A 72089-nucleotide genomic window follows, 5' to 3' on the forward strand; every position below is an offset into this window, starting at 1 on the left:
ACCATTTGATTATTGCTTCAAATAGAATAAAAATTTAACACTAAAACACTGATACCTAGCTCATCTAAGACATACTAAAAGACAAATGCAATAATACTCTATGAGAACAAGGTGGTTAACACACCCTCCTTTAAAAAAATTCAAGCCTGAATCAAGCCTTACGATACTATAAGGTAAGTCACTAGCCAATAAAATAATCAATTTCTAGATTCTGGTCATTGGTCCCTTTTTATTATAGGTCCCTACCACATACACTTACGAGGTTCCTGTAAAATGTATGCTGGTTAGGAACATTGGGATTTTTTTTTTTTTTTAAATACTTTAAGTTCTAAGGTACATGTGCATAACGTGGTTTGTTACATATGTATACTTGTGCCATGTTGGTGTGCTGCACCCATCAACTCGTCAGCACCCATCAACTCGTCATTTACATCAGGTATAACTCCCAATACAATCACTCCCCCTTCCCCCTTCCCCATGATAGGCCCCAGTGTGTGATGTTCCCCTTCCTGAGTCCAAGTGATCTCATTGTTCAGTTCCCACCTATGAGTGAGAACATGCGGTGTTTGGTTTTCTGTTCTTGTGATAGTTTGCTGAGAATGATGGTTTCCAGCTGCATCCATGTCCCTACAAAGGACACAAACTCATCCTTTTTTATGGCTGCATAGTATTCCATGGTGTAGGAAAATGTGGCACACATACATTGGGATTTTTAACTTACTAACTTATTAGTGGTGATGTCAAGTAAAATAGGCTAAGTATATTTAATGAAATTGAAATTTTACAATAACTACCCTTATTTCTCATGGATGCCTACTTTTAGAAAGTTACATTTTTAAGGATTATTGATATTTTCTGAATACTGTGCATTTAAAAATACCATCATATAAATCCTCTTAATATTTTTATACTCTGTCTATTATATAATAAAAATTATTTAAACCCAAAAATAATATCATGTGACTAGAAACCAACTTGAAAATAGACAATAGAAACACATAACTACAGTGGAGTTTGCTGGCCAAGATTTAATATGTCACAGATATGAAGGAAAAGGCATTGAAAATAAACTAAAAGACAATTGCGCCAAAGAATCCAAATCTATATAATATAATAAAATAAAGACTCTGAAGCTGAAAAATACAATTCATGAGTTAAGAACTTTTTATACAGTTTTCATAGCACGTTAAACACAGCAAAAGAAAGAACAATAAACTGGGAGAAATATAAAATAATTTTTAAATTGAGCAAAACAAGGAATATAAATGGAAAATATATAAAACATCACTAGGAATATATGGGTTAGAGTAAAACAGCCTAATATATGTGTACTTGTTTGAGAAAGAATAGAAGAAAAAGATAGTCATCAATAGTATTTGAAGAACTAATGTTGAAAATTCAATAAATACACCAGCCCACAGATTCAAAAAGTTATAAGAATCCCAACAATAAGCACATAACAATGACTACATATAAGCAAACATAATAAAACTACTAAAAGTAGGACAAAACAAAACGAGACTCCTGAAAAGACACACACTACTCTCTTAATAAAAATGCTGATGCCCAAAATTATGAAAGAGAGAATAAAATGGAATAAGACCACTATAAAAGTAAAAAATAAATTGTCAATTTAGAACTTTATGCTGAGAAACAAATATCCTTATAAAATAAAGAGAAATAAACTATTCATGCTGAAAAACAAAAAGGAGAAAATGAATGTACCATCAATAGATGCATTCACTATTAGATATATAAAAGGAATTACTACAGACAAAAGAAAAAAATCACATAAACACAGGAAAGATATTAGTGAATGTGATCCAGATTGTCTTACCAATCAACAATTACGGTAGCTTACGGATAAAAATGTATAAAATAAAATTGTTAACATAAAATCTGAGAAGTAATTGGAGCAAAATGTTCAAAGCTTTAGTATTTTCATAGTCATTATGAATTAATAAAATTTTACATAATTATAATGTCAAATATGTATTTTTAACCTTTAAAATATTAAAATACTTAATACTGTGAATATTAAATTAATGTAAAACACCTGTGTTTTGAAGGAGCAGAGCAAAATGGTGGAATAGAAGTCTCCACCAATCATCCCCCAACAGGGGTGAGCACTCATAGTAACTGGTTTTAACTCCATAGCACTGAAAGAGGCACTAAAGAGACAGAGAAAATAGTCTTAAATAGCCGACGTACTCCCACCCACGCCCACATTCTCCCTGCACTACTCTCACGGTGCCGAGAGCATTTCTGGGAACTGAAGGAGGAAGAACACAGCAATTGTGAGGCATTAAACTCAGCGTTGTCCTTTTAGAGTAGAAAGGACAACCAGACCAAACTCAGATGATGGCTGGCCATGAAGTGAACATTTAAACCAGCCATAGGCAGAGGGGAATTGCAGATCCCAGTGGTCAGAACTCTTATGCGTGTCCTAGTACTGAACTAGGCCTAGAGACAGTGGACTGAGGAGGCATGTGAAATACTGAGACACCAGCTGGGGCAGCCAAGGGAGTGCTGGCATCACCCTTCCCCTAACACCAGGCTGCACAGTTTAGATCTCCAAGAGAGGCCCCTTCCTTCCATTTGAGGAGTGAAGAGGGAAGAATGGGGAGGACTTTGTCTTATACCTTGGATACCGGCTCAGTCACAGCAGGATAGGACACCAGTCAGAACCACACGGCCCCCATTCCAAACCCTAGTCCCAGGTAATATTTCTAGACAACACTGTGGGCCAGAAGAGAACCCATTGCCTTGAAGGAAAGGATCCAGTCCTAGCAGCGTTCACCATCTTCTAACCGAAGAGCCCTTGGGCCCTGAATAATCAGTAACAATACCCAGGTATTATCTTGGGGGCCTTTGTTGGGCCTCTGAGACTTGCTGGCTTCAGATGAGACTCAGCACATTACCCGTTGTGGCTACAGGAAAAACCATTTCTTCTTGAGAGAAGCAGAGGGAAATGTAATGACGACTTTGCCTTGCACCTTATGTACCACAATAGCCTTAGTGGGATAGAACATCAAGCAGGCTCTTAGGATTCCTGATTCCAGGACTTGACTCTTAGTATTTCTGGACATGTCCTGGGCTAGAGGGCAGCCTACTGCCCAAAGGGCAAGTACCAGGCCAGGCAGCATTCGCTACAAGGTGACTTAAGAGCCTTTGGACCTTAAGGTAATGTCAGCAGTAATCTGGCAGTACCCCTAATGACCTGGGGTGGTGATGCCTATGGGGTCAGGCTCTCTTCTGCTTTTGGAAGTGGGAGGAAAGAGTGGGAAGGAATGTATCTTGTGGTTTGAGTGCCAGCTTAGTCGCAGTACAATAGAACACCAGATAAACTTCTAAGGTTTTTGACTCTGGTCACTGACTCCCAGATGGTACCTCTAGATCGACCTGGGCTCTAGGAGACCTTGCCAACTGAAAGGAAGAACACAAGCCTGGCTGGCTTTGCCAGTGACTGACTGTAGAGCCCCAGGGCCTTCAGCAAACATAGGCAGTATACAGGGAGAAGTTACAGTGGGCCTTGGGTGAGACTCACAGCTCTCCTGGCTTCAGGCCTGACACAGAACAGTTATAGTGGTGGTGGCCACAGGGGTGCTTGTATCACTCCACCCCCAGCCTAAGGTGGCTTGGAACAGAGAAAGAGACTGTTTATTTTAGAGAAAGTAAGGGAAAATAATAAGAATCTCTGCCTGATAATCCAAAGAATTATCCTGGATCTTGTCTAAGACCATCAAGGTAGTACCTCTATGAGTGCAAGAACGAGAGCATTCTGGACCTGGGGTATCCCTTAAAAACAGATACAGCTTAGATTACACCACCAAAATCCTTCTGAATATCCAGAAAGCCTTCCTGAGAAGGATGGGTACAAATAAACCCAGACTGTATAGACTAAAATAAATAAGTAACTCCTCAATACCCAGACACAGAATAACAGCTACTAGGATCAACACAATTCAGGAAAACATGACCTGACCAAATGAACTCAATAAGGCACCAGGGACCAATTCTGGAGAAACAGAGATATGTAACCTTTCAGACAGATAAATGAAAATAGCTGCATTGAGTAAATTAAAAGAATTTCAAGATAACACAGAGAAGGCATTCAGACTCTATCTGTTTTCACAAAGAGACTGAAATAATTTAAATGAGTCACACAAAAATTCTGGAGTTGAAAAATGCAACTGGCTTATGAAGAATGCATGAGAGTCCTCTAATAGCAGAATTAATCAAGCAAAAGGAAGAACTAGTATGTGTGAAAACAGCGTATTTGAAAACATACAGTCTGATAAGACAAAAGAAGAAAGAATAAAAGACAATGAATTCTGTCAACAGGATCTAGAAATTAGCCTCAAAAAGCAAATCAAAGAGTCAATAGCCTTAAAGAGAAGATCAAGAAATAAATAGAAGTAGTAAGTTTATATAACGGGAAAATAACAGAGAACTTCCCAAAACTAGAGAAAGATATCAGTATCCAAGTACAAGAAGGTTATGGAACATCAAGCAGATTTAACTGAAAGAAGACTACCACAATGCATTTAACAATAGAACTCTCAAAGATCAAACATAAAGAAAGGATGCTAAAAGCAGCCAAGAGAAGAGAAACAAATAACATGCAGTGGAGCTCCAATATGTCTGGCACAGACTTTTCAGTGGGAAACTTACAGGCCAGGAGAGAGTAGCAGGATATATCTAAAGTGCTGAAGGAAAAAAAAATTGCCCTAAAATAGTATACCAGGTGAAAATACTCCTTGACCATGAAAGAGAAATAAAGACCTTCCCAGAAAAACAAAAGCTGAGAGGTTTCATCTATGCTAGACCTGTTCTAAGTAAACAATAAAGGGAGTCATTCAATCAGAAAGAAAAGGACATTAATGAGCAATAACCAATCACTTAAAGGTATAAACCTCATTGATAATAGTAAGTACACAGAGAAACACAAAGTATTATAACATTGTAACTGTGGTGTATAAACTACTCTGATCCTAAGTAGAAAGACTAAATGATGAACCCATCAAAAATAACAACTACAACTTTTCAAGACATAATTGGTTAAATTAGGTATATATGACTATAGAAACAACAAGAAGTTAAAAAGTGGGGGGATGGAGGTAAGGTGTAGAATTTTTATTAGTTTTCTTTTGCTTGTCTATGCAAATAGTGTTAAGTTGTTATCAGGTTAAAATAATAGGTAATAAGATAGTATTTGCAAGTCTCATGATAACCTCTAACCAAAAAACATAAAAATGTTACACAAAATATAAAAAGCAAGAAACTAAATCATATAATGACCAGAGAAAATTCCCTTCAATAAAGGAAAACTGGTAACAAAGAAGAAAGGAAGATAAGACAACAAACAGAAAACAAATAACAAAATGACAGCAATTAGTTCTTAACAATAATAACATTAAATGTAAAAGGAGTAAATTCTCCAATCAAAAGCCATACACTGGCTGAATGTATACAAATACAAGACCCACTGATCTGTTGCCTACCAAAAACAAACTTTACCTATAAAGACACATATAGAGTGAAAACAAAGGGATGGAAAAAGAGATTCCATGCCAATTGAAACCAAAAGAGAGGAAGAGTTGTTATATCAGACAAAACGGATTTCAAAACAAAAACTATATGAGGAGACAAAAAAGGTCCCTGTATAATGATAAAAGGGTCAATTCAGCAAGAGGCAATAACAATTTTAAATATATATGCACCCAACACTGGAGCACCCAGATATATAAAGGAATATTCTTAGAACTAAAAAGAGAGATAGGTCCCAATACAATAACACCTATAGACTTTAACACCCCACTTTCAGCATTGGACAGATCTTCAGACAGAAAATCAAAAAAGAAGCATTGCATTTATTCTGCATTGTAGACCAAATGAATCTAATAGATATTTACAAAACATTTCATCCAATGGCTACAGGATACACATTTTCTTCCTCAGCATATGGATCATTCTCAAGGATAGATCATGTGTTAGGTCACAAACCAAGTTTTAAAATATTTGAAAAAATTGAAATAATATCAAACATCTTCTCTGTCCACATGGATAAAACTAGAAATTTATAACAAGAGGAATTTTGGAAACTATACAAATACATGGAAATTACACAATATGCTCATGAATGACCAATGAGTCAATAAAGAAATTAAGAAGAATATTGAAAAATTTTTGAAACAAATGATAATACAACTACAACATACAAAAACCTTTGGGATACAGCAAAAGCAGGACCAAGAGGGAAGTTTATGCTATATCAAAAATGAGAAAAAATTTCAAATAAATCATGTAATAATGCATCTTAAAAAACTAGCGAAGCAAGAGAAAACTAAACCCAAATTAGTAGAAGAAAGAAAATAACAAAAATCAAACAGAAATAAGTGAAATTGAGATGAAAAAAATAAAAATAAAATGAAAAATTTGAGTTTTTGAAAAGATAAACGAAATTGACAAACCTTTAGCCAGACTAAGAAAAAATGACAGAAGATCCAAATACATCAAATCAGAAATGAAAAAGGAGACATTGCAACATTTACCACAGAAATTCAAAGGATTATTAGTGGCCACAATGAGCAACTATATATGCCAATAAATTAGAAAATCTAAAAGAAGTGGACAAATTCCTAGACACATGTAACCTACGACGATTGAAACAGAAAGAAATTCAAAACCTAAACAGACCAATAACAAGTAATGACATTGAGGCCATAATGAAAAATCTCCCAATAAAGAAAAGCAGCTTTGCTGCTGAATTCTACCAAACATTTAAGAAAGAAAGAAATACCATTTCTACTCAAACACTTCTGAAAAACAGAGGTGGGAATACATTGAAACTCATTCTATGAGACCAGTATTACCGTGATACTGTAACCAGATGAAGATACATCAAAAAAAAAAAAAAAAAAAAAAAAAGAAAGAAAAGAAAGAAAAGTATAGGCCAGTATCTCTGATGAATACCGATATAAAAATTCTCAAGAAAATACTGGCAAACCAAATTCAACAATACATTAGAAAGTTCATTCATCATGACCTAGTGGGATTTATCCCTCAGATGAAAGGATGGTTTAACCTATGCAAGTCAATGTTATACATCGTATCAACAGAATGAAGGAAAAAACCACATAATCCTTTAAACTGATGCTGGAAAAGCATTTGATGGAATTCAACATCCCTTCATGATAAAAATCTCCAAAAACTAGTATAGAAAGAACATACCTCAACATAATAAAACCCGTATTTGACAGACCAACAACTAGAATCATACTGAATTGGGAAAAGTGAAAGACTTTCCTCAATATCTGGAACATGACAAGAATGCCCAATGGGACCAGTGTTATTTAACATAGTACTGGAAGTCCTACCTAGAGCAATCAGACAAAAGAGAGGTATAAAAGGCATCCATATTGGAATGAAAGAAGTACAGTTACTCTCATTTGCAGATGATATAATATTGTATTTGGAAAAACCTAAAGACTCCACAAGAAAACTGTGTTAATCTGTTCTCATGCTGCTAATAAAGACATACCCAAGACTGGGTAATTTATAAAGGAAAGAGGTTTAATGGACTCACAGTTTCACATGGCTGGGGAGGCCTCACAATCATGGTGCAAGACAAAGGAAGAGCAAAGGGACTTCTTACATGGTGGTGGGCAAGAGAGAGCATGTACAGGGGAACTACCCTTTATAAAACTATCAGATTTCATGAGGCTTATTCACTATCACAAGAACAATGTGAGATGATTCAATTACCTCTCACCTGGTTCCTCCTACGACATGAGGGAATTATGGGAACCACAATTCAAGATGAGATTTGGAAGGGGACACAGACAAACCATATTATTCTGCCCCGGCCCCTCCTAAATCTCATGTCCTCACATATCAAAACCAATCATGCCTTCCTAACAGTCCCCAAAAGTCTTAACTCATTTCAGCATTAACTTAAAAGTCCACAGTCCAAGTCTCATCTGAGACAAGGCAAGTCCCTTCTGCCTATGAGCCTATAAAATCGAAAGCAAGTTAGTTACTTCCTAGATACAATGAGGGTACAGGTATTAGGTAGATACAGTCATTCCAAATGGGAGAAATTGGTCCAAACAAAAAGGCTACAGGCCCCATGCAAATCCTAAATTTAGCAGACCATTCAAATCTTAAAGCTTCAAAATGATCTCCTTTGACTCTATGTCTCACATTCAGGGTCTGCTGATGCAAGAGGTGGGCTTTCATGGCTTTGGGCAGCTCTACCTCTGTGGGTCTGCAGGGTACAGATCCCCTTCTGGCTGCTTTCATGAGTTGGCATTGAGTGGCTGTGGCTTTTCCAGGCACACAGTGCAACCCATTGGTAGCTCTACCATTCTGGTAGATCTGGAGGACAGTGCCCTCTTTTCACAGCTCCACTAGGCAGTGCCCCAGTGGAGACTCTGTGTGGGGGCTCTACCTCCACATTTCCCTTCTGCACTGGCCTAGTGGAGGTTCTCCATGAGGGATTCACCCCTCCAGCAAACTTTTGCGTGGACATCCAGGCATTTCCATACATCCTCTGATTGGTAGGTGGAGGTTCCCAAACCTCAAATCTTGACTTCTGTGCACCCACAGGCTCAACACTACATGGAAGCTGCCAAGGCTTGAGGCTTGCAGCCTCTGAAGCCATGGCCCAAGCTGTGGATTAGCCCCTTTTAGCCATGGTTGGAGTGACTGGGATGCAGGGCAGCAAGTCCCTAGGCTGCACACAGCAGGGGGGCCCTGGGCCCGCCACACGAAACCTTTTTTTTTCGTAGGCCCCTTGGTCTGTGATGGGAGGGGCTGCTGAAAAGGTCTCTGACATGCTCTGGAGACATTTTCATCATTGTATTAGTGATTTACATTTGGCTCCTTGTTACTTATGCAAATTTCCACAGTAGAAAACCCGATTAAATTTAAATTTATCCCCAGAAAATGGGTTTTTCTTTTCTATCATGTCATCAGGCTGCATATTTTCCAAACATTTATGCTCTGCTTCCTCTTGAACGCTTTGCCACTTGGAAATTTCTTCCACCGGATACCTTAAATCATCTTTATCAAGCTCAAAGTTTCAAAAATCTCTGGGACAGGGGCAAAATTCTACCAGTTTTTTTACATAGGAAAAGTGATCTTTACTTTAGTTCCCAAGAAGTTCCTCATCTCCATCTGGGACCATTTCAACCTGGACTTCATTGTCCATACCGCAGTCAGTATTTTGGTCAAAGCCATTCAACAAGTCTCTAGGAAGTTCCAAACTTTACTACATCTTCATGTCTTTTTCTGAGCCCTCCAAAATGGTTCAATCTGTGCCTGCCACCCAGTTCCAAAGTCATTTCCACATTGTTGGGTATCTTAACAGCAGTGCCCCACTACCTGGTACCAATTTGCTATATTAGTCTATTCTCACACTGCCAATAAAGACATACTCAACACTAGATAATTTATAAAGAAAAGAGGTTTAATGGACTCACAGTTCTACATGGCTGGGGAGGCCTCATGATCATGGTGGAAGACAAAGGAAGAGCAAAGGGATTTCTTACATGGTGTTGGGCAAGAGAGAGCATGTGCAGGGGAACTCCCTTTATAAAACCATCAGATCTCACAAGATTCACTCACTATCATGAGAACAGTATGGGGGAAACTGCCTCCATGATTCAATTACCTCTCACCAGGTCCTTACCATGACATGAGGGAATTATGGGAGCCACAATTCAAGATGAGATTTCAGTGGTAACACAGCCAAACCATATCAAAACCTATTAGAACTGAAAAACAAATTTAGCAAAGTTGCAGGATACAAAATCACATAAAAATAGCAGTAGCATTTCTATATGCCAACAATGAACAAATTAAAAAAGAAGTTTAAAAAGGTAATCCCATTACAATAGCCATACACAAATTTAAATACCTAGGAATTAACCAAAAAAGTGAAAGATCTCTATAATGAAAACTATAAAATAATGATGAAAGAATTTAAAAAGACAACCAAAAAATGAGAAAAAATTCTATATTCATGAGTTGAAAAATATTGTTAAAATGTCCATACTACCCAAAGCAATCTATAGATTCAATATAATCTGTATCAAAATACCAATTAAATTCTTCACAGAAATAGGAAAAATATTCTGAAATATATAAGAATCCACAAAAAACCCAGAATATTCAAAGCTTTCTGAATGAAAAAAAATAAAAAAATAAAAAAAATCTTACGGAATTTCATTACCTGACTTCAAATTATACTACAGAGTTATAATAATCAAAACAACATGGTACTGGCATAAAAATAGACACACAGACTAATTGAACAAAATAGAGAACCAAGAAATGAATTCACACACCAGCAGTAAACTAGTTTTCTACAAAGGTACCAAGAACATGAACTTGGGAAAAGACCGTCTCTTCAATAACTGCTGCTGGGAAACCTGGATATTCATCTGCCGAAAAGTAAAACTAGACCCCTATCTGGTGCTGTATACAACAATCAAATCAAGTCTTTAAGATTAAAGACTTAAATCTAATACCTCATCTATGAAACTACTACAAAAAGAATATTGGGAGAAAATCTCCAGGACATGGTTCTGTGCAAACATTTCTCAAGCAATACCCCACAAGTACAGAGATATTGCTTAAGGGTTATTGTTTAAAGCAACAATGGACAAATGGAATCACATTAAGTAAAAAGTTTCTACACAACAAAGGATACAATCAACAAAGTGAAGAGACAGCCCACTGAATGAGAGAAAATATCTGAAAAACTACCCATCTGTCAAGGGATTGATAATCAGAATATATCAAGAGCTCAAATAACTCTATAGAGGAACACTTTAATAATCTGATTTAAAAATTGGCAAAAGATCTGAATAAACATTTTTCAAAATAACACATACAAATTGCAAACAGGTACATGGAAAGATGCTCAACATCATTGATCATCAGAGAAATGCAAATCAAAACTACAATGAGACATGATCTCACAGCAGTTAAAATAGCTTATATCCAAAAGACAATCAGTAACAAATGCTGGCGAAGATGAAGAGAAAAGAAAACCCTTGTACACTGTTGGTGGGAACGTAGATTAGTACAACCACTATGGAGAACCATTTGGAGGTTTCTCCAAATACTAAAAATCTAGCTGTCAAATGATCGAGCAATCCCACTTCTGGGTACATACATCAAGGAAAAGAAATCATTGTATCAAAGAGATATCTGCACTACTATGTTTGTCGTAGCACTGTTTACAATAGCTAAGATTTGGAAGCAACCAACAGTCCAGCAATAGATTAATGGATAAAGAAAATTTGGTACTTACACACAATGGAGATCCAGTCATTTGCAACAACAAGGTTGGAACTGGAGATTATTATGTTAAGTGAAATAAGCCAGGCACAGAAAGACAAACATTACATTTTCTCATATATTTGTGGGAACTAAAAATCAAAACAATTGATCTCATAAACATAGAAAGTAGAAGGATGGTTACCAGAGAAAGAAAATGGTAGTCGGGTGTAGAGGTGAAGGTGGGGATGGTTAATGGGTACCAAAAAAAAAAAAAAAAAAAAAATAGAAACCATGAATAAAACCCACTTTGATAGCACAGTAGGGTGAATATAGTAAATAATAATTTAACTTTACATTTTAAAATAACTTATATAATGTAACGGGATTATTTGTGACTCAAAGGGTAAATGCTTGAGGGGACGGATACCTCATTCTCCTTGACATGCTTATTTCATGTTGCATGCCTGTATCAAAACATCTCACGTACCCCATAATTACATACACCTACTATGTACCCACAAAAAAATCAATTAATGGAACATAGTAAGTATAAAAGAAAATGGAATAATAAGCTATATTTGATTAATTCAAAAGATAGCAAGATAGGAGACAAAAGAAGAATTACAAAATAGAAACACAAAATGAAAATAGTAGATATAAATCTAATTATATGTTGCTACATATATTCTAAAAATACCAAATAGTCATTAAGAGTCTGAATTATTTTAAAGTATGTATTGCTTCTCAGAGCACACCTTAAATATGAGAATGCACAATATTTGAAAAGTGGACCTTAAAAATATACTATGAAAACAGAAATAAAAAAATTGGTATAGCTATATTAATATCAAACAATGTTGATATTAATGAAAGCACTGCTAGAGATAAAGATGGACATTTTATAATAAAGGACTCAATTCCCCAGGTAGATATGTTGATTATAAGTGTGCCACTGATAGTTTAATGTAGATAAATAATATTTGATGTAAATAAATTTTAAAAAAGTCTATAATCACTGTGGGAGATATTTAATCAAATATTTCATAAACATATGAGCAGGCCGGGCATGGTGGCTCACACCTGTAATCTCAGCACTTTAGGAGGCCAAGGCAGGTGGATCAAGAGGTCAGGAGATTGATACCATCCTGGCTGACACCGTGAAACCCCGTCTCTACTAAAAATACAAAAAATTAGCCGAGCGTGGTGGCGGGCACCTGTAGACCCAGCAACTTGGGAGGGTGAGGCAGGAGAATAGCCATGAACCCAGGAGGTGGAGCTTGCAGTAAGCCGAGACCATGCCACTGCACTCCAGCCTGGGCGACAGAGCAAGACTCCGTCTCGGAAAAAAAACAAAAAAAAAGCCTATGAGCAAACAAAAATACAGTAAAGACAGAACATTTTTTAAAAACACAACTGAAAATGTATACATACAATCACAGTAAACATCTAGCCCAAAAAGAAAAAAGTATTTATCTAATGAGTATAGAAGATATATTTTTATGTGTCTTAGATCATGCAGCAAATCTAAACACAAATTCAAAGAGTGAAATCATATTTAGATGTTTTCTGACTGTAGAAAATTAAACTAGAAATAAATGAGGAAAAGATAATTAGAAAGTCTCCAATTGTTAGAAATTAAGCAACACAATCCAAAACAACCCATGGGTCAAAGAAGAAATCACAATAGAAATTGGAAAATATTTTAAGCAAAAAGATAATGAGGACACAGCATATGAATATTCGTGGGAAATAGCAACATCACTGTCTAGGGAGAAATTTATATTCTTACATGCATATATTAGGAAAGAACAAAAATTGAAAATTAATGATTTAAGCTTCTATCTCAAGATGCTAGGAAATGTATAGCAAATCAAATAAACAAAAGTAAATAGAAGAATATAATAGAGATAAGATAACTTAATGAAAGAGAAAATGCACAAAAGAGTACATTAAAACAAGGAGGAGGTGACTCTTTGAAAATATGAATAATCTTAATCAAATACTAGCAAGACTGATCAATGAAAACATGGAACATTTACAAGTTACTGACATCAGAAATATGAAGAAATATCACTCCATATTTCATATTTTTATCACTGAAGACATGAAAATGAAAACAAAGATTATTGACACTTTTACTAATATATTTGACAATTTTAAGAAAATAACTCGTTGAATAGTATATTTCAAGACTGACACATGAAAAGAAAATCTGAATAGCCCTACAAATATTTTTAAACATACAATCTATTATTAAAACCCTCCCCAGAAAAAAAAGTTTGCTTCACTAGAAAAGTATTTCAAACATTTAAGAAATCAAGCCAAATTTATAATAATCACCCTGATTTTATGTGTATGTGCATGTGTGTAGTAATTTTAAGAGATCTGTGTAAGGTTGAAATTAAAGTCTAAACAGAATCATTAATTTTTTTCTCATGTAGTTCTCCTATCTTTTGTCTTTTTACGTGAATATTTTAATAATAATTATATCAAAGTCATAGTCAGTGAAGTCAATTATCTAGATCATGTGAAGTTGGGTATGTAGCTATCATCTGACGACTCTCTTGATTTTTTTTCTTGATCTCATTACTCTTGACATGCCTACATTTTTTTTTTTTTTTTTTCTAGCCATGTTGTATACGAAATGTAGAGGCTCCAGCTGATGGTGTTTTTCAACCAGGGGAAGTTTATCTTTTCCTTTTCCAGGTGGATAGACTAGCAAAAAAATCAACTTATTCCATTCTTGGATGGAGTTTAGTGGAGGCAGTGTTGCAGTTTTATGAAGATTTAGTCTACTTCTTACTCCAATCCTTAGACATAGATTTAAAAATTTTAAATTTAGAATTCAGTGAATTCACCAGGACTGCTCCCGTGTCTTACCACCACCACCAGGGTACTGTGGAAAACACTTTTCTGCTTTTCAGAATGTTCAGCTAAACCTTTTACTCCCAACTCATACAGCTTCAGAATTTGGCTAATGTCTTAAAAGAAAAATTGACTGAAACCATACAAATCTCCAAAGTTGTCTCTTTTGTACAGGTGTCTGTTTCTTTGTCCTACTGACTTTTTTGACAGCATATGAACTCAGAATTATGTTTACATTTTAAATAGTTCAGGGATAAAATATTTCATAAAATGTGAAATTTTATGACACTTAAATTTCACTAGTTTTGTTGGAACATAAACGCACTCATTCACTTACATACTATCTGGACAAATTTCACTACAATGGTAGAATTGAGTGGTTGACACAGAGACTCTATAGCTGCAAAGCTGAAAATGTGTACCTGTGTCCCTTAACAGAGGTAAGGGACCTCTTTTAAGGTTTGTTTTTTGTTTTTTGTTTTTTGTTTTTAATACACCATTTTCTGCTCTAGTATGTAAGACTACCAAAAGTTCTGCTAGTTTCTGTATCACTCAGCGAGGCCTTCTGCACAGGAAAAGTCCAGAGACTCATAGAATATTCATAGGACAAACTATGTCTTCAGATTGTAAATTCACCACTCTCTTGTTCCTTCACTCTATAATCTTTATCTATCAAAGGCTTTTTGCTTCAAAAATGCTCTGATTTCATTAAACAGGGTTTTCTTCCTCTGTTTTAACTATCATTTTTCACTTAATCTACTTTTTTCTTGCCAAAAGCAGTTGTATATCACAAAGTACTCCATTCTATTTTAAGTGGTAGATAATCATCACTTGAAAGAGCTGGATTATTGATATATGCTATTTTGCTTTTTATAAGAGGTATCTAGAAAAAAAGAAGCAGATAAAAATGAAGATATTACAGGGCACCAGAGAATTCCTGGTTTAAAAGGAACCAATAAAGTCTTCCAGTTTAAACCCTTATTTTGCAGTTTAATAAATCTTTACTTAGAGGGAAGTTTAAGAAGTTCGTTACAACTGACCTTAAGGTTTTGATTGGCAGGACTAGAGTCCTAACCTTCTGAATCTAGAAGCCTTCCCTTTGCTTCCCTGTGTCCTTTATGTGACCTTCACTGTACTGTACAGGCTTATGTGTCTGTAGCTTTAGCTGGTGTAGTAGGCTGTGCTTGTTTGCATGCCTTCCTGGAGTTGTGTATATTTATATTACTGTTATTGACACAATTAGGTGATACTCTCATACTTGAGTTATTGAAAGTTATCTTTCAAATTTTTTCTTTCTGAGAAAGAATATTGTTTTTCTGCCTTCTTTGGTAAAATAAAATAACCAAGGATGTTTTTAAGTCAGCTCAAATTTATCCAAAGTAATTTAAATATTATTTTTGAAGTAAAAATATAATGTCATTTTAAAAATAGGGTTAATAAGAAAAATGCTGAGAGTTTCACAGTGCTAGTGTCACCACAATCTGGCTCTTTATTCAAAGCACCAATTAAGTAAAACATTTACATTTAGCTTGTCAGAAAATAATTTTTTAAAGTTAGCTTTTTAATATTTTTTTTGCACAGCCTCTGTCTTAATATCAAATCATTTATCTTTATACCTGCTAATGTAGTTTGTTATCATAGGCAGAATGACACATTCTATATAAAATACAGTGGACACAATAAAAAAATGTGTTATTGTAGAAGCTCATCAATAGATTGAATCAAGACTGAAGCACACCAAGTGTGTCTTCTATCTAACCTTTTTATTAGCAATAAATAATATTTGCCAAAAGTATTGAGTTGAATGTATTCTAGCAACATTTTATTTTCTGTACAGGTATATTGGACTATTATTTACAACACATTTAGAAATCTATTCATATTTAGAAATTCATTCAACTTTCTAAGTTTTCCATGAAATCTTTTGTGATTAAATATCCCAGCTTTACATCTTCCATTATGAAAATGTATTGTAATAGGACAAAACTCAGAATAGGCATAATTTTAAAACATTTATTCAGTAGTATTCTCATTTCTATTGACCTTAAGAATATTAAAAATATATATTATTTACAGAAGAGTTTTTAGATTTAGCCAAACATTTCTTACCTTTCATAGTAATACTCTTTTAGTCCAGAGATTAGCATAATAGCAACATGGGTCAATTTAGAAAACAATCGATAATTTTCCATTATTTGTCACTTCCATTGTATTGACTTGTTATTAAACTATTATTAAAGAACAACGGCCCTTCAATATTTGGATTTTTACAAAGCTATATAATAAAAACTTTTGGGTAGTTTAAAATAAATTTTATTTCCTATAAAAATTTGTGGAGTCTACATGCGTCCAGTATTTGGAAAGAAAAAACATTAAACTTCCTGTTTATTATTGGTCTTCCTGGAACTAGAAAGGATCAGAGAAATGAAGCAGAATGCAAATATGATCCAAGAGAGCTCTCAAAAGTAATGTAAAATACGTAAATACAGGTACAAATATAGAGAAAAAATGTAAATTCTTCAATTTATTTGGATTTCAGTAAATTATTTCCCATAGCCAAAATCATAGTTTAAATATCAGTAAAATATTTTTTGTTAATATGACTTTGCTGGTAAATAACATAATACCAGGTTGAGTATGCATACAATAAAGTTTCAGTGGCAGTTTAACTGGGTAAATGAATGATGCAAAACTATGAAGAACAAGATATAATGTACTGGCAGGAAAAAGAAGGGGCTAGTATGGTAATAAGGAAACACTTCGTGGTTTTGAATTTTGTGAAACATTTTCAGTGACTGGGAGGTATGTGTATAATTCAGAAAATGATAAATATGCTACAATAAAAAATAAAGATCAAATATTAGCATTTCAATATATCTAAGTTTTATTCCTCGCTTATGTCGTCTTCCCCATGTGTATTTGTTGCAAATGCACTATTTCTATATTAGGAGAGATAAGGCACAACAAACAGCCAAGAGATAGTATTTTTTAGGAGCAGAGAAAACAAAACAAAACATAAAAATCCTCTGGCATTTAGTTAAGAAAGACCACATGGACTATGATATTCTGAGAAGCCTCCATTGTTAATTAGTAGGTTAATAGATTTGTATGTTGCACCATAAATAACAGAAAACAAATTCTTTAAAAAAGTCAAATAAAAAATATTAACAAATGCTAATTATGTACACACAATTGTTTTATTGCATTTTGCTTTACTGTGCTTTGCAGATATGGTGGTTTTTTTTTTTTTTTTTTTAAACAAATTAAAGGTTTGTAGCAACCCTGCATCAAGCATATCTATCAGCAAATGTTTCCAGCACCCTGGGCTAACTTCATGTTTCTGTGTCACATTTGAGTAATACTTGCAGTATTTCATTACTTTTCATTATTATTACATCTTTTCTGGTTATTTGTGACCAGAGATTTTGATAGTACTACTCTAATTGCTTTGGGATGCCACAAAATGTACCCATATTAGACAGTACACTTAATTGATAAACATGATATGTGTTGTCGCTACTGCTCTGACCAGCCATTTCCCCACTTCCTTCCCTCTCCTTCGGCTTTCCTATTTCCTGAGATACAACAATATTGAAATTAGGTTAGTTAACTCTACAATGGCCTCCAAGTTTTCAAGTAAAAGGAAGAGTTGCATACATTCCACTTTAAATCAAAAGCTACAAGTGATTAAGCTTAGTGAGAAAGGCGTCTTGAAAGCCCAGACAAGCCCAAAGCTAGGCCTCCTATACCAAACAGTTAGCCATGTTATGAATGCAAAGAAAAAGTTCTTGAAGGAAATTAAAAGTGTTACTCCAGTGAACACGTGAATGATAAGAAAGTGAAACAGCTTTATTGCTGACATGTAGCAAGTTTTAGTGATCTGGATAGAAGATCTAGCCAGCCACAACATTCCCCTAAGCCAAAGGACAATACAGACCAAGATCCTAACACTTCAATTATGTAAAGGTTGAGAGTGGTGAGGAAACTGCAGAAGAAAAGTTTGAATCTAACACAGGTTGGTTCATGAAGTTTAAGGAAAGAAAATGTTTTAAAACTATAAAAACCCTAGAAGAAAACCTAGGTAATACCATTCAGGACATAGGCATGGACAAGGACTTCATGTCTAAAACACCAAAAGCAACGGCAACAAAAGCCAAAATTGACAAATGGGATCTAATTAAACAAAAGAGCTTCTGCACAGCAAAAGTAACTACCATCAGAGTGAACAGGCAACCTACAGAATGGGAGAAAATTTTTGCAATCTGCTCATCTGACAAAGGGAAATATCCAGAACCTACAAAGAACTCAAACAAATTTACAAGAAAAAAACAAACAACCCCATCAAAAAGTGGGCAAAGGATATGAACAGACACTTCTCAAAAGAAGACATGCATGCAGCCAACAGACACATGAAAAAATGCTCGTCATCACTGGCCATCAGAGAAATGCAAATCAAAACCACAATGAGATACCATTTCACACTAGTTAGAATGGTGATCATTAACAAGTCAGGAAATAACAGGTGCTGGAGAGGATGTGGAGAAATAGGAACACTTTTACACTGTTGGTGGGATTGTAAACTAGTTCAACCATTATGGAAAACAGTATGGCGATTCCTCAAGGATCTGGAACTAGAAATACCATATGACCCAGCCATCCCGTTACTGGGTATGTACCCAAAGGATTATAAATCATGCTGCTATAAAGACACATGCACACGTATGTTTATTGCAGCACTATTCACAATAGCAAAGACTTGGAATCAACCCAAATGTCCATCAGTGACAGACTGGGTTAAGAAACTATTTTCATAATATAAAATGCAAAGTGAAGCAGCAAGTGCTCCTGTAGAAGTTAAAGCAAGTTATCCAGAAGATCAACTAAGATCATTGATGAAGAAGGCTACATTAAACAAATTTTCAGTGTAGATGAAACAGCTCTGTATGGAAAGAAGATGCCACCCAGGATTCACAGCTAGAGACAAGAGGTGCATGGTTTCAAAGCTTCAAAGAACAAGCTGACTCACTGATTATGTAGCAGGATGGGTGGCAGAAAAAACTCCTCAGACACCGAGTTAAAGAAGGAAGGGTTGGCCGGGCGCGGTGGCTCAAGCCTGTAATCCCAGCACTTTGGGAGGCCGAGACGGGCGGATCACGAGGTCAGGAGATCAAGACCATCCTGGCTAACACGGTGAAACCCCATCTCTACTAAAAAATACAAAAAACTAGCCGGGCGAGGTGGCGGGCGCCTGTAGTCCCAGCTACTCGGGAGACTGAGGCAGGAGAATGGCGTGAACCCGGGAGGCGGAGCTTGCAGTGAGCTGAGATCCGGCCACTGCACTCCAGCCTGAGCGAGACTCCGTCTCAAAAAAAAAAAAAAAAAAAAAGAAGGAAGGGTTTATTCGGCCGGGGGCATTGGCAAGACTCGTGTCTCAAGAGCTGAGCTCCCCGAGTGGGCAATTCCTGTCCCTTTTAATGGTTCACAACTCTAAGGTGTGTGTGTGAGAGGGTCGTGATCGATTGAGCAAGCAGGGGGTACGTGACTGGGGGCTGCATGCACCAGTAATTAGATTGGAACAAAACAAGATGAGGATTGTCACAGTGCTTTTCTATACAATGTCTGTAATCTATAGATAACATAACCGATTAGGTCAGGGGTCGATCTTTAACTACCAGGCCCAGGGTGCAGTGCCGGGCTGTCTGCCTGTGGATTTCATTTCTGCCTTTTAGTTTTTACTTCTTCTTTCTTTGGAGGCAGAAATTGGGCCTAAGACAATATGAGGGGTGTGGTCCGTAATAATGATATTACATCCACTCTTTCTGCACTCTATAAACAGAACAATGAAGTCTGGATGACAGCATATATGTTTATATTATGGTTTACTGAAAAATTTTAATCCACTCGAGATCTACTGCTCAGCAAAAGAGTTTCCTTTCAAAATATTACTGCATATTGAAATTGCACCTGGTCACCCCAGAGCTCTGATGGAGATGTACGAATTAAATGTTATTCCAAGCCTGCTAACACTATATCCATTCTTTAGATCATGGATGAAGGAGTAATTTTGACTTTCAAGTCTTATTATTTAAGAAAGATATTTTGTAAGGCTATAGCTGCCAGAGATAGTGATTTATCTAATGGATCTAGGTAAAGTCACTTAAAATCTTTCTGGAAAGAATCCACCAAATCCACCATTCTAGATGTCATTAAGAGCATTCATGATTCATGGAAGGAGGTCAAAATATCAACATTACCAAGAGTTTGGAAGAAGTTCACTGCAACCCTCTTGCATGACTTTGAGGGGTTCAAAACCTCAATAGAGGAAGTAACTGCAGATATGGTGAAAATAGCAAGAGAATTATAATTAGAAGTGAAGGCTGAAGATATGACTGAATTGTTGCAATCTCATGATAAAATGAACAGATGAGTAGTTGCTTCTTATGGTTGAACAATGAAAGTGGTTTCTTGAGACAAAATGTATTCTTAGTGAAGAGTCTGTGAAAACTGTTGAAAGGACAACAAGTAATTTAAAATATTATTTAAACTTAGTTGATAAAATATCAGCACGGATTCAGAAAATGGACTCCAATTTTAAAAGAAGTTTTCCTGTGGGTAAAATGCTACCAAAGAGCATTGCATGCTATAGTGAAATCTGTAATGAAAGGGACAGTCAGTGGATAGGGCAAACTTCATTGTTGTCCTATTTTCAGAAATTTTCACAGACACCCCAGCCTTCAACAACCTCCTCCCTGATCAGTCAGCAGCCATCCACATTGAGGCAAATAATATTGCTAAGAAATTTTTTTTAAAACACACACACACACACACACACACACACACACACACACACACACACACGAGAAAAGTCTATATTAGTTTGTGACTAAAGATGTCCAAGACTTGATAATATATTTAATTTTAAAGAAGAGAAAATTAGAAACACAGATCAACAATATACATTTTAGGGATTGGAAAAGTATATTAATATGTTTATACATAAGCACGAAGAGCAAGACAAACAACTTTTGAAACAAATGCATTTGAAAAACTTCATCCTCCGTGAAAATCATCTCAAAGTAGAGGCAAGGTGAAACAAACGGGGCTTCTCTGTACCTTGAATAACAATGTGTAATTAAGGGTGACATAATTTTATATTCATGGAAGCCATTTTTCTTTGAAATTTACTCATATTCTCAGATATCTTAGAAAGGTAATGCGATTTGTAATGTGATCTTTAAAATGCACAGTGTGACTGGCATGGTTTAAACATAATATTTAGATGCAGTATCACCCCAAATTATCCTAGCAGGTAGAGCTGAGGCAAACCACCAATTTTGACTCCACATGTACTCTAGATACCAAAAAATGGATAAATTGGATTCGTTTGTGCTCTCCTTTTTGCTCGTCTTTATGAGCAGTGAAATTGTATAGATGGAGACTTCAGTTCACAGAGAGGAAAGCTGCAGGAGTTCGCACCTCCTAGGGAAATACGGACTGCAAATGGATCCAGCAGTCATCATGCTGAACAGGGTGGGTGTGGGAGGTAGTTATTTTAAGCAGCAAGCTCCAAGTGTCTGAACTCTAGTGGGGGGAAGAAAAAACCCATGAATAGTGCACATTCTAGAAAAGATTAATTTGGCTCTTCAAATAGTTGTTACTCAAAAGGTTATCAATAGGTTTCCAAGACTTAATAAGGTATGATTTTATAGTTTTCATCAGTGTTACTGTATGATCTTCAACAAGTCACTTAACCTCTCTGTGCCTCAGATTTTTTCCTCTGCAAAGTGGAGATAATGTCTAAAGATCAAAGAGTAAGTCAGAAGAGCACACGAGGTCTCTTCACAATTTAGCATGTGTGGTTCTATAATTCACAAGGGGCTTCTACCTTTGTAGTCCACAAAGAACTATTAACCATAATGAGTCACGCCTGTAACCTTTAAAATTATGGCCACTTACCTCCTACCTGTATGTTTAACATTTTTCTAGATTCTCAGCTAGCTCTGCTCTGACCTGGGGCTAATTTAATAAATCCTTGATCAGTAATGGCTAAGAGCTAAGTACCTAACTATCAGGGTGGCTTAAGGATTAAATGTATTAATGCATTAAAGCTCTTAACCTAGTGCTCCACACACACTAATTGCTCAATAAGTGCTAGTGTTAGTGGGTGTGTTGATGGCTATCATTAAAATGGCCATTTTGCTCATTGTGTTGTTAATCTTTTGGATGACCCACTCCAACTTAATACACTAATTTCGTGATGCAGTGATAAGTGTCCTAAGTTTCTTTTGACCAGGTTCCAACTGTGCATTATAATTCCATCAGTTTTGCTTCTCTTTTGTTCTTGGGCCTCATTTCTTGGGCTCCATCATAGCTTCACTCACCAGTCCCTCTGTGCCCCAGTGCCTCACCTCTCTCACTGCACCTCACTAGCTTTTTTGAGGTCTCCAATGGAGCTGCTAAAGAGCACACTTCTTGCCTAAGTTCTGAAGAATTTAGGAAATAATATAAAGGTGAAAATATCAACTTTCACATGGATTAAACAGATGTTAGAGAGTGCAGGTTTAGGTAAGAGATCAATGGACTTCCTAACACTGAACTTCAGTACTAGGCAACGAGGTGGGGATGACTGCTGCTAGAGGAAAACAAATTAAAGAGGAGGACAGTCTGGGGCTGAGCCTAGATGCCCAGGTTTTCCCATACATTTTCTAATTGAATAAGTAAATAAAGGTTTGGAAAGAGATTAGCTAGATGTATCCTTAATGTAAAAAGTCCCTCCTCAGGAGAACTTAAGTGGTAAAGGGGTAATGGTTTGATGGGACAGACTCTCTCCTGATTGTACTTTCTAGACTGCAAGAGGTGATCTCTAGATTTTGGCCTTGTTTGGAATAAAGTCTATGACAGTTATTAAAATATTTGATATTTAATTTGGGACAGTAGTAAGAGAGTGATATAAACCCTCTATAAAACCTTTACTGTTTAATGGAGTTCTACATTAGAGTAGATGGGATACAAGTTTGTGTTCACAATACAAATTTAGCAAGCATAATATTTAGTATTAATGAAAAAGAGACTCTGGGGAGAGATGCTGCAAATGCAGCATCCTCTCTTAAGACAAAATAAAAACACTAATTTTAAAAGGCCTACCTGTATCCATATATAAAGGCAGTGGATAAGCAAGATAATATTTTCAGGCATAGACATTAAATTTTTATGTTATATTTCCTGATGTTACAGTCATCTCGTCTAAAATATATGAGCTAGGGTATCATTTTTGCTGATTCTTTATCACAGTTTTGTGCCCTCTAGAAACTCTTTTCCATTGTATAAGATAGTGCTGTTGGTCATCATCAAGCACTTTTAGGATTTTAACTCATTAAAATATTTTATAGGGATAAAAAATATTTCATTTTGAAGTGTGTCCTAAGGGTTCCATGGGGACCAGCAGCAAACAATAAATTAACAGAAAAGGAACTAAACATAGTGTCAAACAGTGAAATAAATAAATGCAAATAAATTACATGGGCTTCATCTCTCGTAATCATGAGTTAGAAAAATAGAACAGAAAGCCTGATGGGACTTGCTTTTTTTGCTTTCTCCTTTTAGAATCTTAGTGGTTTGTGTGGTGGTGGTAACAGCGTGCATGGGCAAGGCGAAGACCAACTCTGTCTTAATAACTATACTTTTAAGCATGTTTTCAGCCTTTACCAATGTGTTCCAGAGACAAGCAGAACTCTTGCTGACCTATAACAAAATAAGCAGCCTTCACTGAATATTTATACTGAGCAAGTCGTGTGCTAAGCAGTTTGCATGGGATATGCCATTTCACCTTTCAGCTAGTCAATAATTTAGGTAGTATTATCATCCTCATTTTACAAGCCAAATTTTTAAAAACTTAGGTTTAAAAAGATTGTATATCTCATACAAGAACAATCGGCTACAAATAATTAGAGCTAGGATTTTTAGCTGTTCTTTGATTCCTTAGTCCATCCCCAAAGCCACTGAATTCCAAATTATTCACTATAGGAAGGATTATACACAGATATTGATAAATAAGTACATATATAAATATGATGTGTTGATTCAATATTTATTAATTTTTGTTTTTATTTTTACTGCTATGGATATATAGTAAATCTGGGTAGTGGCTCTGACTGGTTCAGTTGTATTTACAAAAGTAACAAAATAAGTTCTTGGGGTGTGCCCTGCTTCTTTCTGCTCTTTCACTTTCTGACATCATTCTTGTCTTAATCTCTAGGTAGCTAATATCCTCATGCCACGTGCAAAGTATCCAGAGCTGACTATTGTGTTTCATAACAGCCTTCCTTTAAGTCCAGGTTTTCCCCTCTTGCCCTACTTCTCCTTCAAGCATTAGTCTTGCCCTTTGATTGATGCTACTGTTTGAAGCTCAATGCAAAACAAACAAATTATCAATTAATATGGCCCCAGAAATTGCTAATAAGTAATGGCATAACATCTTCAGGGTATTTGCATTTTAAAAGTGAAGTCTATCACATCAAATGATACTTTTAGGATGGGGAGTTTCCTTATTTTGTTTCCTTGTTTCTAAACTCAGGATGGGTTATCAGTTCCGTTGACTATGTAAAAAACATTAGGAATGCATGGTTTTGAGTTGCATCTTCATTTTGTAATGTGATGAAACACGTAAATAGACATTTTAAATACATGACATTACATTTACCTTTTCTTTAAACTAGGGATTATTCTAGATGCTATGGTCTCTCATATTCACTTTTTCTCCAATGACTATTTGGTATTTTGCATGCGAAATTTGCTAATTTCTGTGTGAAAATATAATAATATCTTTAGGATAAAAGATATTTAAACTTTGCCTAAAACTCAAGAAAAAATATTTGTAAGCACACCTTTTCCATGGCAGAGTTAGCTTCCAATACCATTAGAAGTCTTAGAAGAAAAAAAAAAAAAAAAGGTACAGTCTCTTTGAAATACTGAGGCTCTGTCAATTTATACTGGCTATGAAAATGACCACCAAGGTTAAATTAAGCAACAATCATATATTTGACTCTTTTCCCGTGAGCACCTCATTTCTTCTTTCAAGGTAGTATTGAATATATTCAGTAATGGCAGATTTTCCCTACCTTGTCTGTGGACGAGAGGAGCAAAACACAACAGTGAAGACCTGCAAAACATAGAATGCAAAGAATGAGAGTGAATTTTATCTAGGTCTGGTAGACTTTGCAATTTATTTGCAGAGTTTGATTTTAATAATATTAACTTCTATTTTCTTTATCAAAGATGAACATTTTTACTTCCATGCTTTCAGATGACATCTATGACTCTGATTCATTCCAGCAAGCATTTTATTCTGGCACTCTCGATAGCACAGATAGAGGAGACTCAAAGGACTGACAGAAGACCCCCAGGTAAGCCTGTGCACAAATTATCTCTACAATGTCTATTGTGTAATATGACGAAAAGACTATAGTGACAAGCACAGAATGTCCACAGTCTTAGAATGAACACAACAAAGATGTTTCTCTATAAATGCATAGATACTGAATATACTACACATGAAGTATACATGATGAATATGTGATGAATCACTCTTAAAACCTATTTCAATAGTCAATTTTTCGATCAGAGTTTGTCTGTATCTGTATCTCAAACCACATTAATCTTTTCGGATCATTCAAGCTATTTATACTACTTCCATACCTTCAAATAGAACAAATTACTCTCTCCACAGATTTGAAGTATCAAACATTTATTCTGACACATTCATATGTTTATTACTTTAAACCTTAAAATGATAAAATATGAGTAAGCCTTTTACATTCATTTCTTAGTAGAGATAGGAAAATTTTATACTAGCTTCAATTCTTCACAGAATAATTTCCCCTATTTTGGTTCAATACTGTCATTAGAAAAATAAATGTGTGTGTGTGTGTGTTTGTGTATGTGTGTGTTATGGTTCTCTGGAGATAGCTTGTAATTGAGAAGAAAAAAGAGCATTTTTTATCCACGGTCTCCCTAACAACAGTGGATTTTTCAGCATTTGTTTACTTAATGAGGGGTTATCTCCATTTCCACGTGCCTTCAATTTAATTTATTCAATTCAGTGGTGAGCACAAGTATGTAGCCCCATTATTTTATAATATCACCTTGTTTGTTGCAACCATTTCCTGCCACTAAGTATACATAAAAGAAGAAAGATTATCATCCAGACTATTGTTATGCTGATGTAGGATGGATTAAAGAAATAAAAACTCTAAAAATGTGAAGTCAGATTGGAAGAATACAGAAAGACCAATTGTAAATGAAAATAATCAGTATTTGTTGCTGCAATGATTATTATTTAAAAAATACTTTTATTTATTCAATTTGTATGTGAATTAGCTTCATAAAACTATAATTTATATAAGAGAATAAAGAGTGCACAAGTAACACTATAACTGATAAAATAAAGACACCATGTTCTAAAAGAGCTGTTTGATCATATGTGGAAAACCAAATATTTTGAGATAAATGGGTGTAATTTTACTGTGAGTGTCTATGAAGGGCTACAGTGGCTTCAACAAAGGAAGTAACAGCATGCAGATATACCCCAAATCTTTAGAAATAAAGATCTCATGATACCTAAGATTTTTCAACATAGGGTTATTTTCTACATAAGGTTGTCTGATTGCAAAGAATATTCTGGCATGTTGGGCTGAATAATAGCCTCATGTAGCTTTTTATTCAGACTGTACCATGCTGTCCTTGGCAGAAATCATACACCATGACCCATGAGAAACTTCAGCTTTGCTTGCTTCCTGTCCAAAGCATTGACTTCTTGTTTATTTTCTATGACTACCTTCTCATTTGAACTACTAGGTGGTTCCAAAAATGATAGACTGTTTTCTTTTTAAATCTGAATAATGAATACACAATGCATTTAGAAATGATCAACTGTGAGCTGGGATAATAAGACATTGTTTCTCTGTGTTATTTCCTATATTGTTCCTCCTCACAGTTACCTAATGTCAGAAACTTATGACATAAAATTAAAATGTGATCAAGTCCATAATGTTCAAATTCTATTTTGAACAATATTTCTTTCTCTTTCTACTGTATAGCTTTTTTTTTTTTTTTTTTGATACTGCGTGATAAACTTTATGTACTTAGGAATTAACACCAAGTCATCATAAGCAAAAAATAAAATAAACATCTTTACACCAAGAGTAGATTTTCGCTTAACAAAAAAAAGATAGAATGTGTATAATGGACAAAGGATAACCAAAATTTGCCAAATAAGACAAGTAAGAAAATTCCAACAATTAACATTCGTTACTTATTGATCCATTACTTACAGGACAATACATAAAAATCAAACTTACCTACATATTAGAAAAACATCAAAATTCAACCCTGAATCCTGCACATTATCAAATGAATAGACAAAAATTCTACCAACAAACTTAAGAAAACATCATTACCTATTAAATTCAAGTACTACTGCTTAAAGAGCATTTACAGAACTCTCACCTCAATGTTTTCCTCCAGTATAAGTCGAAATGCATACCCCAGACCTTTTTGAAGAACGAGTCACTGATAAAAACAATATATTTACAACTTACATAACATTTCATCCATGTGCATTCTTTTCAAGCACCGTACGATAATTAATTTGCATCAGGCTTTCCAAATTAGAAAAACATCATTTATAGAATTTCTTTCCAGTAGGAGTTTTCACATGACTTTTGAAGTAAATGTTAAAAGTGAAAACTTTCATGCAGTTTCCAACCTATTAGAGTTTTAATCCCATGTATTTTCGTCTATTTACAAGATCCAGCTATAGAGTGCATTTCCATATGTCCTTGAATGGATATGAGAGAAATGAAAGCATTCCCACATTCTAGATATTCATAAGGTTTTTCTCAGGAATGAGTTCGTGTCTTCAAATGGAACTAGAAGAACTGAAAGCCTTACCACAAATTTAAATTCAAAAGGCTTTTCTTCACAGTGAGTCCTCCCAAGCCTTCAAAAAAAAAAAAAAGAAAAGAAAAAAGAAAAGAAAATCAGAAGGCTTTACCACATTTCTCACATTTTTAAGGTTTCTCTCCAGTGTGAGCTCTTTCATGTTTATGAGGAAAATGGAAAGAGTAAATGCCTTACCACATTTCTTACATGCATAGGGCTTTTTTTTTTTCTTTTCTTTTTATTCCCCTGTGGCTTTTTATGTCTTTGAAAAAGAACTAAGACAACTGAATGCTTTTCCACAATTCATAAGGGTTCTCTCCAGTATAACTTTTCTTCTTCTTCTTTTTGAGACAGGGTCTCACTTTATCGTCCAGGTTGGACTACAGTAGCAGGATCTCAGCTTACTGCAGCCTCGACCTTCCATGCTCCAGTGATCCTTCCATCTCAGTCTCTCAAGTAGCTGGAACTACAGGCATGTGCCACCATGACTGGCTAATTATTTTATTTTTAGTAGAGATGGGTTTTTCCATTTTGGGCAGGCTGGTCTCGAACTCCTGACCTCAAGTGATCTGCCTGCCTCGGCCTCTCAAAGTGCTAGGATTACAGGTATGAGCCATCACGCCCAGCTTTCTTTTTTCTTTTTTTTTCTTTTTTTTTTTCTTTTTTTTTTTTTTAAGACAGGTTTTCACTCTGTAGCCCAGGAGGCTGGAGTGCAGCAGCCGGATCTCAGCTCACTGCTGCCTGGACCTCCCAGGCTCAAGTGATCCTCCCATCTCAGTCTCTCAAGTAGCTGGGACTACAGGCCTGTGCCATCATGCCCGGCTAATTATTTTATTTTTCGTAGAGACAAGGTTTCACCATGTTCACCAGGCTGGTTGTGAATGCCTAGGCTCAAGCAATCCACAAACCTTGGCCTCCCAAAGTGCTGGGATTGCAGGTGTCAGCCACTGTACCAGCCTCTCCAGCATGACTTCTTGTATGGCAAATAAGGTGACTGGAATGGGTGTAGGCTTTACCACATGTCTTACATTCATAGGGTTTTCCCCCAGTATGAATTATTTCATGGAGGTAAAGGGAACTGAGACAACTGAAGGTTTTGTTACATTTTTTTATATTCATAGAGTTTCTCTCCAGTATGAGTACTTCTATAGTTACAAAGGGAACGGAAACGACTAAAGGCTTTACCACATTTTTTTACATTCATAGGGTCTCTCTCCAGTATAAATGCTTCTATGGTAACTGTCACGTGCGTCCATGTGAAGAGAGCACCAAATAGGCTGTGTGAGTAATAAAGCTTTTTAATCACTTGGGTGCAGGCGGGCTGAGTCCGAAAAGAGTCGGCGAAGGGAGATGGGGCGGGGCTGTTTCATAGTATTTGGGTAAGTAGTGGAAAATTACAGTCAAAGGGGGTTTTTCTCTTGAGGGCAGGGGCGGGGGTCACCAGGTGCTCAGTGGGGGGAGCTTCTGAGCCAGGAGAAGGAATTTCACAAGGTAATCGCTTAGTTAAGGTGGGGAGGGAACAAATCACAATGGTGGAATGTCATCAGTTAAGGCAGGAACCGGTCATTTTCACTTCTTTTGTGATTCTTCACTTGCTTCAGGCCATCTGGACGTATTCATGCAGGTCACAGGGGATATGATGGCTTAGCTTGGGCTCAGAGGCCTGACAGTAATGAAGGGAAGTGGAATAACTGAAGGCTTTATCACATTTGGGTACATTTATAGGGTCTTTCTCCAGTGTGAGTCCTTTCATGTGTTTTAAAAGACAGGAAAATCTCAATGCTTTCCCACATTCCTTACATTCATAGCGTTCCTCTCCAGTTGAGTTCATTCATGTATTAGACAGGAACCAGAAACAGTGAACACTTTACCACATTGTTTATAATGTATATCTATTCTTGCTTCAAACTCTCAAAAATATAACTGTTCAGGTTCGAGAGAGTCAATCGATGTCACTCTTTTCTCCTTTCTGATTTTAGACTAATAGACAAAGTTGTAGGTTGAGACCATTTTCTGAAATCTGACAATGTGGTTTATATTTCTGAGCAAATAGATTTCATTTTAATTTCATGAAATTAGAAAGATTTATCCACCAAATTTATGGAGCAATACATGGTCACTTTCTTATGCCACATTATTTTAAAAAGCAGATGTAATATGCTAATGAGTTCTCTCTACCTGACAGAAATGTAGGGTGTTGGAAAGAAATGTCTGCCTTTACCATCACATTTTGTAAATGATAAGATTGGACTGACTTCATTGAATCAAATGTGATGGCTTGAATTCGGGCACTCAGCAATTCTCACACAGATACACTGGGGCCTTCTCTTAGATCACACAATGTACCACTGCAGACTAACTTCCCACAAGGCAGCAAGATGTGAAAGGCTCAAAATAGCAAGGAAAGTTCTAGAAATTTAAGGAGTGGCTGCCAGCTTCCCATTTGCTTGTATTTTCCACAACAAAGCTTTGCTGTACTGGAGAAGTGGGATTGAGAAAGACAAGGATGATATACTACACATACATAATGTCTTCCTGAGTTTTGAAAACCGTGGGCAAAGTAACTTGATTTCAAGTGGGTTGTGTCTCCTGTTGAATAAATTGAATCAATAACACAATCCCTGACTCTGAATCTCACATGGAGAGATAGGTAAGCAATAATGAACTTGGTGCTACAATTGTGTACTGGAGGAAAAAAGCAGAGATTTTGCAAACTAGGCATCTCTAGCAGGTGTGTCGATGGAACCTTCTTCCTGTTTCTAATACAGCTGCACATGCTTCTGGCAGGCAGCTTGAATTTTTACCCCTCAACCTTAGTGATTTTGTCTTCCTTGGCTCTAGATTCTGGCATGTCTGTGCATAAATTGTCAATTTTATTAAATCTGTAAAAGGCCTGAGTGTTAACACTAAACATGCAGATGCAGTGCTTGCCTGGCCAAGCACACTTCCTGGGCCACCAAAATAGTGCAGCTGCAGCCATTAGCAGTGACAATCTGTAAATCTTAATCTGTTAAACTGTGGCACTGTCATGAGTTGATCCAGGGTAAACATTTGCTATTTCAATTAGCTAGGGGGAAGACCACTATAAATATACTATGCGGTCCCTAGGAGACTATATTATATGTTTAAAGTAAAAAAAAGTGTTATATTTTGAATGCCTAATTTATAAATAATTTAACATTAAGTTTGATAACTTTTCTTCTAGCCTATGTCCATTGCTTCCTCAGCGTGTCTTATTTGGAAATCAGAAAATTATTTTGAGGTCAGGATTTCTATTTCATCTGTTTCTAATGCATACAGGTGATTGTTAACTCATTATCCTTAAAGATAAAGTACACAGGTCCTCTTTCTCTTTTAGTTCCTTAAAACCAACTCACATATTCAGATCATTCTGCTGAATAGTCCCAAAGGATAGAAAGAGCTAAGATATGGTAAACTAATACAATTAACACGATATAATTTAAGGGTAAACATAATTACTGTAAGAAATCAGTGTCAGACTTTAGTATGTAAAGAAGCAATGAGCAGAACGCTGCTCATACTAACTTATGTCAAGTATTTACTAAGTAAACTGGCATTAAGATGACTGAAAAAGAATATTACTGGTGTCTGGGGAATAAGTTATTTTAAATTTAGGAGTAATTAACAGATATTTTATATTAAATATGAAGATCTATTATTAAGGAATGCTTCTTAAAAAATATTTTCCTAAACCTGGTGTGCATGTCTCTAAATACGACTATACTTTAGTTACAAATCTCTAAATTAGTAGCAATTTATTTCTATATTAGTTTTTTTATGGTTCAGCCTAAGGTATCTCATATAACTACAACCAAGATGTCAGTCAAAGCTTCAATCAGGTGAGGCTTGACTACAGCTGGGGGTTCTGACTCTAAGTCCACTCACATGGCTATTACCTGGAGGCTTCAGTTATTTGCTTCATGGGATTCTCTATATAAGTGTTCATGATGTAACAGCTGGCTTTTTCCATAGCAAGTGGTCTAAGATACAGAGTACAAAGCCACACTGCTTTAAAATGGCCTACCTAGTATCCTAGTCACACACTGTACTATTGCCTTATTTACTTATTAAAAGTGAGTCACTAGTTCTATCCTACACTGAAAAAGAAGAGACTGTTATCCAGGGTAATGCCTATGTTATACAGCTGAATTTCTACCCTGCCGTAACTCTGCTTATCTTTAAGAAATAAGACAGTTGCAATAAAAATTTCCCTTGGTAACCAGACCAGCTAAGATTGGCTATAACCGAGATAGCCAACCAAACGACTTCAAAAAGACCACAGACCTCATTATCATCTCATTCCCACGCTAAATGACACTCCCACCAGAACAGGACAGTTGATAATCACTATGACAGTGACTGGAAGAAGCCATAAAGGGATAAAAAGGAAGGTGGCATTCTGGTTCCAGGAAGTTTATTACCCATTTCCAGAAACATGAATATTTCTCCCCTTGCTTTTAATGTCCAGCCCCTTTGCTAGAGAAACTTGAGTGGAGAAGTCAATTTGTCGGCCAAGCTGCCTCTCGATTTCATGGCCATTAAATAAATCCTGCATTGCTTGGCACTCACTTTTGGTTTCATGTATTGGCTTCATGACACTGAACAGGGAAAGGCCCCATCTTTTCACGGTCTGGCTTTGTCAGTAACAGGACTACAATAGAATGTACATATCTGAAGGCAAGGATCATTGTGGTCCATCTTGGAAGCCAGCTACTGCATATACTTAGAGGAGTAAAAGGCATTTGTTAAAACCTTTAATATTTACATCCTGTAGTTTATAACAGCAATAAGGAAGTGTTGGCATAGTATACCCTGGAAGTATTTTTATGGCCCTTGAGCTAAGAATTATTTTTACATTGTTAAATTGCTTTTTTTAAGACAGGAATAAGTGATAGCGATAACATGTGGTTGAAAAAGCCTAAAATATCTATTATCTTACCCTTTATGGAAAACATTTGCCCATATCTTGCAGTCAGGAACAAATATCCAAAGCAATGCCAATATCACGATTACCTGAAATAAGCGAATATGAGCTTTTAATTGTATTATTTTAGGCTTACATTTTTGTTTTGTTTCAATCTAGCCCTAAACAGTTAATATTGTTGTCATGGGATTTTTCTGTTTTAATTTTATCATATCAACCCACACTAATAATAGAGGACACTCTTGACAACTCAAAAATAAAACCATTTTCTTTCAGGAAGCCAAGAGTGGAATAAGGAATCATAATTAATACTCGTCCCAATGTTTCAGAATTCCTTACGTGCAGCTTACTCCCTCTCCCAATGCACTAGTATTGCCCGTCGTTTCCTTTTGGGGATACTCTGTTCGTGGAGTCTTATTGACTTCATTTCCCAGAATGACCATTACACTCTGGGTCCATATTGCAGAGACCATATTTTTATTCTAAAGATTTTTTTTTTCTTATTTATCTCAGAGGACCTACCATGTATTTCCCGTACTATACACAAACATAAAGTCAATCAACAAATAGTTACTAAAATTAAGACATTGAAGATCTCATTCTATGTACTGTGGAGATTACAAAAAGATAAAAGCCTATCACAGCGGAAATCATAGGCAAATTGAGAAGCAAGCCTTTACAAGTGAAAAGCTGGCTGATAACCAAGCCAGTGTGAGTGAAGTGCTAAGTTAGTACTACAGAGAAGAGAAGTACAGAAAACTTGTCCAGTCGGGTGTCTTACATTTTAAAGGCAGGTCACTATGCGATGTTTGACCTTATGATCATGATAGAACTTCTCTGCTAAGATCCAAGAAGACTGGGTTTTTGTTTTTTTTTTTTTTTTTTTTTTTGACAGAAGTTAGGGAATGAAAGCCTAATATTTTATTTTGCCTTTTTCATCCTTAATGTTTTCTTCAGCACCCATGGCCCAGAATGTTTAATTGTTCCATACGTATTTTCAGGGAGTATTTGGTAATTTTACATATCATAAAAATTAAATATATCAGCTACTGCTGTGATGACAGCATGAATATTTTCATAAACCCTTAAACAGCTGTCCAGCTAATACGATGTAACTGAACTGGCATGATATTAGACCTATAATTGTTGCAGATGCTGTGGATGAAGCCATGAGAAAATAACAGATATAATAAAACAAGTAATTATTTTTAAATGATTGTGTGTGTTTGTGTTAGTTACACTCAATTTCGTTAACCATGTACAATGGTAAGGTGGCATTTGTTTATTACATTTATACTTTGATAAAACAGCAAACCAAATACTATTCATTCCTTTAAAAATTGTTCTCTCATTTCTTAAGTAAAGCTCATTTATTTTGTTTCCTAAAGTAAAGCTGTTCTGTATACTTGATGCATGTGCTTTCGTGAAACTGAACATTACAAATAAGTAAGGTGGTTGTTGGAAATAAAGCTTGTTTCCAACCCTCCAAAATTTAGTTAACCTTCATTCTTATCTTATCAAAGCAATTATCTGATACATATAAATGTTAAATTGATATAAATATAAATGTATATTCAGGCCTGCCTGAAATTTCTATCTGATTTGAACCCTGGAAATCATTCTTAAAAAGGGAGATTTATTTGTGCTCTTCTTAGAAGGAAATCTAATGTCATACACTTATTTCAGGTAGGAATTGTTTTCTGAAAAGACCACTGAAGAACTAAAGGCATGATGAAGTATTCAGTTCTAAAAGTTCCTAGACAATTTGAAAATGTCAGGGCGCACATTATTCTGTTGATATTAAACAACCTGTCAGCCCAATGCATTTGTGAAAAATAACAGTGAGTATCTCTTTGGTATTTCCAGTGTCTCTGAATTTAACTCAAAATGCACATGCCCCCTCCTGACTCAGAGCCTGCATCAAAAATAAAACAAATACATAAATAAATAAAACCATTTGGTACCCTTCAGTTACGTGATGACCTTGTTAATGTTTAAATTAACAGAGAGCTAGTGAGAGTGCCCTGGAATTCCAGGAGCAGTCAGAAAGAGTGTAGGTTATGAATAGAAAGTAGTGTTATAATAAAGAGGGTTAATCTAAAGAGAAAATGGCTCTCATATGTCACGCAGTGTCTAGCTAGTAGCAGAGTGAATGCACATGTTATTTATATTAAAAATACCTAAATTCAATTCACTTAACAACCTTACATCATATAAATAGTTTTGTTTCAGATGGATTTTTTGGTGTAAATTTAAAAATCAATCAAGATGTCTTGAAAGTCGTACTCTAGTCAAAACACTATACTAGGTAGATACTATGGAGGAAACAGAGAGGGCTGTTTAAGACGTGGTGCCTGCATTTACTAAGAGGGAATGAATCACTGGGAAACTGCAGAGACTGGAAATGAGGACAGGTAAGACAAGATAGCCATTCAGCAAATAAGGGGAGAAGGGTGAAAATTGAGGTGTTTGTTAGAATTAAGGTTAAAATCGATGGGTATATATGGTCAACAACTGGATTTTCAAGAATACTTGTAATTACAAACAAGGCAATATCTTCCACTTCTCTTAAAAGTGAATATTCTGAAATTTCCTCAAAGTAATAATTAATCCTAGGAAAATGGGTAAAGTGTGGTCAACAACATTCAGAGAACATAGTTCTATTCATAAAAAAGTAAAGGAAACACATAAGGACCAAAACAAAAGAGGGAAAAGATGAAAATCAGAATGCTAACAAGATTCCAACATTGAGTTTTCACTATAATTTCAAAAAAAACCCAAATAACCTAAATGTTCACTGAAAGTGGGCAAATAAATTTATATATATATCTTATATATATATAGTTACATATTATATACAATATATAGTAGTGTATGTAAGTATATATTTATACATATGTATAAATTATAGTGTGTGTATATATATGTACATACATGTATAACTATATAGTTCATTGGTGGAAAATTATAAAATTCAAAAGGATACATGAGTATTACTGCAGTGAACATTTTGTGCATGCTGTTTGAGACACACTGGTGGGCATTTCTACTGAATATATATATAGAAGGGGAATGAATGGATCATATCGTGTTGGTACTTCCATTTTTACAAATAATTTGATAGCTTTAAAAAGTGATCATGCCTACTTACACTTTCAGTTTCAATATACAAGAATTTCAGTTGCTATTCATCCTTACTAATACTTTGTATTCTCTGTCTTGTAAAATGTAGCCCAATGTGCAACCTGGAGTACAGTCATAGCTATGCATTTTCTGATAGACTCTAAATATTTTATCATCTAGTGATCCCCAAATTCACCACCTTCCTTTTTCTCTATTTTAAGCCTTTGGAAATGGAAATTCTCACTATTTACTTCAAATCTGTACAAGAATAATATGAATGGATATCCTGCTCTCTATTCACTAGTCACCCATGCAATCCTTTAGTAGCTTAATTCATGGCCAAAAAAGACAATTTATATAGGGCCTCACTATACTCCTGATGCTTGACACATCCCCTATAAAAGTTTTTAAATGCAAAATTATTTTATATGTTTCTGTGATCTTTTACAATAGAAACCCATTATTCTGTTTCTCTTTCTCAGTAAAATGTCTCATTCTATTGCAAGCTCCCAACAAAACAAAAAAATTATCTCAACTATCTTATTTTGTAATTTATTTTTCATAATGTTTTATATGTACTCAAGCACCAGGTTTTGCATATTTGGGAAATAAGTCAATCTATAAACTTTATTAACTGTCATAGACCTCATGGAAATGAGTTAGTATTTAATGAGTAAATTCAGATTTTTTTACACTAAAACATCTGGAAATTGCTTTCAGAGGCTTTTATATTGTTGGAATTTACCAATTTGGCTTTATCTTTTACCTCTTTCTAAAGATATTTAAATCAATAATGAAATGATTTTTTTTTTGAGTCTTGCATAAGTCCTTCATAAACAATTTTTTTTTTTTTAAAGAAAAAAGAAAAAGAAGATCCCTGAACTCTTTTAAGCTTTGACCTACCCTTTGGTTGTGACTGAAATAGTTTAGGTTTTCAAAGGTGATTCCTTTATTTTATTATTATTATTATTATTTTTTTGTCACTCAGTCTGGAATGCAGTGGCGCAGTCTTGGCTCACTGCAACTTCTGCCTCCTGGATTCAAGTGATACTCCTGCCTCAGCATCCCAAGTAGCTGGGATTACAGGTGCCTGCCCGGATAATTTTGTATTTTTAGCAGAGACAGGTTTCACCATGTTGGCCAGGCTGGTCTAGAACTCCTGACCTCAGGTGATCCACCTGCCTCGGCCTCCCAAAATGCTGGGATCACAGGCGTGAGCCACCACACCTGGCCAAATATTTTTTTAAAATATTAAAGATAAAACAATCCTTTGGTCTCCTATACAGAGCTGTCCACAATAAATTCATATATCAGATCTATTTAGAAATAATAAAATAGCCTTCGTAGATTTAAAAAACTTCGACCTGTGACTAACAGTTATGGTTACTCGTATATACTTGCATCTTAACTAACTTGTTAAGATGGCTATCTGCAAGCCAGGAAGAGAGGTCTCACCTTAAATCATTTATGCTGACACCTTGATCATAGACACCCAGTGTACAGAACTGTAAGAAAATTCATTCTGTTGTTTAAGCCACAGAGTCTATGGTACTTTGTTAAGACAGCCAGAGCTGACAAATACATTATGCCACTCAAACAATTTTTTAAAAAGCTATGTAAAGAAATAGTAAAGATCTGCTGTACTTATGTAATATGAGTAAATGGGTAAGAAAGAGTGTTTAATTGACATATGAAATAAGAATGATGAGAACACATGACAGCAAGACTGCTATCTCAGAACTGGGAGTTTGGACTTGACTACTGTGTGTCATTTTATATGCAATTTGACAAGATGCATGATTCTTAGTTGATTATTTTTTAATTGATGAAGAAAAATTGTTTGTATTTCTCATGTCCAACATGATGCCTTCAAATATATACATATTGCAGAATGGCTACATCAAGCTAATTAACATTTATAGTGCCTCATATGTATCATTTTTGTAGCAAGAACACTTAAAATCTATTTTTTAACTCATTTTCAAGAATATAATACAATGTTATTAACTATACTCATCAAGTTGTACAGTAGATCTCTTGAACTTATACCTCCTATCTAACTGAAATTTTGTGTCCTTTGATCAACATCTCCTCCACCCACACACTACCTCATCTGCCCGCCTTTGGTAACCAACATTCTACTCTCTGCTTCTGTTACTTTCAGTTTTTTAGATTCCACATAAAAGTGAGATCACACGGTATTTGTCTTTCCGTGCCTGGCTTATTCACTTTATTTTCTCCAGGTTGATCCATGTTACAAATCACGGGATGTACTTTTGTTTTAAAGCTGAACAGTATTCCATTATATATATATATTGCATTTTCTTATTTATTCATCTATTGATCAATTATTACATTGACTATAGTGAATAATGCCCGAATAAACATGGGAATGTAGATAGCTCCTCAATATACAGGTTTTATTTCCTTTGCATATGTACCAAGTAGTGGAGTTGCTTGAATCATATAGTAGTTCTATTTTAAATTTTTGAGGAGTTGCCATACCGTTTTCCATAATGGCTGCACTAATTTACATACATGCCAACAGGATGCCAATATTCCCTTTTCTCCAATCCTTGTGAACACTTATCTTTTGTCTTTTTGATAACAGCCATTATAACAAGTTTAAGGTATCTCATTGTGGTTTTTATTTTCATTTCTCTGATGATTGGTGATATTGAGAATTTTTAAATCTACCTGTTGGTCATTTGTATGCCTTCTTTTGAAAAATGTCTGTTCAGGTCCTTTGCCTATTTTTTAATTGGTTTATTTGTTTTCTTGCTGTTGAGTTGTTTGAGCTTCTCACATAATTTATATTAAGTCCTTATCAGATGTATGGTTCAAAAATATTTTCTCTCATTCTGTAGCTTGTCTCTTCACTCTGTTGATTGTATCTTTTTCTGTGCAGAAGCTTCTTATTTCATATAATCACATTTGTCTTTTCTGTTTGTCTATGTTGCTTGTGCTTTTTGGGTCATAGACAAAAAGTGATTGCCCAGATCAATATAATGAAGATTTTTCTTTATTTTCTATTAGCAGTTTTACAGTTTTAGGTTTTATGATTGAGTCTTAATCCATTCTGAGTTGATTTTTGTATATTGTGTGAGACAAGAGTCTAATTTTATTATTTTGGATGAGGATGTCCAGTTTTCTCAACACCATTTGTTTGAAAAACTGTGTCTTCCACATTGTGTGTCCTTGGCATCTTGTCAAAAACTAATTGATTATAAATATATGAATTTATTTCTGGGTTCTCCATTCTGTTCCACTGGTCTACTTGTCAGTCTTTATGACTGTACCATGCTGTGTTGGTTATTATAAATTTATGATTATTTCAAAATCATATAGTGTGATGCCTTCAGTTTATTCTTCTTTCTCAAGATTGCTTTGGATATTTGGAGTCTTTTGTGGTTCTAAGCAAATTAGAATTTTAATAGGAATTGCTTTGGGTAGTATGAAAATTTAAGCAATATTCTAAATCATGAACATAGGCGATCTCTCTAATTGTGACTTCTTCAATATCCTTTGTCAATATTTTATAAACTTCAGTGTATATTTTACTTCCATTTAAAATTTATTTTTAGTTTTTGTCTATTGTAAATGAGATTTTTTTCTAGATTTCATTTTTAGATAGTTCACTGATAGTGTATGGAAATGCTACCGATTTTTCTATGAATTTATATACTGAAATTTTACTTAATTTGCTTATTAGTTCTTACTATTTTCTGATGGAATCTTTAGGGTGATTATGTCATCAGCTAATATAGACAAAAAAACTTTTTTCTAATATAGATGCCTTTTTCTTTCTTTCTCTTGTCTAATTTCTTTGGTTAAACTTTTGGTACTATACTGAATAGAAATGGTGAAAAGTGGGAATCCTTGTCTTCTTCCAGGCCTTGAGGGAAAAACTTTCAGTTTTCCACTGTTGAGTATAATGTTATCCATGGGTTTTTCATATGTGCCCTTTATTATTTGTTTTTTGTCCTTCATTCTGCTAATGAAGAACATTTTTATATTAACATATTAACATTCTGTTAATAACATGTTTATAGATTTGTATATAACAACCAATAATTTCACATATTTGAAAACAGTATTCTCATCTTTAAAAATGTGAAAATTATATTAGATCATGTAAAGTAACATCGTTTGTATGATTTTGTGTTTCTTAAATTGTTCAGGAACCAATCAAAGTAGTTAACTTTCTCCAGGCCATGAAGTATATAGAATGCTCTTTTCTCTTATTTTTCAAGAAATTTCCTTGCTTGGAACTCCTTGACAAACCAGTCTTAAAAGATGAATTGACTTATAATTTACATTGTAAACTTAAAAAGGTTTCTTTTTTTTTTTTTTAAATTTTGGAAATAATGTGGTAACTTATTTTAGTAAAGTGAAAAATTTTAATTGCTTTTATGAATGGTAAAAGACATTGATTTAGAATGAGAAATTATTAAAAATGCAGCTCAGATGTTTAAAATCTCAGCATCTTTTTTTCATTTCATAGTAGGAATTAATCTTATTCTTCACATAAAGTATCATGCTGAGATTCAATCAATTTTATTGCCCTATGATTACAGTAATTTCTATAGAAAATAGTTTTTAAAATAACCATCCATAATTGTTACTTTTCATATTTAGATTCAAGGCTTTCACTTCCAGCATGAGAGCATGAGGAGCTCCATGGACATACTTTCCAATGAATAAACAGCAAAAACAAACATTTTAAAGTCTCTGGAAATGGTCTTATGCACACGCAGCAGATGAAGAAACATCCATACAAGAAAATCAACTAAAACTTGATAAGAACAGTGAAAATCTGTAGTATGTAAATTGAGACCTACTTTCTTTGTGCTCCCAACTCAGCAATACAGAAACTGTACTCCAATCTGGTGTGGCCAAGAACACGGAGTTTTCTCTCCCTCCAGCTCTCAGTAGGAGGGCTTTCTACTACTGTGATCAAGGTGCCAGCATTTCTCATAGTGTCATCAGCAATTTATTGGTAAGATTAAATTCCAGGCAAATGCAGCAAAGAAGTTAATGCTTTCTTCTTCTGTCCCAATTGTGGGATGGAGGCTCTACCTTGGATCCAACGCCATTGAGAATACTACAGATCATGTAGCCCTATCTCTGGCTTGGAGGAGGTGGTATCACACTGGAAGAGGCAAGCTTAGAAGACCTGTGGCTACTTCTACGACTACTTTTAAAATAACACAACAAATATTTTTGTCCCTAAATATTTAACAGACCTGTAAATGCTTAACATATTGATGGGGTTAGTGAACTTAGCAGTTTACTGGCTATAGAGAGAGCATGGGATTTGATGCTTGAACTGAAGGAGCACTTTTCATGTCTCATTTTACAGATAGCACAGGATTCTTTTTAGTTTTAGAAGACTTCAAAATGAGAAGTCAAATAAGGTGAGTAAAAGTAAGACATCCCAAATAATCTGTTATATATAATGACGAGCATTGCAGCTTGTTAACAAGCAAGTTAAGAAGACATGAGGAAAGTTATTCTGGAATTTCTTGAGAAAAAAATTTAAAAGTCCAATATCTCTACTGAAAATAACCCCTACACATGAGTTTCAGGCAAACTTCTTAGCTTGACATTAACATTTGTAATAAGGATCAGATTAACAGTGGTTTGGGTTCGAATGTTTCAATCTAGAAAGATTTGGCTGGGCATGCTGGCTCACGCCTGTAATCCCAGCATTTTGGGAGGTTGAGGCAGGAGAATCACTTAGGTCAGGAGTTCAAGACCAGCCTGGCCAACATAATGAAACCCAGTCTCTACTAAAAATACAAAAAAAGCCTGGCATCACCATGGCTGTAGTCCCAGCTACTTGGGGGACTGAGGCACCAGAATCGCTTGAACTCAAGAGATGGAGGTTGCAGTGAGCCAAGATCAGGCCACTGCACTCCAGCCTGGGTGACAGAGTGAGACTGTCAAAAAAAAAAAAAAAAAAAAAGAAGAACAAAAAAGAAAAAAAATTTCATTCTTTTCATGCACTCCGCAACCATTAGCTACTTAATTCTTGAGCCGATTGAGCAACTGCCACATGCCAAAGACTTTACTATATAACAGGAAGAGAGAGAGGAAGAGTGTATGTTGTTGAGAGAAGGGGAAAGAGAATAAAAGACATAAGGGAAAAAGAAAACAAGTCCTTTGTCATTAAGAAGTTTGGCATGTCCATATGAAACATATGCATATCACTGTATTGTAGCAGGTATACAGATGTTCCAAGAAAGGAACATACAATATGATTATCTTCTCCAAAGCATCATTAATGATCCCTTCTCTTCAGCTATGCATTATTTTACATTTCTTTGTTGTTTTTTGTATTAGGCCATTCTTGCATTGCTATAAACACCCGAGACTGCAAAATTTTAAAGAAAAAAAGTTTTAATTGGCTCATGGTTCTGAAGGCTATACAGGAAACATGGTGCTGGCCTCTGCTTCTGATGAGGCCTCAGGAAGCATACAATCATGGCAGAAGGCCACAGAAAGCCAGAATGACAAGAGGAGGAGTAAGAGAGAAAGAGTGCGGAAGTACCACACACTTTTAAACAACCAGATCTCACAAGAACTCACTCACTATCATAAGGACGGCACCAAGAAATTCAGGAGTAGTCTGCCCACATGACCCATCTCCTTCCAGGTCCCACCTCCACCATTGGGAATTACATTTCAACATGAGATTTGGACAGAAGAAAAACATGCGAACTATATTATTCCACTGCTGGCCCCCAAATATTATGTCCTCTTCACATTGAAAAATATAATCATCCTCTGCCAATAGTCCCCAAAAGTCTTAACCTATTCCAGCATCAAGTCTAAGATCCTAATTTGCACCTGAGACACACTTCCTTTTACCTATGAGGCTGCAAAATTAAAATAAGTTATGTACTCCCAAGATACAATGGTAGTTCAGGCCTTGCATAAACATTACCATTCCAAAAGGAAGCAGTTGGCCAAAAGCAAGGGGAAACAGGCTCCATGCACATTTGAAACCTAGCAGGAATATTACTAAATGTTAAAGCTCCATAACAATCTCTTTTGACTCCATGCCCACATCTAGAGCACATTGCTGCAAGGGGTGGGCTCCCAAGGTCTTGGACAGCTCAGCCCCTGTGGCTTTGTAGGCTGTAGCTCCCACAGCTGTCCTCACAGGTTGGAATTAAGTGTCTGTGGCTTTCCGAGGTGCAGGGTACAAGCTGCTGGTATATGTACCATTCTGGGTTCTGGCAGCAGCCTCCTCACAATTCCACTAGGCAGTGCCCCAGTGGGCACTCTGTGTGGGTATGCCAACCCATGTTTTCTCGAGTCATTGCCTTAGTAGAGATTATCTGTGAGGGCTCCACTCCTGCAGCAGTAGTCTGCCTGAGCACCCAGGCTATCTCACACATCTTCTGAAATCTAAGTCGAAGCCACCAAGCCTCCTTCATTTTTGCATTCTGTGCACCTGCAGACTTAATATCACATGAAAGCCACTAAGCCTTATGGGTGTGCCCTCCAGAGTGTCAGCCTGAGCTGTACCTGAGGACTTTGAGCCACAGCTGTAGCTGTAGCAGTCAAGATGTGGGGAGCATCCTCCCAAGGTGGCACAGGTCATTGGTGCCCTGGACCTAGACCTTGAAACCATTCTTTCCTCCTAGGCCTCTGGACCTGTGATGAGAGGGACAACCTAGCAGATTTCTGAAATATCTTTGAGGCCTTTTTGTTATTGTCTTGGATATTAGCACTTTTAGTCATATTAATCTCTTTAACAAGTGGTTGCTCCACAGCCTGTTTAGATTTTTTTTACTCTACCATAGGGCCAGGCTGCAAATTTTCCAAACTGTTATTGCTTACCTTTCAAATAGAAGTTCCAAATTTAGGTCATTTATTTACTCCTGTATTTGGTTATAGACTGTTAGATGCAGCCAAGCCATATCTTGAACACATTGTTTAGAAATTTCTTCCACCAGATACTGTAGGACATCATTCTTAAATTCAAACTTCATAGATCCCTAGAGCATAAACACAATGTGCCAAGCTCTTTGCTAAAGTGTAACATGGGTGTCTTCACTCTAGTTTCCAGTAACTTTATTTCCATCTGAGACCTCATCAGCCTGGCCTTCACTGTCCATATTTCTATAAGCATTTTGGTCACAACCATTTAACAAGTCTCTAAGAAGTTCCAAACGTTCCCTTATCTTCCTGTCTTCTTCTGAGCCCTCCAAACTCTTCAAACCTCTTCCCATTACCCACTACCAAAGCCACTTCCACATTTTCAGGTATCTTTATAGCAATGCCACACCCCTCAGTACCAATATTCTGTGTTAGGCCATTTTATTACTATAAAGAAATACCTGAGGCTGGGTATATTATAAAGAAAAAAAGGTTTAATTGGCTCATAGTTCCGCAGGCTTTATAAGTAGCATGGTGCTGGCATCTGCTTCTGATGAGGCCTCAGGAAACTTAAAATCATGTTAGAAGGCCACAGGGAGCCAGCATGTTACATGGCAAAAGCAGGAGCGAGAGAGAGAGTGGGGAGGTGCCACACACTCTTAAACAACTAGATCTCATGAGAACTCACTCTGTATCATGAGGACAGCACTATGTCATTCATGAGTGATTCACTCTAATGACCTAAACACCTCCCTCCATGCCCCACCTACAGCATTGAGGATTACATTACAACATGAGATTTGGAGGGGCAAACATCTAGACGATGTCATGTTATTAAAAATAGACATAGGTCTCTAGACCCAGACCATTCATTTCAACTTCAATGCATTTTTTATTGTGCAAACTAGTACATTTTTCTTCACTCTATACCATATGACATCAGGTTACAAAGTGGGTTCACTATTTTATTTTAATCATTATTTTGTGTGTAATGGGTCAGTCAACAGATACCTTGTAATTCCTTCCATACATACACTAGTAAAAGAGGTGCAGAGAGGTGCTTGCTTCTGCTCTAGAATAGGTTAGTATTTGGATAGTGTAGCAGGATTCATCATGACATTATCAAAGTATATGATTTGAGAAGGAACAGGTACAGAAAAGTAGTTACACAGACTTTCAGGTCAAAGAAAGAACATAGTTTACATCAAGTTATGGAGAAGAATCTCACAGAAGATGGAAACAGTTGTAGTTTGGGAAGATAAACAAAACTAAAAATGAAAACATGTATAAGTATATTTAAGATGATGGACATTAGACCAATCAGATTAAATTGAAGGCATTTATAGGGAAATGATAAAAGTACTGTGTGAAAAATGTATTGCTGACATGCTCTTATATGACTTTATCCAGTAGAAAATAGGAGTACTTGAAAATTTACATCAAAGTCAAATGCCAGCTTTAGAGCACTCCAGTGTGCCAGATACTTTCCAAAAATTATCTTCTTACTGCTCTCGTTAATCCTATTGGAAACAGTATTAGTTTTCATATTTTCTAATTGAAACCTGTAACTGGGCAATATTAAAATCAATGGGTCTATGAGCAGTAACGGAGTTCTGAAATTAAGTTTGTAGTACTTTTTTTTTTAACCAATTTTTTATGTTGAGACTATAAAGACATTGAAGGCAGAAAAACTGTCATTTATTTCCCACCATTATATTCTATATATTTCATATAGTGTATGGAACTTAAACAATGTTTAATAAAAGTATGTTTAATAAATAGATGAGATGAATAATGTATATGATTTAAACTCTAGCAGTAGCATACAAGATGAATGTGAATGAAGAGGCAGGAAGAATGACGTCCTTATGGTAGTATTTTGTATGTGAAAATGTTAAGAATCCACTAAGGTCATTTCAGCAGAGATGAAGGGAAATGACATAGATTACAAAATGGGTGACCATAAAGGATCTTTGTGTGTTTTATACCTCTCTGAGTAAAATAACAAAATTGAGCTACTAGTTGTTAGATATATTGAACACATTGCAATTATTTTGTTGTTCTTTATGTTGGCATTATTCTACCTCTTTTATCCATCCCAACTTTAGTCTGAACTTCTCAAATAAAGACTCTTTTATTGGCAAGCTGAGAGTATGGAAAATTTTTTTAAGTAATGTGGATACAAATCTCTCAAACACTTTACTGTGGCTACAAAATCAGGTGCTCATAAAATTGAGATACAGCTCTAGTTTAAACCATGTTAGTATTTCTCTGCCTAACATGAAGCCCAGACCTACAAGGAGCACATTTATTTATTTTACTTTATATTTGTAATTCCCAGTCATGGTGTGTTGTTTGCAAAATACCTACAGTTGTCTAACGAAGTAATATTTCTGGCTCTTAAGGGGTATTTCTCAAAGACAGCCAACTGATGTAAAACTTGAGCATCTAATGCGAGTTAAGGGAAACCATTTTCCTAATATCTCAGGGAGTCTGCATAGAAATTCATCATTACCATTATCACCAGGCAGTGTGTTAAGCACCAGAAAAGCTGGATATTATTCACTCTGAAAGCTTTGAGGGCACACTATACATCACCTTCGTGCTTTTTAATGGACTTTAATACAGAAATCAGAGGTGTGGAGAACAAGAATTGTAATGATTCCCATATATTTGGAATTTTTACCATGAATATCACTTGTAAAATAGACAATTTTTTCTGACATCAGGGAAGAAATAAGTAGATCCACTTCACACTATACTGTTTAGTATGTTGTCAAGAATATTACAATGTTTTAAAGGTGAAAGATTAGCTATGCTGTCTTATTGTAGAGATGAAGTTTTAATTCGAATATCATAATTTCCCCTCTGGTGTCCACTACTTATGACAGAAAACATTGTTCTTTAAATTGCCCAAATTATAGTCACACTGGAGACTAATATGTTTTGGAATAGGCTAATTTAGAAAAGGAAAAGTCTGAGTGAGCTAAATAAGCTTTTTAGACAATATGTCACAACTTTGTTGATGAAAGTTGTCAAGTTACATCATCAAGAAACATACTATGTAAACTAAAGTCAGCTACTCACATGGCAATCACCATATTTTACTGCTTTTCTTATTCCAGACTGGTACTGGGGAAGAAGCTTTGTAGTATTTACTTGAACTCGGCCTCATTCCCTTTTCTTTAGGTCAGTGGTTCTCAAACTTTAATGCATTTAAGAATCACTCAAGGAGCTTGTAACAAGCCCAGTGCCCAGGCCACACCTCATGTGAATTAAATCAGAAGCTCTAGAGACAGGACATACAAAAGTAGTTTTTAAAGTTTCCTAAATAATTGTAAAATGCTTCCAATATTAAGAACCAGTGCTCTGGATTCTGAATTTCTTCTTTCTCATAATGAGAAATTGGGAGTTGTATGAGAATATTAAATGCTTGATATAAAGCTAAAGGTCTAATTTCCATATTCACATAAAGTGTCACAAGCTCTGTACCTTTTACCCAGATGCTCTCCTTCTCACATGCTTCATTTGCCTCCTCCAAAGGCAGACATCTTGCTAGGAATATTTTACTCTTATGGTAACTGAGATAACAAAGAAGCATGGTCCACTTTTCTTTAATAGATAAGGATCTATCTGCTCCTTGAATTTCAATTGCACTTTTCAAGAATTGATTCTATCTAAACAAATGAATGAAATGATTAGCAATTAATACCATTTTGAGGGTTGAAAATCTAGTTCAAACTGTATTTAATTATAAACATGTAGCAATTGAAATAAATGGCAGATATTCACTATCATTAAGATATCTATATGTCAAACACCAGATTGCTGATAACTCTTCTTTATGTGACTATTAACGTCTGTGTAAAAATTTTGAATGAAAATTAAGCCACTATAGAAAAAAAAATGTGAAGGGAAAAATATACTACATTCTATTTTCATAAAACTTTAGTTGTATAGAAATATGTTTTTTAGTGGATTTCATGGGAGAAATAACAATGTCTTTCTTGAATCAAGCATTTGCCAAGTGCCTGGCAGTGTGCTTAGGAGATTCATTTTTATTATAACATTTACTTAGGAGATTCATTTTATTAGTGCATTTACTTTTATGATAATAATTATTTCTAGGTGGGGAAACCAATGTTTATAGACACTAAATACCCACATACCTTTAAGCAGATCTAGAATAAAAACTCAGTTGTATGTAATTCTAAGGCACTTCCTTTCAAAAATTATGCTACACTAACAATTAAGATGTCACTTTATATAAAAAATAGTTTATAAGTACAAATTGACAGTAATGCAAAAGAAGAAAAATTATGAGATTTATAATAGTCTCCATAATTCCATACCCTTGTCTTTCATTTGTGCATAAAGCTATTTATCAAACATATATTAAGCATTATTCACAAGCCTGGTGTTAAACCCTAGAAAAATAGCAATGAAATTCAGATTCTTTCCTCAAGGAGCTTGCAGTTGTGAGGGAGATAAAAGCTTAAGAAGAGCAGTTGTTTATTTGTGGATTGTTTGGTGTAAAAAGAGGAGAACTACAATCGAGATTTCATAGTTGAAAATGCAGTCGTCCCTCGGTATTAGCAGGGGATTGATTTCAGGACCAATGCAGATACTAAAACCCACAGATGTTCAAGTTTCTTGTATAAAATGGTGTAGTATTTGCATATAACTTATGCACCCTCTTGCATACAATTTGAGTCATCTCTAGATTACTTATCATAGCTAATAAAATGTAAACGCTATGTAAAACATTGATATACTGTATTTTTATTTGTATTATTTTATTGTTGTCTTATCGTATTTTTTCTTAAATATTTTTGACTTAATTATTTGAATCTACAAATGCTTTCTACATCCAAGTACAGACAGCCAATTGTACACACCTTGAACAAATAAGCAGTTATCAAATCCACTGGGACCTGTTAGAAAAGGAGTATGTGGTAACACATTGAGACTCCATAAAAACTTTCCATATATTGTCAAGTTACTTATCTGGAGGGTAATTGTTATTTTCAGAGTTGACAGAGACACATACAATTAACACACACATACATATTTATGGTGAAAAATATTTTGAATGAGAAATTGGCCATTTGGCTCAAAATCTACTAAAAAATCTGCTTTTTTTGTTTACTTATTTTTAATTGATGTGTAATTGACTTTCAGTAAAAGTTTCTATTTTCAGTGTGCAGTTTTTTAAGCACTGACAAATGTGAAAAATTATTTACCACCAATGCAATATTTTTTAAATTTTCATTTTAACTATTAGTCCCCTTCCTTAAGTGTTTCTATTGTTTAGCCACAGTCACAGCTAAAACACGCATGCACACACAAAAAAAGTGTGAGTTCAGTATGAGGCAAAATTCAACAGTTGATAAAATTGAAGAAAATTGATCACAAAAGCATCAGAACTTTATCATTTATGTACTACTTCTATAGAGTTTTTGTCAGGAATCAAGTCACTATAAGCACACAAAGATTCTCTTAAACTACAAAACTCTAATACAGATAATATGAGTGTGAACCAAGTATATGAGATGTGCAAGTGGCATGATAAATTAAGAACAAGTGCTAAAGAAAAGGATTTGCAAAAGTAGATTTCTGAGCAACTGGAAATATTTTACTTGTTTACTGAAAAAGGCCATGGGCTTACATTTTAACATGTGATACTGATTAAAGATCATTTCTGTCCTATCTGATGACTATACTTTACATGTGTCAAAACATCATATGTACCCCATGAATATGTGAAATTATTATTTGTTAATTTAAAAGGATAATTTCTGTTCCCTGAAGGCTCAACTAAAAGCATGAGAGATTATTGACCATTGCAATGTAGTGACAGATGTTCATTTCTAGTCAATCCAAGCTTTACTAACATCCCTTTTCCAATTGTTGGGAAAAGCTCTATCACTTGTTATTTGGAAGCTTAGAAAAGAATCAATCACTTGTTATTTGGAAGCTTTTGTTGTTGTTGATATGCATTTTCTTTAACTTTATACATTTTTTGCCCCAAATCTTGGTATTGTATGTAGATATGCTAATGCTTATATTAAGGTAACTTCATTGCAGACAAAGTTACATACAAGCTCTTGGAAAGTACACTAATAGTAATGTGATGTGTAGTGTTTAAGGTACATAATCACTGATATGGGCTTTATGGACCAGGTATGAAACTGCAGCCATGAAGGGAAACAAGGACTTCAGATATAAAATCCATATTTAAATGTCAAACCTTTCTGCTTTTTATTAATGTATGCTCTCCCAGTGGCAAAGCATCCACAAAGCTGTTAATTTGATTTCTCACTACAGCTAAGTTTTTTTAATAGAACTGAAGATCATTTTCTGATGGGAGTGTCATTCTTTCAGACAAATAATACACTACAGCTTACCCAGCCTCATTATTACTACTTTTAATTTCGCAGTCAGAAGACTCTGCTTTAATTTACCTGCTCCTGGGACTCTGCAAGAAGGAAAGAGTTAGGCAGAGGTGGGGGCGAGTGGGGAGGCATGCACAGTTAGTAGACACTGTATCAAGACATTTTGTTTTCTAGCAAAAGGGACAAAACTGCTGGAGAGTCTACAGAAGGACAAAAAAGAAAAAAAAATTCCCTATTGTTTAGCTTTCTCAGTAACAGAAACATACATTTAATTTTTTTCCCACTTAGTATTTAACTAACTAGTTGTATTCTCTCTTGTGTGTGTGTGTATGTGTCAAGCCAAAAAGTTGTAGTCTAACCTTCATGATTCACTTTCCCCCAATGCCATTCAACAAATACAAATTTGCAGTGCTTTTCTGCTGTAAGTAGTGGGCTCTACTGGCTTCTTTTCAATTATTTCTTCATTTTGACCTTTTTTATCTTTAATTTTTACTCAGGTCATGTGCAGAGTAGCTTTTTAAACTTGTGTCTAATCATATATCTCATTTTTCTGCTAATTTTATCAATGTTGTCATCTTGCTTTTAGGATAAAGACCAAAGTCCTTAATATCTGTGCAGAAACCTGTTTCTTCTTGCATTCTATAACTCAACAATATATACATACTTCCAGGTCTGTACTCTAAACTCTAGAAAATATTTATTTATATCTTAGTTTATATCTAAATGTTCTATGCATTTGTCTAAATCTTGCCTTAATATATTTCTCTTATAGTAAGTTTTTCTTACTTTCTTCAAAGACATATAAATAAGTAATTTGGATATAGATTATGTATTTTTACACAGTATCTTACATCATTTTGGAGATAAATTAGATGAGAAACAGATAATTTTTATTTAATCTTGTTTATCTAGCATAGAAAAGTATTTCCTATGAGGACTTTATGTGTATGTGTATTAGACATTTAGGGTCTACTATTTCAGGCTAAATTACATTTTCGGCTGCTCCTACTTAATTAATTAATTAATTAATTAATTTTTGTGTGTGTGTGAGAGACAGGGTCTTCTCTGCCACCCAGGCTGGAGAGGAGTGGTGAGATTCTAACTCCTGGGTTCAAGTAATCTTCCAACTTCAGCCCCTCGAGTAGAGTAGGTAGGACTGAAGGACTGCACCCCCACACCCAGTTAATGTTGCCCAGGATGGTCCTGACCTCCTGGCAAGCAATGCTCCCACCTTAGCCCCTCAAAGTGTTGGGATTACAAGCATGAGCCATGGAACCCAGCCACAGTTTCTCCTTCTGATGTTCTGGTACTTCAGAGAGTCATTCAGCCTATTGCAGCAATAACTGCTACATGAAGTAAAGAAAGTGGTTAATGTGAGTATTTGGCTCAAGATACATTTCTGGAATCCTTTTCTCTCTATGGACACTTAAGACAATATTTTAGGAAAAAAAAAAAGAGTAAAACCATAAAAAAGAATGTGATTATTAAGATCCCTGACCATGTTTTTAAGAAACTGAATGGTTGTCCATGAACATAAACACTCACATATTCAGTGGTTTAAATTCTAAAAGCAAAGCACAAAGCCACACACATACACATGTAGAGAGACAAACAGAAAGGCAGACTCGCACACACACACACACAAACACACGAACACACAGGAGAATATTGCATATCTAGTCTTTCAAATTCTTAAGTGTTCTGGAATTGTTTCTGCAAGAAAGAAATGTCCCACTTATCTGAAAAAGCTTCAGATTTCTTTTGACAGGTCTCTTTGAGAGGAAAATATTTACTTTTAATAGAAATCCATTCATATATTCACTGCAACCTCTACCTTCTGGGTTCAAGCAATTCTCCTGCCTCAGCCTCCCAAGTAGCTGGGATTACAGATGCCTGCTACCACACCTAAATAATTTTTGTATTTTTAGTAGAGACAGGGTTTTGCCATGTTGGCCAGGCTGCTCTGGAACTCCTGACCTCAGGTGACCCACCGGCCTCAGTCTCCCAAAGTGCTGAGATTACAAGCATGAGCCATAGCACCTGGCTGCCTAATATATTATCTATCCTAGAGAATGTTCCACAAACACTTGAGAAAAACATAAATTCTTTTGTTGAGTGGAGTATACTATATATTTCTGTCAGTTCCTATCGGTCTGCAGTATTGTTAAGGTTCTATTTTCTCTCACTGATGTTCTGTCTGGTTATTCTATCCATTATTGAAAATGAAGTATTAAAGTTTCCTACTATTTTTGTAAAACTATCTATTTTGCTCAGTTTTATCAATGCTGTTTAATATATTTTGGAGCTCTGATAATTAGTGCCTATATGTTTATGATTCTAATATTTTCTTGATGAATTAGCACTTTAATGAATTAACACTTAATACTGTTCTTCTTTGTCTCTTGTAGAAGTTTTTGACTTAGAGTCTCTTTTGTGTTATATTACAACATCTACTCGTGCTCTACCTTGGCTACTATTTGTATGAAATACCTCTTTCATTCTTTCACTTTACAGCTATGTTCTCACATCTAAGTAAATCTCTTGTAAACAAAATAGAGTTGGATCCTTTTATTTATTTTGCCAATCTATGACATTTCATTTGGACACTAAACCCATTTTCATTTAAAGTAACTAGTCATATGGAACTAGATGCTTTTGCCATTATGTTCTTTGTTTTCTGTATGTCTTACAGTCACTTTGTCCCACATGTCCTCCCTATTGCCTTCCTTTGTATTGATTTACTGTAGTGAAATATTTTTATTTGCCTCTTATTTCTCTTTGTGTATACTTTATATATTCTTCTTTGTAGTTACCATGGGGATTGCGTGTAACATCCTAAAATTCTGATCACCGATTTTAAATTGATGTCAACTCAATTACAGCCAAATCTCTATTTCTTCCCAGCTCTATCCCTTTACCAAGTTTATTGATGTCATTAATTGCGTATTTATAAATTGTGTATCGATCAACATAGATATGTAATCATTTTTGATGAATTAGCTTTTTGAATCTTGTAAAAAAGCAAAAAGTTAAATTACAAACCAAAATTGCAATAGGACTTTAATACCTGCCTGTGTATTTAACTTTGTTGAAAAACTTTATGCTTTCACATGTCTTGGAGTTACTGTCTTGGCCCTTTCCCTCTTATCTAAACTTGAAAAAATCACTTTTATATTTCTTGTAGGGAAAGGCTAGTTAGTAATAAACTCCCTCAGCTTTTGTTTATCTTTGAATTTCTTAAATTCCCCCTAATTTTTGAAGGACAGCTTTGTCAACAATAGAATTCTCAGCTGAATTTCTTTTTATTCTTTCTGTACTTTAAATGCATCATCACATTTGTCTCTGGCCTGTTTCTGCTGAGAAATCTGCTGACAGGCTTATTGAATATCCCTTGTAAGTAACCCATCATTTTCTCTTTTTTTCTTTCAAGATTCTCTGGGTTTCTCTTTCAACAGTTTGTTTATGTTACTCAGTGTGATTTTCCTGGCATCTATTTTGAAGTTTATTTTCTTGAATTTGTATATCCATCTCTTATGTCAAATTCCGGATGTTTTCAGCGATTATTTCTTCAAATGTTCTTTCGTTCCCTTTCTCTCTTCTTTTCTTTGGACTCCAATAATATAAAAACTGCAAATGTCTTTGCACTCACCTAATATAAATTTGGTATACTTGATGATATTCTATAAGCCCCTTGGGCTTTATTATTTTCTTAATAAGTTTTCTTTTGTTCTTCATATTTATAGTTTTAAAATGACCTACCTCCAAATTTGTTGATTATTTCTTTTGCCTATTTCTGTCGTTGAGTCCTGCTAGTGATTTTTTTCTATTTTTTTAGCTCTCAAATTTCTGTTAGGCTCTTCTTTTTATGATTTCCACATATTTATTGATATTATTATTTGCTACATATATTTTTTGCTTGATTTTCTTTAGATCTTTGTCGGTATTTTCCTTTAGTTGTTTGAACATATTTAAGACAGTTTTTTAAAATTCTTTTTCTAGTAAGTATTATGGTGGTGTTTCTTCTAAGGCTTTTAATGGAGATTTATTTTGTTCCTTTGAATAGGCTGTATTTCCCTCTTTGTTTGTACTGTGGTCTTTTGTTGAAAACTGACCATTTAAAAAAAATAGCTACCTCTCCTAGTCTTCGTAGAGTAGCATAGAAGACCTTCAGTAATTCTTCAGGTCCCTGAGTCTGAAGATCAGCTTGGGGTAAATGCTTAAAATTTTACTGGGTCTTTGGGGCCTGGGTCCTGTCTGGGCCTGTGCATGTGCTTTATGTATGTATCTATGATTTCATTTTTATTTCCCTCACTGCTTTTAAATGTCTTAATCCCCCCCAAAAATCTCATCCCAATCTCTTCTAAGGATCTTAGATACTCTGTTGTATCCCTCTACCTATAATGTCCTACTACCAGATAGCTGCAGGTCTGAAGTTTTCCTGCAGTTCTCATGCACCTCAGTGAGCATCACGGCTTTTTGCAGTTTCCAGCCTGAAATTCAGATGATGCCCTCATTCACTGTCTGAGCCCCCAGGTTAGGTGAGAGAGAAACCAGTCAATAGGGCAACCCACAGACAGGCCAGAACATTTCAATCAAGTTTCACTGTTTCTTCCATCCTGACAGAGAGAACTGGATATTAGGCTGTTTCCACTGTATTATACCTTGCACACTGGGGAATGGTGGAACAAGGATAGGTAGAAGCATCACGAAATTTCCTACCATTTTGAATATGGCTTTTTCTTGATTGGGTATTTCCTTGATTGCTGTAGGTATTTGACTGGTTTCCAGAGCACCTATAAAATTATTTTAGTCATCTGTAGTTTTTAATTTTATGTGTACATGGGGAAATGAGGACTTGGAGCTTTCTTGACCATCATCTTCCTGACATGAATAATTCATGTCAGGAATAAAATTCTAGGACCCCTTTTTGCTTTATTCTCATTGTAGTGCAGTAATTTTCCCTTAAAAATGAAATTGCCTTTAGGATCAATACAAAAAAATGCTCTTTTAAAAATGCTCTTTTCATTTAAAACTGAAATTGCCTTTTAGGATCAATACAAAAAAATGCTTTTTATTAAATTAAATACCTTTTATTTCAATACAAGACTGATTTTATGTTTTAAATCATAATATTACTTTAAATTTTACAACAAATATTATAATTACTTCCTAAGATAAAAAGATGTAGTGTTGGGAAACACATCTCACTTTGTGCATAGATTTGTAAGTAAACACTAGGACTTTTATTCCCATGTTAGCTATTACTCAAATTCCGTGGCTTAGCATATTCAGCATTTACTTAAACCACTAGTCCCCATGTTGACAATATAGGCTATAATCAGCTAGTCAGGTTTTCTGATCTAATTTTGCTCACTCCCTTTTTCTTTAGCCTTGGTCTTATGTTGCAGGCTCACTTAAAACAGCTGAATGTTTGCTGATTTACACTGGTTTTGGCTAGGGCTACTTTGATAATTTGGCTATGCTACACATGTCTCTCATCTTTCAGTAGATTAGTCTGGGCATGATTTCATGGTGATGACAGAGATACAAGAGAGCAAAACCCAGTGCACAATCTAACACACCATTGGAGAATGGTATAGTTTCACTGTATGGTCAAGTCACATTGTATAGTCCAGTGTCAAGCGGTGGGCCAAGCCAACTTGATCCAGTTGTAATGGACTGTGAGGCTACATTGCAAAGTTGATGGACACAGGAGAAATAAAACATTTGCACCACAACTGCAATTAACAACATTCTGAGAAGAAGAGCTTTTCCGTAATCTTAAGCTTTCTCAAAAATGAAATATTAAACTTTTCAGCTATTGAGGAACACCTACTGTATCTCTTGAATATATTTTGGTAATCTCATCAGCTTTAATATGCATAATTAGAATGAATAAATTCTATTTCTCATACCCTGGTCTTTTAGAATATAAAGGCAATAATTAGTTTGCACTACTACTAATATAAAAATAATAAATAATAATCCAGAGGCAAAGGAGTCCGCACAATATTTTCCCACAGTGCATGTTTTACACATAATTCTCAGCTCAAGTTTTAGATCAGGAGAGAATTAATTCTTGCTTCATACTGACTCATGTAGCCAATGGACATGAATTCATGGCTTTTCTTCATTATATTTTTTGATTCAGTGATTAATCTCAAACTTCTACTTTGTATGGTTCATATATTGAGCACCATAAAAATGCAGACACAGTATTCAACCTTAAAGGCCTTCTTATTGAGACAAGTACTACATTCAGTAAAATCTGAAAACAATCATGGTATCTCCCTGTTAGGCCTCTGAGCCCAAGCTAAGCCATCATATCCCCTGTGACTGGCAGGCATACATCCAGATGGCCTGAAGTAACTGAAGAATCACAAAAGAAGTGAAAATGGCCTGTTCCTGCCTTAACTGATGACATTACCTTGTGAAATTCCTTCTTCTGGCTCAGAAGCTCCCACACTGAGCACCTCGTGACCCCTACCCCTGCCTGCCAGAGAACCACACCCACTTTGAGTGTAATTTTCCTTTACCTACCTAAATCCTATAAAGCAACCCACCTCTATCTCCCTTCTCTGACTCTCTTTTCTGACTCAGCCCACCTGCACCCAGGTGAAATAAATAGCCTTGTTGCTTACACAAAGCCTGTTTGGTGGTCTTTTCACAGGGACGTGAGTGAAACTCGTGAAGATGTCACATACTAAGGAATAATGGATTTGAGGCCAGTAATCAGGAAAGCATGGAGAGTGAAAAGAAAATGTATTACAAATGACTGATTGATTAAGTAACTGTATATTCCATATGATTTCTATGCCAAAATTATATTCTGTATTATAAGAAAAAAATCTGATATAATTAAGTTGAATGCTAAAATGAATCTTGCACTTTATATTTATTACTAGACCTTACATTCTCCTTTGAATAAGATTAACAAGCAGGACTAAAACTACAAAACTAATGAAGATGGAAAAAGTGGTTAAATCCACATTCAGTTCTATTTTATTAACTTTGCTCAGCTCAGCACCCAGAGCAATTCAGCAAAATACTTAGGTATGTTGGGAGTTTGAGGCAGGAGAATCACTTGAACCTCAGCGGCAGAGGTTACAGTGAACTGAGATCACGCCTCTGCACTCCAGCCTGGGTGACAGAGTGAGACTCTGTCTCAATTTAAAAAAGCAAAAACAAAAACAAAAACAAAACCTAGGTATGAGTAGAATGCAATTCAAAAAACCTTGAATCTGTTGTGTGGTAGATAAGAACAATTAAGAGTAGAGAAAAAGATTAAGTGACCTAAATTATCAGGGCTATTTACTAAATGAGCAAGAAATCAAAGATCAGTCATTTACATTTTTGTCAGGTCTCTGAGTCAAAGCTAAGCCATCATATCCTGTGACCTGCAGGTACACATCCAGATGGCCGGTTCCTACCTTCACTGATGACATTCCACCACAAAAGAAGTGAAAATGGCCTGTTTCTGCCTTAACTGATGAGACTACCTTGTGAAACTCCTTTTCCTGACTCATCCTGGCTCAAAAATTCCCCCACTGAGCACCTTGTGACCCCCCACCCCTGCCCTCCAGAGAACAACGCCCTTTACTACAATTTTCCTTTACCTACCCAAATCCTATAAAACGGCCCCACTTCTATCTCCCTTTGCTGACTCTCTTTTTGGATTCAGCCCACCTGCACCCAGGTAATTAAAAAGCTTTATTGCTCACACAAAGCCTGTTTGGTGGTCTCTTTACACAGACGCGCATGACATTTTGGTGCCATGACTCGGATCAGGGGACCTCCCTTGAGAGATCAATCCCCTGTCCTCCTGCTCTTTGCTCCATGAGAAAGATCCACCTATGACCTCGGGTCCTCAGACCCACCAGCCCAAGGAACATCTCACCAATTTTAAATCTGGTAGGCGGCCTCTTTTTAAATCTCTTCTCCAACCTCTCTCCCTATCCCTCAACCTCTTTCCCCTTTCAATCTTGGTGTCACACTTCAATCTCTCCCTTCTCTTAATTTCAGTTCCTTTCCTTTTCTGGTAGAGACAAAGGAGATGCGTTTTATCTGTAGACCCCAAACGGCGGCACCAGTCAGACTCAGAAAGACAGTCTTCCCTTGGTGTTTAATCACGCAGGGACACCTGCCTGATTATTCACCCACAATTCAGAGGTGTCTGACCACGCAGGGACACCTGCCTGATTATTCACCCACATTTCAGAGGTGTCTGACCACGCGAGGACGCCTGCCTTGGTCCTTCACCCTTAGCGGCAAGTACCGCTTTTCTGGGGGGCAAGAACCCCCTAACCCCTTCTCTCCCTGTCTCTACCCTTTCTCCACTTTTCTAGGGGGCAAGAACCTCCCAACCCCTTTCCCACTTTTCTGGAGGGCAAGAACCTCCTGACCCCTTATCTCCATGTCGCGACCCCTTAAAGTAGAGGCAGCCGAATGGCAATACATTTGTGAGTTGCAATTCCTTGCCTCCACTGTGAGAGAAACCCCAGCCACATCTCCAGGGGACAAGAACTCCAAATGTCTGAACTGAAGCTACCAGAGGTTCCTCCAGAACCTCCTCCCCCAGGAGCTTGCTATAAGTGCCAGAAATCTGGCCACTAGGCCAAGGAATGTCCACAGTCCAAGATTCCTTCTAAACCGTGTCCCATCTGTGTGAGACCACACTGAAAATCGGACTGTTCAACTCACCTGGCAGCCACTTCCAGAGACCCTCGAACTCTAACCCAAGGCTCTCTGACTGACTCCTTCCCAAATCTTCTCAGCTTAGCAGCTGAAGACTGACACTGCCCAATTGCCTCGGAAGCCTACAGGACCATCACACAGATGCTCTAGCTAACTCTCACAGTAGAAGGTAAGTCCATCCCCTTCTTAATCAATATGGAGGCTACCCACACCACATTACCTTCTTTTCAAAGGCCTGTTTCCCTTGCCTCCATAACTGTTGTAGGTATTGACGGCCAAGTTTCTAAATCTCTTAAAACTCCCCAATTCTGGTTCCAACTTGGACAACATTCTTTAATGCACTCCTTTTTAGTTATTCCCACCTGCTCAGTTCCCTTATTAGGCCAAGACATTTTAACTAAATTATCTGTTTCCCTGACTATACCTAGGCTACAGCCACACCTCATTGCTGCCTCTTCCCCCAGTTCAAAACCTCCTTTGCATCCTCCCATTGTATCTCCCCACCTTAATCCACAAGTATAGGATACCTCTACTCCTTCCTTGGTGACCGATCATGCACCCCTTACCATCTCATTAAAACTTAATCACCCTTAGCCGGCTCAATGCCAGTATCCCATCCCACATCACACTTTAAAAGGATTAAAGACTGTTACCACTCACCTGCTACAGCGTGGCCTTTTAAAGCCTGTAACCCCCACCCTTACAATTCCCACATTTTACCTGTCCTAAAACCAGACAAGGCTTACAGGTTAGTTCAGGATCTGCACCTCATCGACCAAATTGTTTTGCCTATCCACCCCATGGTGCCAAACCCATATATTCTCCTATCCTCCATACCTCCCCCAACGACCCATTATTCTGTTCTAGATCTCAAACATGCTTTCTTTACTATTCCTTTGCACCCTTCATCCCAGCCTCTCTTCACTTTCACTTGGACTGACCCTGACAACCATCAGGCTCAGCAAATTACCTAGGCTGTACTGCCGCAAGGCTTCACAGACAGCCCCCATTACTTCAGTCAAGCCCAAATTTCTTCCTCATCTGTTACCTATCTCGGTGTAATTCTCATAAAAACACACGTGCTCTCCCTGCTGATTGTGTCAGGCTCATCTCCCAAACACCAATCCCTTCTACAAAACAACTCCTTTCCTTCCTAGGCATGGTTAGTGGGGTCAGAATTCTTACACAAGAGCCAGGACTGTGCCCTGTAGCCTTTTTATCCAAACAACTTGACCTTACTGTTTTAGCCTACTAGCCCTCATGTCTGCGTGTGGCAGCCACTGCCACCCTAAAACTTTTAGAGGCCCTCAAAATCACAAACTATGCTCAACTCACTCTCTACAGTTCTCATAACTTCCAAAATCTATTTTATTCCTCCCACCTGACACATATACTCTCTGCTCCCTGGCTCCTTCAGCTATGCTCACTCTTTGTTGAGTCTCCCACAATTACCATTGTTCCCGGACCGGACTTCAATCCAGCCTCCCACATTATTCAAGATACCACACCTGGCCCTCATGACTGCATCTCTCTGATCCACCTGACATTCACTCCATTTTCCCATATTTCCTTCTTCCCTGTTCCTCACCCTGATCACATTTAGTTTATTGATGGCAGTTCCACCAGGCCTAATCGCCACTCACCAGCAAAGGCAGGCTATGCTATAGTATCTTCCACATCTATCACTGAGGCTACCGCTCTGCCATCCTCCACTACCTCTCAGCAAGCTGAACTAGTTGCCTTAACTCAGGCCCTCACTCTTGCAAAAGGACTACGTGTCAATATTTATACTGACTCTAAATATGCCTTCCATATTCTGCACCACCATGCTGTTATGTAGGCTGAAAGAGATTTCCCTCACTATGCAAAAGTCCTCCATCATTAATGCCTCTTTAATAAAAATGCTTCTCAAAGCCGCTTTACTTCCAAAGGAAGCTAGAGTCATTCACTGCAAGGGCCATCGAATGGCATCAGATCCCATCACTCAGGACAATGCTTATGCTGATAAGTTAGCTAAAAAGGCAGCTAGAGTTCCAACTTCTGTCCCTCACGGTCAGTTTTTCTCCTTCACATTGGTCACTCCCACCTACTACCCCGCTGAAACTTCCACCTATCAATCTCTTCCTACACAAGGCAAATGGTGCTTAGATCAAGGAAAATATCTCCTTCCAGCCTCACAGGCCCATTCTATTTTGTCGTTGTTTCATAACCTCTTGCATGTAGGTTACAAGCTGCTAGTCCGTCTCTTAGAACCTCTCATTTCCTTTCCATTGTAGATATCTATCCTCATGGAAATCACTTCTCAGTGTTCCATCTGCTATTCTACTACTCCTCAAGAACTTCTCAAGCACCCTCCCTTCCCTACACATCAAGCTCAAGGTTTTACCCCCACCCAGGACTAGCAAATTGACTTAACTCACATGCCTCCAGTCAGGAAACTAAAATACCTCTTGGTCTAGGTAGACACTTTCACTGGATAGAGGCCTTTCCCACAGGGTCTGAGAAGGCCACCACAGTCATTTCTTCCCTTCTGTCAGACATAATTCCTCAGTTTGGCCTTCCCATCTCTATACAGTCTAATAGCAGACCGGCCTTTTTTAGTCAAATCACCCAAGCAGTTTTTCAGGCTCTTGGTATTCAGTGAAACCTTCATATCCTTTACCGTCCTCAATCTTCAGGAAAGGTAGAACGGACTAATGGTCTTTTGAAAACACACCTCACCAAGCTCAGTCACCAACTTAAAAAGGACTAGACAGTACTTTTACCACTTTCCCTTCTCAGAATTCAGGCCTGTCCTCAGAATGCTACAGGTTATATCCCATTTGAGCTCCTGCGTGGACACTCCTTTTTATTAGGTCCCAGTCTCATTCTAGACACCAGCCCAACTTGAACTACACCGCAAAAACTTGGATAAAGCATAAAAACTCACCAAGCAAGTAATTATGCTGAACCCCCTTAGGCTCTCTCTAATTGGATGTCCTAGGTCCTCCCAATTCTTAGTCCTTTAATACCTGTTTTTTTCTCTTTCTGTTATTCGGGCCTTGTGTCTTCTGGTTAGTTTTTCAATTCATACAAAACCGCATCCAGGCCATCACCAATCATTCTATACGACAAATGCTCCTTCTAACAACCCCACAATATTGCCTCTTACCACAAAATCTTCCTTCAGATTAATCTCTCCCACTCTAGGTTCCCATGCCACCCCTAATCCCGCTTGAAGCAGCCCTGAGAAACATTGCCCATTATCTCTGCATACCACCCCCCAAAAAATTTCACCACCCCAACACTTCAATGCTATTTTGTTTTATTTTTCTTATTAATATAAGAAGACAGGAATGTCAGGCCTCTGAGCCAAAGCTAAGCCATCATATCCCCTGTGACCTGCATGTACACATCCAGATGGTCAGTTCCTGCCTTAACTGATGACATTCCACCACAAAAGAAGTGAAAATGGCCTGTTGCTGCCTTAACTGATGATATTACCTTGTGAAATTCCTTTTCCTGACTCATCCTGGCTCAAAAGCTCCCCTACTGAGCACCTTGTGACTCCCCCACCCCTGCCCTCCAGAGAACCCCCTTTGACTGTAATTTTCCTTTACCTACCCAAATTCTATAAAACGGCCCCACCCCTATCTCCCTTCATGGACTCTTTTCGGACTCAGCCCGCCTGCACCCAGGTAATTAAAAAGGTTTATTGCTCACACAAAGCCTCTTTGGTGGTCTCTTCACACAGACGTGCATGACAATTCTGACTATAGATTATTAAGTAATGCTAGGAAGTACCTTCATGTTTTTGTTTTGATTTGATTTTGATTTAGTTTTGTTAACCATAACTGTCATACATTTAAAATTTATTTTCTGAGTGGTAATGACTATGAAGTTGTGGGGACAATTGAAGTTATAATGCTGTTTGAAAGGAAACTAGAGTAAAGGTATTTGATGTTTCAGATTTTTCTGTTGATCTTTTCCCATGCAAGTTGTCTCTCAGCTTTGAGACCTTTAACTGATTGACATCACTCTGGCTGACACACAACCTATTTCAGAAATTGTCAAGTATAAACCCAATGCTGACACAGCTGAGTGAAAACAGACTACTCCTGTACTTTTTGCTGCTAGTTTCTAATTCTTATTGAAAATAAATTTCAAATACCTCCTAGTAGTTTATTCTTTACTTCTGATAGTTGAAATTCTGAAATTTGTTAGCTAGAGATCAATGAGTATTACATTCAACTTCATCCCTTTAAAGTCTGAAAACTACCTAACATTTTTCTATTTGAAATGAATAAATTATCTGTTAAAAATGTTTATCAAATAATTTTTACTTTAGAGGATAAGACTGGCATCATATTAAGCACAACTTTTAAGCCTAGATGAAAATGTTATTACCAAAACTATGAGAAAATAAATTGTCATCTTAGATATTATATCAGCAAATTGTGAATGAAGTAAATCGGAAGACATTTTATTGGACGGTTGCATTTATTAGATGTGTGAACCCCAAACATCTGAAACAGGTCTCAGATAATTTAGAAAGTTTATTTTGCCAAGGTTGAGGACGTGAATCAGCCTCTGGAAGTCCTTACACGTGCCCAAGGTGGTCGGAACAGAGCTTGGTTGTATACATTTAGGGAGACGTGAGACATCAATCAATATATGTAACAACTACATTGGTTCAGTCCAGAAAGGCGGGGACAATTCGAAGCAGGGAGGGGGCATCCAGGTCACAGGTAGGTGAGAACAAATGGTTGCATTCTTGAGTTTCTGATTAACCTTTCCAAAAGAGGCAATCAGATATGCATCTATCTCAATGAGCAGAGGGAGAAGTTGGAATAGAATGGGAGACAGCTTTGCTCTGATCAGTTCCCAGCTTGACTTTTTTCCTTAGCTTAGTAATTTTGGGGACTGGAGGTTTTCCTTTCACAGATATTATTGAAGAAAATCAATGATAAATTCAGTCAACCGAGACATGTACAAAATAAAAAATTCAGAAATGAGGAAGCCATTGAAAATGAATAATTTTGAGAAGAAACCACTTAGACTTAAGGCTGAGTTTAGAAATCTGGAGAATGGTGGTTACCTTTAAAATAAAAGTAATTTAAGCACGTAATCAGGATGTAAGAGCAGAGTGTTTGGTAATATTTCTAAATACACAAATTTCTTTGTAATTTTTTTCATAATGTCTTTGTAATTTAAAGTATATCAAAGCCAAGTATATTAAAACAACAATTTTTAAAGTACTTAAATTTTCAATAGTTCTCATAATTCTTTCAAAATTTAGTGAGCTTATTCTTGAGAAAAGATGATGATTTGTGTCAATGAAAATAGTCAAACTCTGTAACATATTTGAAGAGATTTATTCTGACGCAAATTTGAGTAACCAATGGCCGGCAACATAGCCCCAAGAGATTCTGAGAACCGTGTGGTCAAGGTGGTGGGGCTACAGCTTGGTTATATACATTTTAGGGAGACATAGACATCATTTGATACATGTGAGATGTACATTGTTTTAGTCCAGAAAGGTGGAATAACTTGAAGTGAAGTGGTTTCCAGGTCATAGGTTGATTCAGGAATTTGCTAATTGGCAACTGGTTTAAAGAGTTAAGTTATTGTCTAAAGATCTAGAATCAATAGAAGGGAATATCTGGTTTAACTCATTTATGCCTAGTGTTCCATTATTGGAACGCTAAGCTTGTGGGAGTTATTTGTATCCTGCTGTTCAAGGTCATTGCCAAGTTCTGATTTTCACAGAAAACATTTGCAACCTTTGGCATAAATGGGTTAAGATGAAGAATTGTGGAGGCCAAGGATCCCATCGTGAAGACAGAATCCATAGAAGGGAGTGTCTCTTATCAGACTTAAAGAGTCTATTAGTTTTAAATTCTCTATTCTAGTCTTAATGCTGGTCAGTTTGCCTGAATTCCAACAGGAGGAAGATATAAGGAGGCATGTCGGACACCTATAACCATTTGTTCTCACCTACCTGTGACCTGGATGCCCCCCTCCCTGCTTTGAGTTATCCCTGCCTTTCTGGACTGAACCAATGCCGTTGTTACATATATTGATTGTCAGGCATGGCCAATCCTCACCCTAAATCACATTGTTTCTGTCTGGCTACCCCAAGTCCTCTAGGCAAACAAGAATTAACTCCAAGAAACTGAGGGCAAACAGCAGATATCTTTCTTTGGGGAAGGTCAGATTATTTTTACCAACTAGAGCCCGATCTCATGCACCACTTCAAAAATTTAGTTATAAAAAGAGTTACCAGCCGGGCGCGGTGGCTCAAGCCTGTAATCCCAGCACTTTGAGAGGCGGAGTTAGGCGGATCACGAAGTCAGGAGATCGAGACCATCCTGACTAACATGGTGAAACCCCGTCTCTACTAAAAAAAAAAAAAAAAAAAAAAAATACAAAAAACTAGCCAGGCGTGGTGGCGGGCGTCTATAGTCTCAGCTAGTCGGGAGGCTGAGGCGGGAGAATGGCGTAAACCCCGGAGGCGGAGCTTGCAGTGAGCTGAGATCCAGCCACTGCACTCCAGCCTGGGCAACGGAGCGAGATTCGCTCTCAAAAAAAAAAAAAAAAAAAAAAAAAAAGAGTTACCTATACTTTTAATTTGTATTTGTTTATCTTTCTTTTACCCTTAAAACCTATAAAAGCTAGCTTATCAGCCTTCATCTCCACCACCATCATAGTCATCACCATTATCATCACTGGCACAATAACATATACTGAACATATAGTGTAGGCCAGACAGTGATTTACAATTACTAACTCATTTAATGCTCCTAACTTCCTGATAACCTAGGAAATAAGGTTATGCAGTTTTTATAGGTGAAGAAACAAAGAGTTCAGTTACAGTCCTTAGGTCACATAGTTGCTAGATGTCAAAGCCAGGATTCAAACCAAAAATGTCTGACTCGGGTACATACATACTTCCACACACAGAACCAAAACAAACAAAGCAATGACATTCCCAAAGGTAACTTTCAAGGTGCTAAATTCAATATGTGCTTTTTATTTATCATGATATGTAACTTCGAGTGCACACACATGAACAGACACTCTCAGGCACTGTTACTCAAATACCTGGATTTTAATTTTATTCTAGGACATTTTGAGTGAATTTGAACAAACTCCACCAGCTCTTACATTTGCCAAACTGGACTTTTCTGAGCATTGAGTAAAAGACGACTAAACTCTACTACTGTATTTACTAATTATATTCTCTAGGGGTGAAAAAGTCTTTTTTTCTTCTACCCATCTAGATTCAGTGACTGGGGCCCATAACTCAAACTGATGAAAGACAGATTAACAAGAAAGAAAACAACTTTATTATAAATATAAGCACGGGACTTCAGAAAAAAAACTGTTGCTTAAAGAAGTGGCCAGGTGACTGAGGCTTATATACGTTTTAGGCTAACCAGAAGAAAATGGATTTTGAACTTCTAGGTCAGGGAGGTAAATTGTGGGAAGCTGAGGGGAAGAGACTGATAGTAAATAAGAGTTCTCTTGTTATGCTAGTAAGAGTCTCTCAGGAGATAAGCCTGCCTTCTGGAGTGGCCCCATTAGTGTAGGGGAGACAGCTGTACAAATAAAAATTTCCTTTAGAAATGTCAATTTCCTTTACTGAAGGAGAAATTTAAACTTTACTTTTAGTTGGTTAGGGGGAGCTAAAGAGCTTTTTGTGTATCTTCCGATTCTCAATTGCCTTTAGCTCAAAATCATCCTTAGATGGCATATCTTAGAAGGGTAGAAGGAAAAATAAATGTTTATCCCTTACAGAATATAAAGTGGCATATTTTGGAGTGCACATTCTGGTACCCTTTGATTTCACATCTTTTTACATGCTCCTTAGTTTGAATGTCTACACCACAGCCCTAAGCTGCTTTCATTTCTCACGTGACCTAATCGTTAACTTGGTTCACAGAGCTCTACCCTTTCCAGCCATTGCTGGCTTTTCAGCCTAGGTTATCCTTCTTCATTCTTTCTGTGCCCTAATACATTGTCCACCAAAAAGAACTTTAAAAGTGGCAAAGTCTATCCAGTCTAATGTCTGTCACTCTACCTAGCATACAAATTCTCCTCTGTTCTCTTCATAAAGATAATGCCTATTCACTATTGGGATCTCAACTTAGTATTTACTTCCATATCTGTTCTGTGTTGTTATAGCAGAATATCACATACTGGATAATTTATATTTACAGACATTTATTTGGCTCCCGGTGCTGAAGACTGGGAAGTCCAAGGTCAAGAAGGACCTTTTTGACTGTGTCATCCCATAATGGAAGGTAAAGGGGCAAGAGAGTGTGCACAGGCATGAGAGAGGAAGGGGGAGAACTTATCCTTTTATCATGAACCCACTCCTGTGATAACTAACCCACTCTTGTGATAATAACTTTAATCTATTCATGAGGGCACAGTCCTCATGATCTAATTACCTTTTAAAGGTTTTACTCTGAATATAATTGCACTGGTAATTAAGTTTCTAACACATGAACTTTGGGGGACACATTCAAACCATAGCACTATCTATAATTTCTAACAGACAGTTATAACAAGTGACTGATTATGAGTACTTCTTCCTAGACTAGGATGTCTGTGAGGACAGAAAGTAAACGTTAGTTTCCTTCATCTGTTGGTTTTGAAATACCAACCAAAGAGTAGGTTAGTAATAAATACTTGTTAAATAAAGTTAATTAGTAATAAATACTTGTTAAATAAATAAATGAGTGACTTGTAGAACAGATGAGAGACGATTCTATATTCTATGTTTGCTTAGATGTGCGCTTCATCTACATGAGGTTTCACTTCGTTCTCATGAAGTGTTTGTGCCTCTAGAGAAGCTACCCTTTCCTCCAGCTGCTGCAGTCATTCAGCAGAATTATTTACTGGTTACAAGTGTGAAAACAAATGAGCACATAATGCCACAGACTAAGTAACAGTTCAGATAAGCTTCCATAAGCTTATGTAAGTTAGCTTTTAATTATGTACTTTGCATGCTAAGTCTAAAATAAAATGATTATCCACATTGCACATGTTAAAGTTCTTTATATTAAGTGTTTAAGTGCAGAAACCAAACCTGTACCCTTTAATTCTAAGATAAAATATGCAGTTTAAATATTAACTTTAATTCTATAGGTTAATCTGAATTTATATACATTTGTGATAATTATAGCAATTAACTGTAACAGAATTATTCTCATTAGAGGACAAAACAAGCTTGCTGATCACTATGCTGGCTCTAAGCCTTTACAATCTAATGAATGCTAAAATATTAAAATCTCATCCAGTTTACCATGAAGCCATAATTTATAAGAATAAATGCATAATAATTCTTTGGACTTCAGAAGTAATTTATGAGCAATATTCTCACAGAGGATGATGATAATTCACTCTCAATTAGCCCAGCTTGATTTAAATCATTGATTGCCCCAAGTTCAATAATAATTTAGTAATAATGGAATTAATACTTCCTTCTATTTTTGGATGAGATTATTAAAAGGAATCCATGATGAATTTTAACTTTAAACATGAAAGCTTACAAATATCTTCTTTTAACTTTTCCTTTACGGATTGAGCTCTCCTTCTAGGATTATTAACTTTATAGGAAGAATCTGTTCCCCTTGGAAATTTTGAGGTAGTTATCTTGGCTCTGTGCATTAATCTGTGTCCTATCTCTCCTTTCAAGATACCTTCATAGGTGCCAGGATCAGGTTTGTAGATATCAAATTCTTCAATAATTACAATCACAATATTCACTTTCAGGGAGTTTAATAAGATATGGGTAGAATTAGCTATTTCTTGTGGTTTGCTGTTTCAAAATAAAAGAAACAATTCACAAATATATATATATATATATTTAATTACGGAGTCTATATCTGAAATGCATTATAACCATTATTAAGCAGATCTTACCCTGATTCTGCTAAAGATGAGTTTATGGAATAATTTACATATTTAATAATTTTAGAAAATGGGGAAAATTAATCAAAGGTGACAACATCTAATGAGATTGGAGTCATTCCAGCTATACTATGGAATTTAGTGTTTCCTTTTTCCCATGGGTAGAGTACCTATTTAGAAGACATACATATGAATATTCTGTCTGTGAAACAGTGAGTTTATCTTGCTTGTCTTCATATTTTTATCTGAGTTGAGACAGAAGAAAATGCTAGCACAACCCCATATCTCAATGGAAAAAAACACGGATTTTCCCTCAGGTGTAATCAGAAGCATCATCTCCAGAATCAACTTTTGCCACAGAGCCACTGTTCTTGCCTGGTGATTTTGACAGCCTCAAAACTTCAAGGCTGCAGTTAAAAAAATGACATTGCCTGTGGAAAATTACAAAGGTAGTAGCAAAATAGGAAGAAATCAAGAAATATCAGATTGCTGTTAGTTTCCTGTACTAGGAAGCTAATATCAGCGGAAAAGAAAGAAAGATCATTTCAAGATGTCACAAGACATCTGACTTCTACTTCCATCCTCAAAATTTCCAGTGACCTGGTATGATTTACCGCTCATGATAGTAGTTTAATTTATAAGAAGGGTGGGAAGAGGATGGTCAAAGAGATCAGAATTTCTCAAGTAAGAGTGTGCATCAGCGTCAGCTTTTAGAATTAAACAAAATGCAAGTGTTAGGCCTTCACCACTACACTATTGAATTAGAACTTCTGTGACTGGGGCCGTAAATGTACATGTTTAAATTCCACAACTGCTATTCCTGAATCCCCTAGACATGATGATTCCTGATGCCCTTTTATTGCTCTGATGTTTCTAAGATTTTATGAATTTTAATGAACAGGGTAGTACAGCCTAATGACACTAACTGAACAGCAAAGATTTACCTTTAAATATTGTGTGTATGTGTGTGCATGTGTGTGTGCGTAGCACTTAGCTGAACGCTGGTACAGAGTTGCTCTTTCACTTCTCATTCTCACTCTTCTTCTTTCTCACACACTCTTCCTATTGATAGATAAATATTTATCTATAGACAGTTTATAAATACATGTAAGTATAGATGTGATAGTTAATACTGAGTGTCAATTTGATTGGACTGAGGGATACAAAGTATTAATCCTGGCTGTGTCTGTGTGGGTGTTGCCAAAAGAGATGAACCTTTGAGTCAGTGGGCTGGGGAAGGCAGATCCACCCCTAATCTGGTGGGCACAATCTAATCAGCTTCTGGCAAATATAAAGCAGACAGAAAAACATGTGAAGGAGAGATGGGCCTAGCCTCCCAGCCTACATCTTTCTCCCATGCAAAATGCTCCCTAACCTTGAACATCAGACACCAGGTTCTTCAGTTTTGGGACTCAGACTGGCTCTCCTTGCTCCTCAGCTTGCAGACACTCTATTGTGGGACCATGTTTGATATACATATATATATATATATATATATATATATATATATATATATATATATATATATATATATCTCCTATTAGTTCTGTTCCTCTAAGAGAACCCTGACTAATACAATAAAGTATCAATTAAAAAGTATTTCCTGCTCTCAATTAGCTTAGTCTATTTGGTGACAAAGCTAACAGACAATCAGGGAGAAAACAGTTAAAGTGACATTGACATATAGATATCTAGAAGGTGATGCTATATCCCACAGTAATGGAGTTCAGGAATGCTACTGCTAAGGATTAGGTGGGATTTTTTTTTTCAGGCAAAATTTGGAAGATATATTTTAGGTTTAAGAAAGGCCTGGCACAAGCAAATATCTAAGAAATTGAAAAACATGTTCCTTTCAATATTGTGAGGGAATCTGAATGTCTACCTGTTTTTAATTTAATAGGTATTGAAAAGTAATTGAGTATTTACTACAAGATCTGGAATCAGCATTTAAAATTGTTTGAGGGTCTTAGATGGAAGTTAAAACAACAGATGTCTACCAAAGCTTATCTGTTGCATTATATGCATTATATGCCACATTATATGCATTATATGCCACACTAACTATAACTTTTTTTTCGATGAACACAGTAATCTTTTGTTATTTTCTTCTAGTTCCCAATTGAAGTTCAGAAAGGCCACATTTCAATAATAGCCTATCTACCTCCACATACTCTTTTTCTAACTTACGACACTGATGGGTTAGCAAATGATCCAGAATCTTTCTTTCTGGGGAAGCTTTCCATATTCCATATTCCATATTCAACAAAATTAAAGAAATTTATTACTCCAATATTATATTTAAATTATAACACTTTTTTGAGTGAACAGTCCGTTCTCCTGGCTCAACTGCTATCTTATACTAAATATGTGTATCTCTTTTCTTGAAATATAAAAAAAATTATTATGAAATATGGCAGAGCTAAAGAGCAAAGGGAAAAGGATCTTTGCTCTGATAATTCAAAATGGAGCTTCTTGTCACTCTTCAAGGTGGAGAGACTATTCACCATCTTTTAAGGTACCCTTAGGTTGTTTCCATATCTTGGATATTGTGAAAAATGTTACAAAGAACATAGCACAGACATCTCTTTGAGGTACTGATTTCAACTCCTTTAGGCATATACCAGAAAAGAAATTGCTAGACAAATGGTATTTCTATTTTAAACTTTGTATAGGATCTCTATAAGGTTTTTCATAGTTGCTGTACTAATCTACTTTTTCACTAACATTGTACAAGGCTTCTGTATAGTATGATGTTGAGAGTTAATAATGCTGTATTATAAACTAAAATTTTTCTAAGAAAATAGATTTCAGGTGCTCTCACTACCAAAAAGAAGTAAAAAAAATGTAAAGAGATGAATATAATTTATTTGACTTTAGTAATCACTTTACTACATATATATAAACATCATATTGTACACCTTAAATATGTGTAATAAAAAAAGCAAATGTGAGATAGTTTCAATATCTAATAGCAAGAAAATGAAAGGTAATACAATTTTGAAATATCTTTATGATGTGCTTTTTTAAAGCAATTAAAACTGAATTTT

The sequence above is a fragment of the Macaca fascicularis genome, chromosome 13 (assembly GCF_037993035.2).
Source record: "Macaca fascicularis isolate 582-1 chromosome 13, T2T-MFA8v1.1".
In the NCBI taxonomy this organism is placed as follows: Eukaryota; Metazoa; Chordata; class Mammalia; order Primates; family Cercopithecidae; genus Macaca; species Macaca fascicularis.